The following is a 72,089-nucleotide window of genomic DNA, read 5'->3' as shown; positions in this document are numbered from 1 at the left end:
TGTATTTTTGGTGCTTTAACAAAATCAGGGACTACCCGAGCTCTCATCTCATCAGTCAAGTCGCACGCTCTAACTCACGCAGTCACATGCGGTGGCCTTTTCGGGTCCAGCAATATCCTCATATCATTCCATCTGCTCTTCTTATCAGCATCTCATAACGCCGTCATCTTTTATTCTGCAATTATATTACGCGAAAATGAAAAAAAGATTTCCATACTTTTATATTAAAAATGGATCAAACAGCTAAGCTACGTTTGAGATAAAAAAAAAACCTCATACCTCTTCTCGTGTGCAAGGTGCTGGATCACAAAGTAGCTTGAAGACTAGATAGACCTGGGCCTTCTGAGGGTGTCCTGTGGTGTCTGGCAACAGAATGTTGTTAGTGGGGGGCCTTTGGGTGCTATGGGTTGAGGGGACGGACCTCTGTGGATCAGACTTGTTTCCACTGCATCCCACAGATCCCCATCAAGGGGTTGTCTCCATGCCTTTTGAGAATCCGATCCCAACAGCTGCCATGAACAAAGTGGGAATAAAACAAAGAGAAAGGCTGAGTGTATGAATGTCTCATTGTGTGCCTGTGTGCGAGAGAGACTCGCTGAACGAGAGGGGCAATAAAAGATTAAGAGAAGAGGTGAAAAGAGTGAGCAAAAGCATTTCTGCCTTTATACGCATTGTAAATCTTTTTCGGTCAGACATATGGCTTTTGTATTCGGTTAGGGTAACGCTCTGCGGCCTAATGGTGATTTGCTTGGAAAACAGCCCAAACAGCGCTTGGATTCAGTTCTGACGTTACGTAAACACCAAAGGAAGCCTAATGCCTAGAAGGTTAGGAGGTGAAATCCCCAACATCTGGCGATCCTTCCCACATCGTGATATCCGAGGCTGACGAGGCAGCAGCAGATAAAGGGATTAATCCTTCTTTCTTCCAGACTGAGAGAAAGAGAGAGAGAGAGGCAATGTAAGGTGAAGCAGGATTCTTTGAGATTTATTCAAACACCCGCGCCAATAATTTGAGAAAAAGGTACAGATACAGAGCAAGGAACACACCCTGGGTGAACTTAAAGGCAGCTTTACAGGCTGTCAGAGGAGAGGAAAAAGTAACTCATCGCTGGACGGAAAATCCTCCGTTGCCTCGTCATCCTTCAAACGCTAACATGTGTCAACCTTTACGTCATGGCCTGAACTGATTTTCGAACCCCTTGTCTTCTTCACTAGGGTAGTTGAGACTGCATGTGAGACCCTGATCTGTAGCAGATGATACTAGGGGAGTCTGATGTATGTCTCCCAAACTCAAAGTGTGGTGACTACCGGTCTTTTCTTGAGTGTTTATCATCTTCCTTATCAGTTGATGGGAAACAGATGTTAAAGTTACGTATGGACTAATGGAAAAACCATAACGCGAAAAGGGTTCGTCTACACTGCTAGGCCGACAAAGCATTGTCAGCTGAATCTGCACATCCTTAGCTTAGTTAGCTTAGGCAGAGATGGGTAGAGTATCCTAAAATTGCACTCAAGTAAAAGTAGCATTATTATAAAAGAATATTACTCAAGTAGAAGTAGTCATCTCAAAAATGACTCAAATGAGAGTAAAAAAGTATTTGGTGAAAAGATGCTCAAGCATTGGGTAACTGTTATTTTTAAAAAAAAATGTGTAATCAAACAGACAAAAATATAAAATAAGCTTGCAATTTCTGGTATTTCCAAATAATAAAATAAAAAAAAAAATATATATATATATATATATATAAAATAAAGAATATCTTTACAAAATAACAAATTAAGACACAAATTTCCAAATCTCACTTATGGGCACAATGCCACCACGCAATTTGTGTGTGTCATGTGACTGCACGGCTACGTCTGATTGGTAAAACGGAGTCATGTGATTATTGTTGCTACATCTGATTGGTGAAACACGGTCATGTGGTAGAGCCACTGCTGGTATCAAGTGTAAAGAGTAACGGATTAGAGATGGGATTTACGGCTCTTTGAAAGGAGTCGGATCTTGCGGATCCCTTCATTTTAAAGAGCCGTTCAAAAGACTGGCTCATTTTGATATTCGCAACTGCAACTCGGTTCCCATCGTTCTTTTTAAAGAGCCAGTCTGTAGATTTGGTTTGTTCGTGACACAACTCTATAACAAGCGTAGCCCAGTGTAGCGGGGTAAGAAGGAACGTTTCGTCTTCACAAATCTACTCAAGTTAAAGTCAAAACTACTCTTTACTAATGGTAAAACTATTCTTAGAAGTACACTTTTTTCAAAAAGTTACTTGAGTTTAGGTTCATTTTTATGGCTTACAGCCCACAACAAAGCATCATATTTGGCTTGTGCAGGCAGCTATTTTGAAATGACTTCAAAATCAGGAACATTTTTACATTCTAATTACTTTCTCCAACATTGTCAAGCATGAATTAGCTGACATTTAGAGTGGAGGAATTAAAAATGTCAGCTCATGTTCAAGCTATTTTGGAAATACCTGGTTCCATTTGCATTTTACTACAAAGAACTACACTTGATTTGAATAAGTATTCATTTATTAAAAATCCCATTGGGGAATACTGGTAATGTGTGACCGGATGTCATTAGTTGTCAGTTTTCCCTTTTGCCAACAAGATCTCTTGGAAATTTTTCACGGTTGTTCAGGATCGCCTGATATTCGTTTTCGTGTCCACATAAATTCCCATTTTATGACATCCAGATACAATTTCTTATTTTGATTTTATTGGGACCAGTTTGTGGCGTGATTCTGGGCTGGCACTGGAATTTGAATTTAAGCTGACTCCAGCTGTACCCTTTTTTTTTTTTTTAAGTCTAGCACCAGGCGAAATCCGAAACAGCTGAAAACACCACAAGTAGGAAGCTCTTATTACATTTATTAGGAAATGTGTGTTCATTGTGTATTATGTTGAGTGAACTACAGTATACCATCTGCAGTTCCCATACAACTCAACAGGGATAAAACCATCTCTGCTGAGTGGAGAAAGGAAATTTGTTTTTATATAAATCTTGACTGTGCCTGTTCTTCAGATTGGCACGAATTTTGGCTTGTAGCACATCCCAGTCCCATTTTGGGGTAAAACTAGCCTGGAAGCCAAAACCAACTTCCTGGACCACAAAATTTTTTGTAGCGGAAAATTGGTCTGGAGGCCCTTTTTTGGGATTTGCTGGGCTAATCAAATTTTTTGGGCGGGATTTATGAGCTGATGGACAGAAGAATAGCAGTCATACACGTTAGAGATGGGATTTACAGCTCTTAAGAGGGAGCTGGATCTTTGATCCGTTCCTTTTAAACAGCCTTTCTAGAGACGGGCTCATTTTGATATTTATTTATTTTCAAGATGCCAACCTTTTTATCCCAGAATTAATCACTGGGAGGAATGACAGGGTAAATTTTGGATCAGAATCATTCAAACTAAATTGATGGTGGGCTACCTGACTTTGAATTATTCTGAAATATTGATTCTCGGTAGCTACTTTATTGGCGGTGGAAATTCATAGACCTTTGCATTAACCGGAAATCGACCACCAACGATATAATTTTCTGACAGATATTACATCCAGATGCTGCTATATTTTTGAAACTGGGACTCAGTTACTATCATATGTTTTCAAGAGCCGTTCAATAGATTCGGTTCGTTCGCGGACGTCACAACTCTAATACACATCACCTGAGCACCATGGAGTTGAATTTGTTGGCAACAAAATGCTTCTGATTGGTTGTAGGACTATCCAATCATGTGCAAAGCTATCGTTTTCTATAGTTGAAACACATGCCATAATGAAATACAAATAGCGTGTTGCCAGACTCAAATTCTGATAAGAACCGAGTCTGGTAAAACTGCTCAGACTTCTTACCAATTGCCTATCACCAATTAGCTTAGCGCTGTCCCACTGTAATCTATATTCTTTGTATAAAATAGGCTACAGGAGGTCTACAGGTGTATGCTACAGGTGTCAATATTTAATCCACTGAAGTAAAAAGAGGTCATCTAACACTATAAACTAAGTTATTTTTACAGGGTCAAGCAACACAAGGAATGTTTTCAGGCAGATGAGCGGCAGAACCGCCAACTGGCAAGAAAACATACCATTAGTGCAGGCTTCTTGTCAATAATACCATCCAAATACGAAGGCTCAGCATTTTCTGGGTCTGTTGTTGGTGCAGCCAGCCGCACCGCAGCTTTTGGGCAAAGCATTATTCGTTTAATCTGGTTTGTTTAAAGTGTTTGCTCTTAGGAAAAACAGTTTAAAGTGGGATTTACACTTTTGCTGTCTATGCAGTACACTGGATCACCACATCTCAGAAATGACATGTTGCTGGTCTGACATGTGTTTTTCCGCTCTGGCGTATTGTTTTACGCGCTCGTATCGCATGCAGACACCTGGTTTTTATGTGCATACGTTCATAAAATAATTATATGCCACAGAAATGCATCGAGTGACAGATTTGTACTGTCAGACTCTGTTTGAATGAAGAAACATTGTCATTGGAGACCTCTGCACCTCCCACATAATACATTCTTACCTGAAAAACCTCTTGTATACAGTTTGAGACTTGTCTTCTGCTCCCTTTGTGGATTTGCTCTGCAGTCAATAGCAGATGTTTGTCAGCAGTGTCGAATATGGTTGCTTAATGGATTGACTCTCCAGTTTTTAGCAGGGAAGATTTTTAGCAACACTTTCAAATGTAAGAACAACATTTATATTAATATATTTACTTTAATGAAGGAACCCATGGTCGCTTCATACTTTATTTTGCCATATTTTGTGTTGTAAAATCATGATGGAAAGTCGTGCATCAAATATCAGGTATACGTGATAATTTACTTCTATTGTTGCTATAATACATTTAATGGTGCAATATGCAGTATGCCTGCAGCTTATTTTTTATTTTTTGTCATTTTCTTTCATTTAATTAAACTGATTATTTAAAAATCAATGATGGCCCCTCAAGATATGCATTAATTTATGCCATTTTAGTGAAATTTATAGACATTTATGTGTTTTTTTCTATGTTATCTAATGTTGCAGAGGTTCACTTGGCAGTTGTTGTCTTTTGTTGTCCTCAGTTTTAACTTTTAACACAATTCAGTGACTATCATAACCTATTTACCAATTCAGAGAAGAAATTCAGAGTCGGAAAACATTATTTTTTTTGCCTTATCAAGGACCAACTCAAGAAAAAAAAAAAAAAAACTTGAAGATCCAAATTTCCCAGATCCCAAACTGATCAAGTATCTGTGGGATGATCCATAGAGGCCCCTCCCCTCAACCCATAGGACCCAAAGGCCCCCACTAACAACATTCTGTTGCCAGACACCACAGGACGCCCTCAGAAGGCCCATGTCCATTCTCCGATGAGTCCCAACTGTTTTGGAGGCACAAGGGAGACCTACACAATATTAGGAAGGTAGTCATAATGTTATGCCTGATCGGTGTAGGTGTCCCCATACAAGACATCCAGGAAGTAACTGCGAACAGACTAAGTATTGCAGCATGACACCGCAAATAGACATTGTAACATTGGCTAAAAGAGAAGCAGATCTTTGAAAATACAAATCTACTTCCTAGCTTCAGAGGGAATCAAACCCAGGATTATAAAAGGAAACTTTAAAACTGGGACTGAACTGAACAAAGCTTTAAGCAAGTCTTTTCGAATGGAAGGCTTTGCGTGCTGCTGCACAGGCTGTTCGTTTGGACGCATTGTCGGGTCGTGATTGTGACGTGATCCCTTTGTGTGGAATTCGCCACCTGAGGCAGGTGTTGCCGAGTTGTCGGGGCATGTCTCTACCCGTCTCCGTGTGAGCGTGTCTGGCGTCGGCCCCTGTGATCCCCTCTCCGTATGCTCATCTGCTGCTCACGAGGCGATCCTCTTTCAAAGATGCATCTGCTCGACTTCCGGCACTCGGAGGCCCGCTGTCTCATCTGTCTGCTCGCAGGAATACCATCATTATTATGATGCACTACTTGTATCAGGGTTTTTTTTTTTTGTTCGCGGTTATATAAGCATGTGTCCTCTGTAATCTTTTATGTTCCACCTGGGATGAGGAGGAGGAGAGCCGCGTTGAATCGTCTTTACTTTTGTTCCAACTTGGGTTTTTCATCGCGCCCCGAGCTCGCAGAGTGTGAAATGATCATGAAGTGAAGAGTAGCCTTGTTTTTGCAGCGGCGTACCGCGACACAAACAGAAAGCAGGCGACGCGTGCAAGAAGGGCCTGAGTGGACTCTATTATTTCCTGAGGAAGCTCAGCATCCTGTACTTTGCAGCAGTGCCAGCGAAAGAGACATCAGTAAGAGCGACATGTGCAGCTGACCCGCTGTGACCAAGCAATTTCCCTTGTGGATCAATGAAGTCAAAGTCAGTGGTGTAGTGGTTAGTAGTGACATGAAAGTTCTGGATTGTGGTGCTTTTCTGTGGAGTTGGCATGTCCTCCCTGTGTCTGCATTGGTTTTCTCCTGGTGCTTTTGGCTTCCTCCCACATTCCAAAGACACGCCCTGGGTATAGCCTGGCGATCTATCCAGGCTATACCCAGGGCCCAATGACATCTAAGGGCCTATTCAGACCTTGCATTAAGATCCGATTTGGGCTATCAGATCGCAAGTGAACAGCTTTAGGTCCGTGTGTTCAGACTTGGCATTAACATGCATCTCCAGATCCAATTTCAGCTTCTCTATGTAAATAAATCCCGACATCATCTGGGGCGCAGTAGCGTACTGTAGTTCCCCTTTAGCTTGTAACAGCTGCTGTCTCTAAGGGATCACTACCGCTGCTCCAGAACCGAGAACAGCGCGGACACATGCGACCCAGACCACCTCCAAATGTGGTCAAAGATCAGATCTTTCAAATGCGATCTCAGTGCGTCCCTTTTACGTGATCGGATCACCCAGATCAGGTCTTAAAGGGGAACTACCGTTTTTTACAACCCGGACCTTATTTTTGTTGTCTATTGGCGGACGTGCAGCGGTTTGTTATTCTTTGGCCAGCTGTAAGGATGTCCATCATAAACAAAGTCGTCGTCCACAACCTCAGAATCGGAAAAATATTCAGCCGTGTTGCAAAAAACTAGCAGTAGCAAATTAGAGACAAACAAACCGACCGGGTGTGCGCGGCGCTCAGAGATGACATCATCCAGGTCAGAAGTTAGTAGGTCAATCTACAGATGATGATAACAGACATCTCTGGACTCAACGGGGAATAGCACTAGCATATCATAACAAAATATTGGTGAAATGAACGAGCTTCGTGGCAAATAATGCGTTATTTAGAGGCTGCGTATCGGTGCCCCATTCACTCCCATTATATGGATATACGCGGCGCTCCAGTGGAGCTCAGTATCTTCCAGGACTAACAATGACACCAAAGTTATATGGGTGAGTAAACGATCGTATTTTATGCCTGAAATAAGGTCCAGGTTGTAAAAAACGGTAGTTCCCCTTTAGCGCAAGGTTAAAAGTTAAAGGTTAAATTTACATTAACACATATTATATATTTTAATGCCATGCTGCTTTTCAGAGTAATAGTAGAATTTGATAGTTATTTTGATGGTGTTAAGGTAAACTGATACTGATTGGACTGATTAACTGATGCTAGAGTGGAGAGGCAACAAATTTACCATTTCAAATTGGTATCATTATCATAACGACTGTATTGTACACTTAAGAAATTACACATGTTCACCACTTTGACTTGATTTTGATGAAATGCTCTAAACTGAGAAACCACAACCAGACGCTGAAACAAGCTGCTAATTTTATTGCAAGCAGAACGCGCTACGGTAAAAATGTTCCCAAGGATGCGAACGTGATAAACACATCTGGGATGTATCGCTGTTGCTGATGCCGCGGGGGACCCGTGAACCAAAAGTGTCAGTGGAAAATGAGATCCATTCATGTATTACTTCAGATATTTGTCCACATTCCTGGACTGGAGTGACTATTTGTCATAACCTGACAGTCTAGCCGCTCAATCACTTTGCTGAAAGGACAGGAACTGACTTAATCTCAGCCGTGGATCAATGCTTGAACAGTTAGCTACGACTGAGAGTACGTTCACGAAAATTGCCTCCAGGAGTAAAATTGCAGTGTCCTGAAAGTCCCGTCATCACTTATTTAATTACAACGTCTAACTGGCTCACGGCCAGCTTTTACTGATAGCCTGATATTGGCAAGCTCACTCATCAATGCAGCGGCGCTACTCCCCGGCCACAGCAGACGCCGCCTTTCAGCAACCCTTCACTCCGGCTATAATTTGACTAAACAGTGGCTTTCAGTATGCTTCGAGCTGCTTCAACGCGGCCACCGTGTTTTATTTTGCAAACCCTGAGCGTATGAGCTGTTCTGGATCGCTGAACATTATTCTCCAGAGACAGATCCCTCTCCTGATGGAGACAAATGGGTCTGGCTGAATTCCCCATCATCCAGCTGAGGAAACAGAGTGGCTGGCTCATACCCAGGGGACAGACACTGCCGAGAGGGAAAACGCTCAAGGGAGAGGAGATTTGCAGACGTGCTTTAGGTATATAATTCCCTCCCTGATACTGATCCCTCCGTGGGGACCAACAGGACCAAGGACACCATTGTCCTGTGTGGTGTATCTCTGTGATCTGGCGCTATTTAAGCGATGAATTCCGGTCACATGAGGGAAAAAAAATCCAAGTCGTCAAGAAGAGCAACTGTTCTAAAATCCTTAGCAATGAGACAACGGTAACACAACATGTTCAAAAACAGGTGGTAACGCAAACAACCCTGCTCTCCCATGAAACCCTAGCTCACACATCATTATTCCCCCTGCATATTTTTCCCATGATCCAGCTGCGTAACTCATCTTTGTATACTGGAAATGCCAGACAAGGGAGTCATTTACAGCTGATCTGTTGGTCTCTTGAGTGTGAAAAAAAAAAAAAGACCCCTCCATACGGAGCCGTGCACGTGTTCAGACCTCAGCTGATGCTGGTGTTCGAGTCGGAACTGTTGGATTAGATTCCGTAGCTGACGGTGACCGAGTCGTTTTTCTATTAAGGGGTTTACAAGTATATTAGAGGCCCTGAGAGTTTATACCGCGGATTATTGGGCAAAATTGGATATCGCGTTCAAAGATGACTGGAGCACACCCCAAAAAATGTCCGCCGTGTTTCCACATTTACGGGCCCTCGGAGGATGCTCATTAGCGTCCCTTGTACAGTTGGGCCGGCTGAAAGTATGCGCGTCTGAGGTTTCCACTGACCTGACAACCTGTTGGCTCTAGATACACGTGAAGGTGATTTGAAAGTGCATACATGCAATTCGTTTAAGAGTGCATGCTGGTGTACGGAATCCATCATAGTCCAACACAGTGTTGTTTTTGGCAGCCATTTTAGATTTAGTCTTAGTCTTTTGGACGAAAACGCTTATTAGTTTTAGTCACATTTTTGTCATTTCTATATGTGATGGTTTTAGTCTAGTTTTAGTCGACGAAAACTCAAAAAGGTTTTAGTCTAGTTTTAGTCAATTTTAGTTAAAGGAAAAAAAGAAAGTATTTTCACCAATAATTACAATAATAAAGAAATGGTTTTAGACAAGTTTTCCACCCAACAGCAAATATTTTCTGATCTACTATAAGGATTATGCATTACACACAGATAAAATGGTAACAGTGGAACGGATGTTCATTACTCCAAAAAAGCCAAGAACAAAAACATTCTTAGTTAGCAGCGCAACCAAGCTAGTTTTAGCCTGAAGTTAGCGCATTTTGCGCCAGGAGTTACGTGTTACAAGTGATCTACCCGTATATATGTATATATATATATATAGTCATATTAATTGTCATATTAATTGGTGCTACAGTGTTAAAAGCTCTATCCATCTTTGTTTTTATTTTTATTAAGAAAAACTGGTGCACTGCACCTTTACAAAAATAGCGCTGTCTCTTTAAGAAAGACGGTAGTCTTGAGTTGTTGTTGAAGTTGTGCGTGGCTGTGGATGTGTGCCGCTGAACTGAGGGCATGTTGCAAATATAAAGTAAAAATAAATTAAAGATGAACGTTAGTTTTAGGCTAACACCTAAAAAAAAATTTCAGCGGCACGCAATCTACCCGCACTACCTTCGCGATGTACCGGTCGATCGCTATCGACGTAATGAGCACCCCTGCCATAGATCATCTCGTCGTTTCTGACCACCAAGGCCCTTGCCGCTGCCACTAAGGTCCATCATTTACGTCATCGTCGACGAAAACAACACTGGTCCAACGACAGTTAGCGGCACTGCATTACATTCATCAGTTCAATCATTTGAGATTGAAAGTCCGTTACTAGCCCCAAAACCGTCAGTGCCATGATGATGCCTTTGGGTGACTGCAGGGACCTGCTCTGGAGTTTTTGATATTAGTGAAGGAAATGAAGCATTCCTCCCTAAGTAAATAGCCTAGGGTAGATGGAAAAGGTCGCAATGCATACATTGGCTAATGGAGGTTTTATATATTGTTTTGTTTTCATAGTATTGCATCCAGACCAAGAGAATTATCCACAAAAACACAAAGGTGTCGCTGGCAGCGCAATCAAAGGCACAGGAAACCCTCTAAACGTCTCGCCCATATGCGTGTTAGCATACTCGCCTGATGCCACGGTGCAGTTAATGTATATGAACCCTTTCACATTCCTGTAATTAGTGTTTATGTTTAATACGGGAACAGCTCCCCGACACCTGGCAGCCAGTTGCGGGGCTCCGGCCTGACCCCGCTCTGGAGCCTCAGGTGGCTCTCTGCGTGTCGGCGGCGGCTTTATGACGGCGGTACGAGCCAGTCGACTGGAGGGTCAGCATGTGTCGGGTCTGAGCACAGCTGCGGCACAGCAGGTAAGGGGGGGAGGCCGTGAGCTGGCAGAAATGGAGGGAAGCCGATCTACGGGACTTGTGTATGAGCGCACAGAAACATGAAGAGAGAACATACACTATATTACCAAAAGTATTCGCTCACCCATTCAAATGATCAGAATCAGGTGTTCTAATCACTTGGCCTGGCCCCAGGTGTATAAATTCAAGCACTCAGGCATGCAGACTGTGAAACAAGACATTTGTGAAAGAATGGGCCGCTCTCAGGAGCTCAGTGAATTCCAGCGTGGAACTGTCATAGGATGCCACTTGTGCAACAAATCCAGTCGTGAAATTTCCTCGCTCCTAAATATTCCACAGTCAACTGTCAGCTCTATTATAACAAAATGGAAGCGTTTGGGAAAAACAGCAACTCAGCCACGAAGTGGTAGGCCACGTAAAGTGACGGAGAGGGGTCAGCGGATGCTGAAGCGCATAGTGCAAAGAGGTCGCCGACTTTCTGCACAGTCAATTGCTACAGAGCTACAAACTTCATGTGACCTTCAGATTAGCCCAAGTACAGTACGCAGAGAGCTTCATGGAATGGGTTTCCATGGCCGAGCAGCTGCAGCCAAGCCACACATCACCAAGTGCAATGCAAGGCGTCGGATGCAATGGTGTAAAGCACGCCGCCACTGGCCTCTAGAGCAGTGGAGACGCGTTCTCTGGAGTGATGAATCACGCTTTACCATCTGGCAATCTGATGGACGAGTCTGGGTTTGGAGGTTGCCAGGAGAACGGTACATTTCAGATTGCATTGTGCCAACTGTGAAATTTGGTGGAGGAGGAATTATGGTATTGGGTTGTTTTTCAGGAGCTGGGCTTGGCCCCTTAGTTCCAGTGAAAGGAACATTGAATGCTTCAGGATACCAAAACATTTTGGACAATTCCATGCTCCCAACCTTGTGGGAACAGTTTGGAGCGGGCCCCTTCCTCTTCCAACATGACTGTGCACCAGTGCACAAAGCAAGGTCCATAAAGACGTGGATGACAGAGTCTGGTGTGGATGAACTTGACTGGCCTGCACAGAGTCCTGACCTGAACCCGATAGAACACCTTTGGGATGAATTAGAGCGGAGACTGAGAGCCAGGCCTTCTCGACCAACATCAGTGTGTGACCTCACCAATGCGCTTTTGGAAGAATGGTCAAAAATTCCTATAAACACTCTCCTCAACCTTGTGGACAGTCTTCCCAGAAGAGTTGAAGCTGTAATAGCTGCAAAAGGTGGACCGACATCATATTGAATTCTATGAGTTAGGAATGGGATGGCACTTCAGTTCATAGAATGAGTAAAGGCAGGTGAGCGAATACTTTTGGTAATATAGTGTAGCTGCCTGCAAGCGACGGATCCACACTTGCCAGCCATATTGAAAAACCGTTACAGGACTAGTAATTGTGACAAGCTGGAAATCCACACATATGCCAGATATCCCCAAAAAATGACTGCGGTGCAGAATTTCACAAGCACCCTTAACTTAATTTGTTCAAAGGCTGCAGCTAATGACTTTGCTGAAGGCTCTTGAATCACTCTTTAATGATTTATAGCTAAGTTACGAGTAACTTTGCGCCAATGTTTTTTTTTTTTTTTTTGCTGCATGCTACTGTAAGAGTCAAACAGTGATTGATTTTAAAAGCCTATGTTGTTGCCTTACCTTTTGTTAGCGATTTCTTGAGATCATCATTGAATTGCAGATTGCTTCTTTCAGACCTTGGCAGAAAGGCAGACATAAGAACGTCTGAATCTGTATGACTTTGTTCACAAAATTCTTTCAAATACTCACTTGAAGTGCCTTTAGCCTGAGTCGGGGCTGTGTTGTCTTAATTGCCAGTTGCACTAGCAATGCCAGAAGCATGTGAAATTCATGATCTTCAAACTGGTTATACGGCACCAATAAAGTTGCCAGCATGTGTTGGTCCTCATGCAGGATTCTTGTGCTTTTAATTCCTCAGGCTGTAGAGAATCTGGCCAAACCCGTGATCCTTAATGTGAGCCGAGGTCAAGTTATAGCTCAAAACTTGACTGTTCGTCCCCTGGGCTGGCTTTCTCAGCAGTCCACCATTGAGCCCCACCAATTCAAATATCAATTCGACACTCATGGAGCTACTGACTTTTTGTCAGTATGTACAGTATGGGCTGCTAATCTTTAAAAGTCATGCTATATTGTAAAATTCATGACATTCTAATTATTTTGTCTCATAGTATTGTGCATGCAGTTTTATGACAGCAATTAGGCAGAACTGCAAGCACCGGCAGCACTAGTTTAAAGTCTTTAAACGGTTTTTAGAAGTTAGCAACACTAACATGCATGTAAAGTCGTCATAAGTGAAGCCTATTTTGTCTTCATTCTGTCTCAATAATCACACAAATTTAACAGACTGGCTTTAAGGTAGATCAATACCACAAATCAGTGTTACAGTTACACTTGTGTTTAAGAAAAATACACTGTAAAATAAACATGTATTATGGTTGTAGCATATTAACACAGTGTACATTTGTTTATACTAGGATGAGAGTGTTTGTGTTTGGTCTGGTGTGGTTATGAATGAGAGCACTGTCTCAAGAACAGATGTTACTACTGGACAATTTGAGTTTTCCACCATCGAAGTGGGGACATTCATGCAAAGTGAGGACATTTTGCCCGGTCCGCACTTCGCATGAATGTTTTAGGGTAAAAGTTAGTTAGGTTATGGTTAGGACTAGGGTTAGTGTTAGGCACTTCGGTGAGATGGTTAAGGTTGGTGTAAAGGTCTAGCTAATGCACTATATCAATGAATGTCCTCACAATGATAGCCATATGTGTGAGTGTGTGTGCGTTAGCATACCTTTCCAACAGTTTGCCACCACATTCTTTTACAAATTCACCAACAGGGGACCTTTTTCTGGCAGCCTGTTCAAGATGCTTTATATCTAAAGTGGTTCATATTTTCATTTGGCCCCTCTAAAATTGAAAAAAATATATATATATTTAAAAATAGTAGGTAAACATGTATATTTGCAGCTATATTGTGAAAAAGTACCTTTTTCCTTCTTCATTCAAAATGACAAAAAGCGGTGGTCCACTCTTGGACAGCTGTAGAATGACGCCATGGTCCGCTTGCCAAAAATGTACACACACAGTGTGTGTGTGCAGACATCTGCAGACAGCTGATGAGTGTGCGTCCGTGAGCAAGTGAATAAATCATGACTCGTCTGGCTCACTCTGCAGTCTTTGACATGATGATGATGTGTCAGAGTTGATACAGAGTTTAGATGAAACCTGCGCCATAGAAGTGGCTTTTTCGATTATTTTCTTTATTTTTTTGGTGCATTATCTGATGAGATGATGATATCAGTCAATCCCTTCCACTGACATGCCACTGAGTGTAATGGAGAAGACATAACATCACATCCAGGCCAGCATCCGCTTAAGTCTATAATTTTCTTTGATGGGTCTTTCTGAACAGACGTATACTGATGGTGTTTACTTTCATATTCTGATTTAAATCTGCCTCCCTTCAGCAGTTAATATGAAATTCATGATTTTCAACTCAGCAGCAAGTGATTCAATGTGGCACTTACATAACCAAAACTTTATCTGCTGTCTATGACATTGTCTTCAATAGATATGCCCTTTACATTTATGGGGTGCTGACCCTTGTGACTTTGGGTTTTTGACTACCCTGGTGTGATTTGTTGCAGTGTTGTTGCTTTGGGAGTTGCTTCTGGGCGGAGCGCGGCTACAGACACTGAGTATTGCATTGTGAGGGAAGCCATGAACAGTTCCTGGGGTGCAACATGTGGGCTGTTGCCTGCCTTTTGAGACTCCTGGTCCTTAGTGAGAATTGTCCATTTGTGAGAATGTTTGTCCAAATGTGTAATGAATATGATTCTGTTATGGTGAGAAGGCAAATTGCGGTTATAGGCTTAGGCTGCTGGGACTATTCTACTCTACTCTTTCACCATATGCGCACTCATATGCTACTATGATATGTCACTAACTTTGCATTTGCTGAGAGGCAAAAAATATTCCTGTAAACAAACAACATTAGCGACTTTTTTCCAGTCTTTATGCTAAGCTAAGCTAAGCTAAGCTGTCCTGAGACATGAGAGTGGTTATGGCCCTCCTATCTCACTCACTGTTCCTTTAGGTACATTTTGCAGAGATAACTGTACAATTAATGGATTTTTACATAAAGTATTTTAACATATACCCACAATTTACATATATTTGGCTTTGTCAACCCATCCATCCACCTCAAGCTCTTCCTACACAGACTTGGTTGCTCTATAACTTTGTCATGTCTAAAGGGATAAAGGATACATGTTGGATTGGCAGGAGCGTATATTGACAAGAACATGCATACCCAACCACCTGGTCGTGGACCAGTTTTGTTCATCTTTGTCAATTTAGGATTTAAGATGAAGATTTAAACTAAAAGCCTTACAGTTTAGCCATGTATCCATCAAGAATCAAGATGATTCATTGACTTGTGGTTGGCTTGTGAATAGTAAGCAGTGTCTGGATGTGTTCCTAGCCAGAAGCAGGATGATGAATCTCTGAACCTTTCCCCCCCCTACTCTTGTCTTACAGTCTGTGCTTAATGTTTCCTACCGGCGGTGCCAAGAGCACGTCTCCGATAGCGCTGATCACACTTGACAGCAAAGCTTCCACCAGACGGCAGGGCACTGGTAAAACACACTCGCCGTGTCAGGAGGTCAGGAGGCTAAGTGGACTTAATGTGCAAACAAGCACGGCTGAACAGCTAAGTGCCATCTGGGGGCACGAGGAAGGTAAAGCTAATATGAAAATCCATCAATAAAATGAAACGTTCATGGGACGGAAATGTCAGGTGTACATTGCAAGCACAAAGGAGGTGTTTGAAGGAAGTCTAGATGAATTTGCTTCTACTGGTTGCCTTGAAAATGGGCCCTAGTCTATTTGAATGTGAGAAAGAAAGTTGGGAATAGACAGACGGCGTGACTAAACTGTGTGAAACGCAGTATGTGGACTTCAATCACATCCAGCTGTTGTTGCTGTTGTGCTGACGGATGGAATAGCGCCCATTTACAGAGAGAGGAGTTCTGCTGTGACTTGTACACAAAGAGACAGGCAGCAAATAAACACAGCCAGGCTCTTTCACAATCGTGCAAAATCCAACCAGTCTCATTAGAAATACTCTATGAATTATTATAGACATTATAGTTGTCAATCTTTTGGATAATGGTAAATATAAAGATACTGTTCCATATTGTCTCATTTTTAGGGTATGGCTTGTGCTGATTGCAACTGGAAATGCATCCGTAATATTTATCTACTCCGATTTAGGGCATGGCATTAATGGGAATCTACAGCTTTATAGGTGTGTATGCACGAAAACTGCTTACGCCTTGCAAATGCACTGGAAATAAGCGTCGTTATTGCAGCCATTAGTATCTGCATCAGCATAATTAGGGATGCATGTAAACCGAATCAACATATTTGCGTAATCCGCAGTACTTATACTTGATTTATCACCTGACAGATAGTTCCGAAGAGGAGCCAATCTGCAGAGCTATGCATTTTTTTCTTTTTTTTTTGACACAGCCTTTTGTCTGGATTGCGTTATTGCTCGGGATATTTCTCATAAAAATAGCCTCTCCCTATTAATTGTTCTCTATACAGGAAGGACAGCGATAGCAGGAAGTCAAAGTCAGGGACAATAAGTGCTTCTTCCACATGAGACAAAAAGCGTGTTGGAGAGTGGAAAGGCTTAGTGTGGTCTCCAAGAGGGACAGGACTCAAGATAGAAGATCAAAACTTTCGGGGTTGAGAAAGGGACACAAAAAAAAAAAAAGGTCCCAGAAGGGTACCAGATGGCACTCCGTGGGGCTTTGGTGAGCAGGACCACGCAGCTTCTCAATTAAGTCCCTCTCTAATCAAAGTGAAAAACAACTAGTGCCCTCTAATTTGACTACATTAAGTAGATCCATCCATCCAGATTCTATCTCTGTACAGAAGGAAGCTAAAGACTTAAGTTTCATTCTGAAATATTGATTCTCAATAGACACCTTATTTATCGCTTGGGAAATTCGATAATATTCTGACAGATATTACGCTTTGTTTTACTGTTTTTTGTCGTCACAAACGTGCATCCAGATGCTTCTGTGTTTTCTTTGGCTGAAACAGGAAAATAAAAAATAACTGCGACTCAGTTCCCATTGTTTGCGTTAAAGAGTTCAATAGATTCGGTTCGTTCGCGAACGTCACATTTTTGCCTCTTTATTTTGTGTGATCTCCCTCCACTCCACGTCTGCATGGTTTCTTGATCATGTGGCAGCAGGACAAATACAAGTCCCGGTAGGAGAGTGTTGGCCTGCTTGGGGGTAGTATGGTATGTTCCCAGCAGGGGTGTGGCGCATTCACAACCTCCACTGATGACAGGAATCCCAGGTGACTCCCTAACGCGACCAAAGTGCTGACTTGTTATTAGAGAGATATCACAGGGCATGTTAACAAGCGTGCCCTGTTGTTTTCGCAGGTGTGGCCCAGACAGACCCAAGTTATTTACAGTATATTTCGCTTTAAGTATAAAATATAAAACCTTTTTCTGTGCTAACGCACAGGGCCAGAAGTAGCCGATTCATACAGCAGCCTCGCACTGCTGTAAAAGCTACTTGTCAGTTCATCAGTGGGAGGTGTATTACTCTCTGTCATGGTTGATGATTGCCAAAAATATAAAAGTTTATTTTTTTTTTGTATCAAAAGACCAAAAGTTTTTTCTTTTGCTTGCTGCTAAGTTGAGCAAAACCATTTATCACACACTTGAAGGGTTGGAAAAAGCCATCATGAAGCAGGTTTTCTCAACCTTTAGTGGCTGATGTGGAGATCCCATTCTTTTCACCTTTTTTTTTTTTTTAACCAAAAAATTAAGTTTGAAGCCTAACCTTAAAACTAAGAGAGAGTTACATTTCGGGAGAGGTGCACGTAAGTTACGGTGGTAGGGTGACGTAGCTTCAGCGTCAACTCACCGCAGAGGTCTAAAACCGCTCTTAAGCGCACGACCCTGAGGAGTCCCTTGGTTCCTGATGTCTGATGGCCGGTTTACCACTCTGGCTCACTGAGGGCTGTCTGTCAAGAAGTTCAGCACCCATTTGCAGAGGGAGGGCATCAGTGCGAGGGTCAGGAGCTTTTCATATAGCCCGTATGGTATGACTTTGTTGAATTCCTAGCTGTAACAAACGAAAAGCATTCTGACATACACAAATCATGCATAACATTATGACCACCTTCCTAATATTGTGTAGGTCTCTCTTGTGCCTCCAGAACAGTTCTGATTCATCAGAGAATGGATATGGACCTTCTGAGGTTTCAGAAGGTCCATCAGAAAGTCTCAGAAGGTCCATATCCATCAGAGAATGGATATGGACCTTCTGAGGGTGTCCTGTGGTGTCTGGCAACTGAATGTTGTTAGTGGGGGCCTTTGGGTCCTATGGGTTTAGGAGATGGGCCTCATTGTTCCAGTGCATCCCACAGATACTTGATCAGTTTGGGGATTTTGAGGCCAGGTTCTTCATGTTTTTTGAATTGTTCCTAAACCATCTTTGTGTGTGTGTGCCTGTGTCAGGCTGCATCCTGCTGGGGATGGCTGCTGCCATCAAGGAGTGTCATTGCTATGGGGAGGGGGTTACTACTCCTGTCAGTGATTTTAATCTTGTGGCTAATCAGTGTAGGTGTTTTTATTATTACACATTACACACTGTATTTTCTTATCTCCTAATTGTGAGCACTTCCCAGAAGGCAGCTGTCAAATAAGCCTTCTGGGAAGCATCAGCCACAGGCTGTGCTGCAATTTAGCCAAACCCACCTTAAAAGCACTTCACAGGGCAATCATTAACTGACTATTGGAGATGTGCAGCTCCACAGTCTTGACTGTCACCCCCCCCAGCATCACTAGCAAGGCATCCAGACAAGACATGAATCATTTTCCCCAACTATAAACACAAAACCGTGTCCTGCACACGAACACCACTCCTGCCTATGTATTTCACAGACACAGAGAAGGAGTTAAAACCCACAGTGTAATCTACAGTACAAGCTTGAACTTCACCATGATTAGGCTTAAAGAGGTACAGAGTTACAGAGTCATATCGCTGCTGGAAAACACATGGCTGTAAGTGGAAATGCAGCGTCAGCGGTCTCCTCGTGAAGCGGTTAACCAGAGACGAACCACAGACACCTTACTTCCGTCGCAACGCCCAGCTATCACCAAGGAGTCTTAATGTCGACCATCTGGATGTCAGAATAAGGCCGAAGAGCAAAGCTGCAAAAGGGCAGTGTCTCGGAAATTCAGTGTCTCAGGAATCAACAAACATATGAGCAATTCATGACCACTCATGGTTTCCTCCTCTACCTCATGCAGACTAATTCTGTGGTCAAAACCATTCCTAAGGAACTTGTTCAGCAATGAAGTGTTTCCTTAGTAATGCAGAAGAAGATAAGTGGTAACCTCCTGGAGCTGGGGGAGTAAAGAGACTCCCTACCAAGTGTTAGGAAATTCACTGGAGGATTTTTTACTTCTTCAACGTTCAGCAACGTTCTTTCCGAGGATTTAGACAGATGCTTTTGAATACGGGACAAATTAAACAGTGAATTATTTCTTTAAAGCTATTACAGAGAATGGGGGAGACTTATTTTCTGAGGTCAAAGGGATCTTGAGCTTTGACCAAAATCTGATCAGTTCATCCTTAAGTTTAAGTGAATGGTTGATCCAAACTTGAGGACATTGCTTTCATGATTGCCCTCATGATAACGGGGCAGATAGCAACCCCAAAACACACTTGTGTTTTGGGGTTGCTATCTTGTGTCATAGATTTTCTCCATAGTGATTTCGGACAACATGTCAACTTACTTTAACAACTTAAGGTTGTAATCGTCTGTATTTTATATTAACTGGGTCATTCCGCTGAAAAACTAGTTCATGCATTTGTGTCTTCCAGGCTGGATTGCTGTAATTCATTACTGTCTGGCTGTCCAAATAGCTCTTTAAAACGCCTCCAGTTGATTCAAAATGCCACAGCAAGATCACTGACAGGAATTAGCAAGAGAGATCATACTACTTCAGTTTTAGCTTTTCTTCATTGGCTCCCTTTAAAATCTAGAATATAATTTAAAGTCTCCTCACATACAAAAGCCGTCAAAGGTCCAGGTCCATCATATTGTATCTTAAAGACCTCATTGTACCATAACATCCCAACAGATCACTTCAATCTCCAAGTGCAGGCCTACTTGTGGTTTCTAGAATTTCAAAAAGTAGATTGGGAGGTAGAGCCTTCAGCTATCAGGCTCCTCTCCTGTGGAACCAGGTCCCAGTTTGGGTTAGGGAGGCAGACACCCTCTCTACCTTTAACGTTAGGCTTAAGACTTTCCTGTTTGATCAAGCTTATAGTTAGGGCTGGGCTGAACCATCCCTTAGTTATGCTGCTATAGGCCTAGGCTGCTGGGGGATGATGCACTGAGCACACGTCCTCTACTCTCTTCTCTCTAGCAACAAGCTCCTATCCTCTAATTTCTTCTCTATTACTAATCATGCATTTCTATGCCACTACCATACAGCATGTTAACTGCTGTGTGTCCTTGCCTCTGGGGGTTTCAGGCCAGGTTTCAGACCAGATTTTTGTATTGTTATTGACGCTACATAAAAAAAATTGAATTGAATTGAATTGTTGGTGATGAATCCATAGAGTGATCGCCATCTCTGCAGTGTCTCTCAACTACTGCATGTTGCCATTTAGCTTTTTAAGCTTTAGTGGTTTCACCTTACACCAGCAGTGTCGCAGGAGCCGTTTTCTGTGAAAAGGCTCTGATAATTCCACTGTACACCACCTGCTAAACAGCAAACACACAGTTAGTGACTAGTTGGTTAATCGTGAGTCATTTAAGAGTTAAAGACACATATTTTTGGTGGATACATATTCATCAGGTGTCATACTACATCATACTACTGCTCACTTTATATTTCATATCAGCGATTGGTATTGTGTCCTCAGTGGGGAGTTTTGTGTGTAAGTTACATTTACATTAAGTGTGTGTTTTAGCCATAGACTGTATAAAGATGGGCGGTGGATCAGCTCTTCAAAATTTAAGCCAAAGCAATAAGAGCTCCCCCTGGTGGCTGGCTGCAGTATAGGTCATAAGCTCCACCCCCTCCATGTCAGTGGATGGGACTGGGGCCCAACTACAACACTAAAATACATGTCAATTTATTTTTTCCAAGGATGATTTCTGTCATTTTAGGTAGTTAGTATAATAGTGACTCGGAATGCACAATGTTGCTAGTCTAGCTAACATGTTAGGTTTAATTTGAGTTACGTACAGGACAAAAGCTACACAATAACACCAACTAACCATTAAGATTAAAATGAATTTAACGTTTATCACCATATGTCATATTTAAACAGATATGAACTGCACGCCATCCACCTCGCCGTATATTGACTCTGCTCAACTGTGGCATTTTGTCATAAAAAAAAAAAAAAAGCTTCAAATATCATATTTCTCAAATGGAGGCTTTCTCTTTTTGTTAATATAAAAGCTTTGCTCAGCTACACGTGGGCGGTGAAACCTTGAGAAGCATTTCAGAGTGAATGGAGGGATGTGGAACGAGCGAGCGAGCGAGTAAGGAGGAGGAGGACAGGAAAGGAAATAACCAGGCAGGACAAAAGAAGAAAAGAGAACGTTTCTTTTCCAGTTTTTCAAACATTTCCAAAGACAGTGTCGTCTTCATACAAACATATTATACCGTTGCTTGAAGTTCCATAGCTAAAGGTATCAAGGGCATTAGTGTATATGAAAAGGCGTTGCTACGTCGTGGGAAGAAAATAGAAGATGATTGCACCGACAAAACAAAACAGTTTCAAGGCAAAGGTCGAGGGTTTACCAGCATGACTGCTGGATAGGATGTAAAGGAAAACAATTGTCCATCGTACAAAAAAACTCCTCTAAATGGATTAGCACCAACAAACCATGTTCCTCTACTTAGCAGAAAAAAGCTTTAAAAACAGTGTGGAGTGCAATATTCTAAGCATCGTGATGTGTGCCAGTCCGTTTACATATATAACAGATGTGCTACTGTATATAATGGGAATAATGTCTGTGCATGCCTGTATGTAGTATACCGTGGCTATTAACTGTAGATGAATTAAGCAACATAGTGGATTAAGTGTCTCTGAAAACAAGAAATATACATTATGTATTGATATTTTGTGCCAACACAGATATTGTTCATACACTACAATAAGTACCAGAAATCCCTAAGACACGTTTTAGGTTCATAGCACAGGGTTGCCCACATTCCACGCTACTTTATCTAACATTCCTAATACTGTAGTTCAGCATATTGTTTCTGAGGCTGTATTCACAAAGTATCTCTATCTAGAAAGTCGCTGGCTACATAAGCAGCATAAGACATCCCGATATCCCAGACTGAACTGCAGGTGGAGGAGTTGCATCGTGGTTAATGTACAGTAGGTGCCTGCTTTTGGCAAGGAAGAAGCGTGAAGAAGAAGAAGAAAAAAAGACAAAAAAATTCTGTTATAAAATTTTTAAAAAAATTCAGCAGAGAACAGTCTTTTAAAGATGTTTTCAGGCAGCTGTTACTAAGGAACTGAGGTGGTGGTCCTTGACAAGTGTGTTTCTATGAATGGGCTAACAGGAGATGTGGCGTAACACGTACGTCAATACAAGCGTGGGAGTCGGAAACGGATATATTGACGGCGACGCCTCGAAAATGAGTTATTTACAACTGTAAAGGTCGGAGTTTCGGCTTTAATGATGATCATTTCATCTAAAAATCATCAATACGCTCTTTTAGATAACTTGGCATTGTTAGGTCTTTCTATCACTGCAGCGTAAGGCTCATTATGTGATTATGTGCTACCGACTGTGAGCAGGTCTCCGCGAGTCACGGATAGTCCAAATTGTCTCTGGAGGCCAGTTCACGGTTGTCAGGTCCATGCAGACTCAAACTAAACACAATGGACTGAAATGTACACCTACAGACAAAAAACCTCATTGGTTTTCATTTTTAAAAAGCTGTGTGAATTATGCAGACAATTTCTCTTCTCTGGTTAACTCATTTTTTGCCTGCGTTTTCTAATGTGGTTTGAAATTAATTAATTTTAGTTTCATGTTTGTTTTTCTCACGATAAAATGTCACAATTTATCTTTTTCTTACAACCACAGACTGTAAAGATGGACAAGGAACAGCTCCTGTGAAGTGAAGCCAAAGCAAGTAGAGCTCCCCCTGGTGGCTGGCTCTAGTATAGGCTCCACCTCCTCCACGTTAGTGGATGGGCAAAACAAAAACACAAAAATACACGTCAAATATTCAAGGACAGTTTCTCTCATTTTAGGTACTTAATATAATGCTGATGCACATTCAAGTTTACATTTTTCTGATAAGTTTCGTTTTAGTTGGTTATTCGACATATTAGAAACAGGATGTGATGTCATTATGACTACCAGTTGCCAAGCCAAACAACTGGCAACTGGGCGTAAAACGGTCCCGTAGGACTGTGAGAATAGGAAAAAATAAATTAATAAGTACAGTGTATAGTCCAACATTTCTTTGTAACTGCTGGACGTAGAGCAGAGCGCGGTCTCAAGTATTAGCATAAGTATTAGCATAAGCATTAACGGGTCTGGAGGAAGTGCGGGTGCGTCATTGATAATGCAGCTCCGCGTCGTTACGCTCTTAGATTGTAGAGCGCAGACTCTGGCTCCAAACTCAAAAGATGGCGCTGCCCACATCAAGGGTAACTAGCGCCAGTTTGGCCAAAGGAAGGGAGCAGGGACGTGTCGTCCATATTTATATACAGTCCATGCTTACAGCCCTACTGTCATATACAAGTAAAGAATATTAATCAGTATGTCCTATTTAACTTCTACAGAAAAATTTCATTAGAGCTACAGTTTTGTATTTTGATTGATGGTCTGCATCTAAATTGACTGAATGGTGGATGAGGACACACGCTGAGCAGTTTCTGGGTTGTTAACAGAAGCTCAAGAACTCTTGTGTTGGAGGTCAACAGATCTCAAAATGTCCAATATATCTTGGATTTTGTCGGGACCAACATTGTTCAGACCAGTTCAATTTGTCATTTCCTTTCATCAGGGCCCTGCATGGTAATACAGGATGCCACTGAAAAATGAGGCGGATAATGTCAGTTGTTTTCTTGCTGCGCTTTTTTCCGTCGGGACGAGTATGACGACCTTTATTCTGCCTTTTTTCATCGTCATCAGTTGTCAGTTTTCATTACCCGCTGTATGGGCTCACGCACGAGGTTGTCTCCGAAATAACGCACCGTGCAAAAACAAAAGTTCAAATTAATCACACCGAGTCTACGGGTCGGCCAGCACTAATTATTACGGTTGAATACCTCCTGCGGAGACGCTGATGAGGACGGAAGTGTAGACTTGCCCTGTAGCAAAATGGGATATTCACTCTGTGAACACCTGGTAATGAGATCATTTTAGATTACAATGAAGGCTGAGTCACAAAATCACATCACATGAAGTTTATTTTTGAAGGCCAATCCCAAATTTAGCCTTAGCAAAACGCATTTAAGAAAAACGCTAACGAATAATATGTTAGTTGACCGTAACACTGCAGTGATATAGCGTTAAAAAACAAAGGTCACTCTTTTTTGACCTCACATGACTCGATCTTAAAAGTGTAACGACAACAGTAATGATGTGTGAAGTGTCATGGGAAAGTGTGGAGTTCACCTGTAGACCAGCTGTGGCTCTACGGTAATAACCAAGTCCTCGGCTGTGTATAAACTTGTTGAAAGATGAAATAACAGAGCTGGAAGAGGATGCCTTTACAGTATGGGACGCGACAGCAGTTCAGCAGCCTGTTCCCTACGATAGCACCTCATATGTACGAAGAGTCTTACGATTTAACCGTTCGCACTGCAAGAAGCACTGATTTCAAGTGAGCTTTAAGTAACCGCGAGACATCATGCCCATCACGCCGTGATGTAAGGCACCTTTTTTTACAAGTGCTACCTGTTGCGCATTTTTCAAATAGTGTCACGGTACCTACGTACGGTCGGCTGACAGTCCCAGCACCAGTCTAGAGCCACGATATGACTACGTGAACATTTTAAAAAGAGAGAAAATATAAAATGCGCCAGTATCAAAAAACCTGATTATGCTCTTTTTTTTCTTTTTTTTGGAGTTAAGCAGGCTCAGAGAAAAAAGAACAATAAAAAATAAAAAGTCTGACTTTAGTCAGATAAATAAAAAATATAAAAAAAAACAAATAATCTCTGTGGTTTGATACATGTCACAGCATTTGTCATTTGGAGTCTGAGAGGTTGTTATTACAGATAAAACGCGCCCCTCTATCCGCTTTGATAAATAAGTGTTGTACCTGTAATAGCAGCTGTACAATATACTGCGTCTGCATCTCGGCATATTTTCTCAATCAATCAATAAATAAGCTAGGCTGAGTCAGGACAGTTCAGAAGTTCTTGAAGGTCTCCAAGTCCTTCGGAGGCACGGGAGGGTCTTTCTTCCAGTCGTCGTCTGGGTAAACGTCGAAGTTGGAGGTGTCGCCCTCGTGGGAGACTTTGGGAACTATAGGAGGCTGTGGAGATGGGGCAACAGACAGTTACATTTCAGGTTAAGTCAAGGTAATACTGTAGAGAATTCATGTACTGTAAATCAGAGGTTGCGCTACAGCTTTTCATTGTCTGTCATTTTGACTGACAGCATCATAAAAATCCCATAAAAATTAAGCTGATGAATATATGTAGCCTAACTTTTTCTCCGCAATGACAAACGCAACTGACTGTGGCCCCAGTAGCTGCATATGAACAATGAAATTAAATGATTGAACTAAAAATTAGGGGTGAGACTCGATTAAAAAAATGAAACTAATTAGAGGCTTTGTAATTAATTAATCTCGATTAATCACATTTTAATCGCATAAAAAATTTTGCCCCAAAAAGCACATTTTTTTTTATTTAACTGGATTTTTGTGGACAGCTGAATCAAATAATAGACATAGACATGGCTACCGTATTCAGACATGAATATTGTAAACTCAAGCTCTTTTAATGCCTGGAAAAATGCATTTAATTGATTTCAATTCAAAAGAGTAGAAAAAGAAACTAACCCTGGCAAAAACTGAACAGACCTCAAGTTAAAGTGCCATTTTAAGTACTTTAAGTACTTTTTCATAACAGTACTGACTCTAAATGGTTATAAAAAAAGAAGTTTGGGCTGCCGACACATTTTGTCCGTACTCGGACCGGGACTAGCAGCTCTTAGATGGCACCGTAGGGTTGGAGTGCGTCCTAGCAACGTGCTTTCATCCGATTCCTCCGTTTTGGTAGCCATTAGCTGGTTAGCTGAGCTCTGACGTGTGTATCAGTGTAATCTGTGTACCAGGAAATCATGCACTGACAAAAGTTCCATGGTGATTGGAACGCAAACTGCGATTAGAAACCAGAGCCAATTAATAACGTCACTCGCCACCAAGTGGTCAGGGGTGTGAATTGCAATCTGTCAAAACGACAAATGACCAAATTCCAGATTTTTATGTCAAAGTTTTAAAAAAAAAGGGTCAATGACGGAAAATATTCGGTTAACGCGACCCCTGCTGTAAATGTACTTGCTCGATTATAAATAACTGACTGCAGAAGTGTTGCTGCGTGGATGCAGAAATACGGTATTGAGAACTGCCAGTTCTTTCCTGACTGGTTTCAATCATGTCTGCAATTTTAGGTTGGCAGCCGAGTGTGGGAGGCACTTGAAAGGACTGTCTGAACCAGAGGGTTACCACATGCCGAAGTGTCCTCAAGGAAGACTTTCAACCCACAGTTACTCACAGTGTGAATGTGTGAAGGGATGGGTAAATGTGTCATTGTGTCTGTAAACTACCATACCAACAGGTTGGACATTGCTATATTAATACAAAACCTTTTATAACACTGTGCTAGAAAGCCCAGAGAATCTGCAAATTCCTCACAGTGAGTAACTGCTTGTGCTCCACAATTGTGGCTCACTTAGCTACACTGATAGATTTCATCTGGGTTGACTTGGCTTTAAACCAGTCGTGTCATAGAGGTCTCCGCAACAGATTCAAACCACCCACTGGTAACCGTAAATTATTCACCATTTAGAGAAACAGAGAGACATTTTGGAAAACGTACCTTCAGTTTCCTCAGAGGAACTCCCTCCCAGTCGACTGTCTTGAACCACCGGTGCTTCTTCACATCGTCTGCTCCGTTCTGAAACACAGACAGCCCGAGATGAAGCTTTAGAGATAACCAACACGACCGCATGTTTACAAATCTATCAGCCCTCTTTCACTAGAATAACAAGACATGATCTGTATGATATGATTTGGAGTTCTGGCAGAGAATGTGACTTCTGTTCTTCGTTTTTCGATGGATCTGGATCCGTTTTTTGTGTTTTTTCTATCACTAGGCTAACACATAAAGACAAATGACCATTCACAGGTACGGCCAACTTAGAATGACCAATTAATGTGGGAGGAAGCCAGGCCACCGAGAGAAAACGAACAAAAGCAAAGGGAAAACGTGGAAAATCAACTCGAAAGGCGGGTGTACGCAAAGTCTGGGGTCTGAGCCAACAGTGGAAGCAAGGCTAAGAATGTTCTGAATGGCATTTTGACCTGATAGACGTCCCCCACCCCTTCTAGCAGTGAGTACAATGAAACAGGCTGCAACAGGTATGCCACTCAGGCATTGCCACAATGTCTAAATGTTTGGTAAACTGGAAAATAGAGAATTACCAAACTCTGATATCCTTAATCAGGATTGTGGAAACTCGTTTGGCAAGAGCCCCCCCAGACCAGCTTTAAGAAATCATCCATCGGCCAAATACTAAGTACCAGGCTCGCAGAGTAAACACACAAATCCCAAGCGGAGTACGCGCATGCCAACGGAAGACCAGGCACAGCTTCGGCCAGGTGAACCAACAGAATGGTTGAGAATTTGAGTATTTCAAGATGGAGAGAGCAAAAATTTAATTACGATAAGATCAATACCAGGACTTCACTCATCACCTGGAGGCTACGTATGATATTCATCTATTCCTGCCAGTGGCTTCACTATGAACTAAATAAACAAGGGAGCATGTCTGTTGTAGATTAAACGGACAGATTTTTAATGCTTTAAAATCTTAATCAAGTCAGACGTTGAAAAACTAATAACATGTTTCATATAATAAATTAATTTAACCTCTGCATCACTACACGGGAAGTTAAATTACCAAATCCTAATTGCTTTGGTTCCTCTAAATGAAATAGGAAATGAATTCTAAATCTGTCCCAATAACAAACCGCAGTACAGCAGTACTGATAGGCCAGATACGACACTCGGCTCCCATTAATATTCAACATCTCATAGCTCCTGCTGCTACTTTGCAATTTCATTTAACTGATGTGCGGTCTACTGCAGAACAAACTTTTGATGAAACCTAAGACGGGGAAAGAGTTTTCAGATCCAAACTAGTTAATCACGGTCAGCTGTCCACTCATTTATCATTTAGTGGACTGGAATTGTCTTAATTTTTTGAGAAATTTTGAGAATATTACGTTTGATTTTTAACTTAATAGGGACAACATGCCAATGACAATGAAAGCACCCAAAACCACTGATAGGAGAAGTAAATAACATTGACCATCTTGTGACCAGTGTTCTTTTGGACATGGTATTCATGCGAACGTTACGTAGATGATCCTAAAAGTGGTCATCAGGATATGTTGATTCCGTGGTTATGAAAGGTAAGGTCACGCAAGTGGACTGAACAGACTCACAGCATAGTTGACAAGAGTAGGGTGGCTGTAAGGAACTGTTACGGAACACAGATTCCGTTAAAACATTCTGATGTGTGAAATTAAATTAGAGTTCTGTAACAGTTGGGCAATGCTAAAAAGAAGTTTAGCTACACGACGGGCCAGAGGAGCTTTGATTAGTAAAGAAAGGGCGAGGTACTCTACTCGGTGAAAGACTGTGTTGCCAAATAGTTTAAGAGTTAGATAGTTTAACAATTTCAGAATGTTTCTCAGTATAAAATTGAAAACATCTATGTACAAAGTGATTAAAAAAAAAATCCTAAGAAATCTTTAAACGCAACAGAGAAGGCCAAAAACCAACACTGAAAGTCTTCAAGCCCTCAGGCTGAAGTGTATTAAAAACAGACAGGATCTTGTAGTGGAAATCTCTGCGTGGTTCAAGATATAGAACGTCGAACGTTCGTCGCATTGTGCTCCCACGAACGCGAGGTGAAAATCTTACAATGAAAAAGCAAAGAGAAAGAGCAGAAAAACAAAAACACTGCTGCCGTCTTTGAACCCACGCTCATTTAAGACGTACTGTTCAAAGGGTAGCGTGAGCGACGGTATGAGGGTGCATTAGTGCACATGTGAAGGCTCCACTAATGCAAAACAGCTTCATGGCTTTTTGAGCGACATATCCTGCCATCCTGACGTTTTATTCAGGGAAGGCCTTGCTTATTTTATCAAGACAAATGTCTAACCACAGTCTGCGTGTATTGCGACAAAGTAGCTCTCAAAACAGCAACTGCATTGACGTGCGTGACGACATTGCTGTTACTCTTCTGTCCGTCATTGCATAAAGCCCACCCAAACGATTTCACTGACCCGGCACATATTTGCCAGAGCATGATCAGTTCCCAACAGAGGTGTCTGGAAAAAAAAAAAAAAAAAATCTGAAATTTAGTCTGGCACCCACACTAACAGGAACCACATGGACCATTTCCTGATTGCCTGAAACCCAATTTGTCTTGCAAAATAGTGACCAATCGCAAAAATTTTTGCATTTTTTAATTTTTTTTGACAAACCACAACACTTCAACATTGTAACAATAGCATATCAATTACAGAAAAAGTTTAAAAATTAAAAGTTTTTTTTTTTTTTTTTAACTAATTCAACAGTCGATTCTAGTCATTATTGTGCTGCTGGCACTATTCACCCTCCGTACATCAATATCTGTGTTGTGCTAATGAGCGACGTGACTTCTCTGTAGGGGGAATACTAGCACCCGCAAGTCGATATCATCTTGTCTGGGATTACGTGGAGTTAATCACTGAGCTCAGAGACCTATTTGTTTTATTGAGAGCAGCAGCCCTCAGTCTCCCGCTCCTTTCGCTATTGTCGACTGCAACGCCGCAGTCGTCCCGTTTTAATCTCCACAGCTGCCACTGATGAGTGATGAAACGTCACGCTCCCGACAAATTGTAAAAGAGTCGATTTTCTGTTCTGTCATTCCTCCAAGAGATCATCAGGAAAAAAAAAAAATCCACACTTTCTTGTGTTTATAATCTCCAGAATGGCTGCAAATGGTGCACATTTCATTTGTTTGTTAATTCCCTTGTCCTAAACAGGCGGCGAACTTCATAGGAGGGTGTCAGAGAGACTTATTCACTCTTGATGAATTGTTTATAACTTTGCGGGAAGAGCCTCGCACATAATGCAGAGGCTGGAGTTGTTGGAGTCAATGTGAGGTCAAAATGGCTAAGGAGAGAAATGACTGTTACTAAACTGTTTGCTCAACTCTTCTTCTTCTGTAACTGCTTGTCCTGTGAAAGGTTGCGGGGGGCTGAAGCCTTTCCCAGCTGTCAGATTTGAACTTTAAACAGCTCGCGTTGTGTGGCCAGGCGTTACTCAATTCTATTAAGCGATCACGTAATCCTAACTTTATAGACGTTTGCAGACAAATACTTGGTCGGAGGGAGTATAAAGCCAATATGAATGGTTACTGATATTCAAGTGAAGACGTTGAGTGTACGCAAGGATAGATTTATTAGTAGGGAACAAGGTTTGAGAGGGAGCCGCGGGACACTGTTCTGAGAACCAAGAGAAAATGTGTCTCTGGATTTGTGCTAGTATCTGAGTTTTGTCTTCCTCTGCTGAGTATCTTTTAAGTTACCCACTGAGCCGTGGTGGTTTATATCCCTCAGGAGCGAAGCCCAAGGCTAAAAGCTGTATGTAGAGTTATCCTTATTCCTTACTGAAGAGGCAGGAGCGCCGGCAGATGGATTTTGCACATTAAATCCAAGTGACCCTAAACGTTTTTCCTTGTATTACTGTATCCATAACATGAATTAGCGTGGCATTTGTTTAAGATGTCAGTGTAATGGCACTCTGGATTGAACCACTAAGGAAGTTGGTGTTTTAAAACCTGCACATGTGTAATAAAAGTAAACCTTAAACCTTTAATCTCAAAGCGTCTGATGGTTTCCAAGAATGCACCTTGAGGATACATTCAAAAGCCTTGAAATTGCACAGATTACTGGTCCTTTGTGTCTTAAAGTTATGGCGGACTGTCGTTTCTCTTTACTTGGATGAGTGGTTCTTGCCATGATGGTGTCAAAGCATAGACTGTATATAAATATGGACAATGCGTCCCCACTTCCTTGCATTAGCCAAAATGTTTAAGCAAACTGCTTACGAGTTTGAAGCCGGCGCAGTATTGTCCGAGAGTGGATGGCTTGTTGACTATTGTTTCATTAATTCCACGTGTCCCTTCATAGTTTTGCCGACTTCGGTATTATTACACAATACACTTAGTGAAAACCCTTAAAAGTCCAAAAAAGCTTTCTGTATAATTGTCTTCCTTTATGTCTGGACCCGTTTGGTATTCCAGTCACACTGCAGGACCTTTCCTATCCTGGTCCTCAGAACCGCTGATGTCAAACTACCTACTGAAGGCATGAAATATGGTGTGCGGCCATGTGGTCCGGGGGAGACAGGAAGTCTAACTAACTCACCTTCATGTTGCCTAGCCGTCTGGCTCGGTCAATGACCAAAAATTTCTTGATGAGGTCTCTGGGGGGAGGAAAAAAAAGAAACGAGTGAGTCTACAGGTGTAAAATACATTACTGAAAAGTGTTCTTTCGCTCTTGCACACAGGGGAAAACCGACACCAAGACATCCCAGCAGTCAAAATGACAAATATCCATATCAAAAGGAGCCTGTAAGAGGTGACGAGGGTTGGCTAAGGAAGCTGTGTTCCTCTGATAATCTGATAATTCATTGATAATTCATGCTTATCTTTGGAAAGGGACAAATTCCTTGATCATCGTTTTTAAAAATGTGTCATTTTCTTTCTGATAGCTGTTGACCACTGTTTGACACGTTCTTCTTGGGGCACCACAGAGAACCAAAACCAGACTCCCCTCGGCATACCGTCAACAGAAGAAGACTGAGCGAGAGCAGAGCGCCTGTGTTCGAGGTCCACGTGTTCATAACAGTTCCTTAACGGCCGAATGATTTTATGACTGATTTTAAGAGTTTTACTGCTAGGGGTCATTCTGGGACACAGTCTGTTGGACCGCGAGCACAAGCTGCTGCATCTGAGGCTGAGAAACTAAGCAGATGCAGAGCCGAACCAAAACTGCAGTTCCCCCGAATGGCTACTTCTTGCTAGCTCCAAAAGCGAGTAAATCTCGACTGCAATAAACAGGTTTACTGCCTGGTACAGCTAATTTCCTCTCAAAAAACTACCTATAGATGCTGCCTGAACCCCTCTGCAAGGCCTTTCGCCGCTTGATGGATGTTATGTAACTGTGTAAGGATGATATAAACGGTGGAACTATTACAAATCCCTCCGCCTGCTGGCTGTAAGATTGATGGTTTAACAGTGGGACGCTGTGAGTTTGCTGAATTATCAAGGGAGGCAGTGTGTGCCTGGTCTCTCCGGGGTCACTCAGTCAGGACTGAGTGAATGAGTGTGAAAACTCACACACACACATGCACACACACTTAAGAGTGCGCCGAGCCTGTAATCTTGCACATTCCTCCACCCTCAAGGTAGCGTAATGGGTGGTGCGAGCGGTGGGGGATCCAGTACAAATCAGTCAGCTGTGTCATTAGTGACTGCGGGCCCACCTTAAACCCCCTCTTTAGCTCCAGGGAGCTCACTGACCCTGTGTTAAAGGTGTGCCGCTGCACTTGCAGACGCCACCCTTGTTCAGAATGCCCCCAATTGTTTGAAGTGTTACACTTATACGGTCATTTGAATGGTTGGGTGTGGTGACGATGGTGCTGGTGGGGGGCTGTGTTGAGGTTTCAGATGCATATGTGGACACTTAGGACACAGGGCCTGTTCAGACTTTGCATTAAAGAGAACTACTGTTTTTTATAACCTGGACCTTATATCTGGCATAAAATATGGTTGTTTACTCACCCATATAACTTTTGTGTAATTTGCAGTTGTTCGGGTGATAATTAGATCTGCATATATCCATATAATGGGAGTGACTGGGGCACCGAAACGCAACCTCTGCCGCGAAACTTTTTAATTTCACCAATATTTTGTTATCGTACACTAGTGCGTACTGCTAGTTTTTTGCAACATGGCTGAATATTTTTCCGATTCCAGGTAAACAAGCCGACCGTCGCAGGTGTGCGCGACGCTCAGAGATGACAGCATCCAGGTCGGGGTCTGTAGGTCAATCTACAGACCACGGCTGATGATAACAGGTAACTCCAGACTCAATGGGCAATAGCACTAGCGTACGATAACAAAACATTGGTGAAATGAACGAGTTTCGCGGTAGATAATGTGTTATTTAGAGGCTGCGTTTCGGTGCCCCAATCACTTCCACTATATGGATATACGCGGATCTAATTATCTCCTGACTGACTACAAATTACACAAAAGTTACAGTGGGGAAAATAAGTATTTGATACAACGCGGATTTCTCAAGTTTCCCCCCTTACAAAGAATGGAGAGGTCTGTAATTTTCATCAAAGGTACACTTCAACTGTGAGAGACAGAATCTCCAGAAAATCACACTGTATAATTTTTAAATAATAAATTTGCAATATATTGCATGAAATAAGTATTTGATACACTAGAAAAACAGAACTTAATATTTAGTACAGATCCAATTACAGAGATCAAACGTTTCCTATAGTTCTTGACCAGGTTTGCACACACTGCAGCAGGGATTTTGGCCCACTCCTCCATACAGATCTCCTCCAGATCTTTCAGGTTTCGAGGCTGTAGCTGGGCAACTCGGACTTTCAGCTCCCTAAAAAGATTTTCTATTGGGTTCAAGTCTAGAGACTGGCTAGGCCACTCCAGGACCTTGAAATGCTTCTTACAGAGCCACTCCTTAGTTGCCATGGCTGTGTGTTTTTTTTGTCATTATCATGCTGGAAGATTGAGCCATGACCCATCTTCAATGCTCTTACTGGGGGAAGGAGGTTGTTGCCCAAAATCTTGCAATACATGGCCCCCATCCATCCTCTCCTTAATGCGGTGCACTCGTCCAGTCCCCTTTGCAAAGTACCCCCAAAGCACTATGTTTCTACCCCCATGCTTCACAGTTGGGACGGTGTTCATGGGATTGTACTCATCCTTCTCCTTCTTCCTCCAAACACGGCGAGTGGAGTTTATACCAAAAAGTAAAATTTTGGTCTCGTCTGACCACATGACCTTCTCCCATGCCTCCTCTGGATCATCCAGATGGTCACTGGCAAACTCCAGACGGGCCTGGACATGTGCTGGCTTGAGCAGGGGGACCTTGTGTGTGTTGCAGGATTTTAAACCATGGTGTGTTACCATGGTAACATTGAGACTGTGGTCCCAGATCTCTTCAGGTCATAGACCAGGTCCTCCTTTGTGGTTCTGGGCTGATCCCTCACCTTTCTCATGATCACTGACACTCCATGAGGCGAGAGCCCCAGTCTGAGGGAGACTGACAGTCATCTTGAGTCTCTTCCATTTTCTAATAATTGCGCCAACACTTCTCACCAAGCTGCTTGCCTATTGTCCTGTAGCCTATCACAGCCTTGTCAGGTCTAGAATTTTGTCTCTGGTGTCCTCAGACAGCTCTTTGGTCTTGTCCATGGCGGAGGGGTTGGAGTGTGATTGATTGTGAGTGTGGACAGGTGTCTTTTATACAGATAACGAGTTCAAACAGGTGCAATTAATACAGGTAACGAGTGGAGGATAGGAGGGCTTCTCAAAGACAAACTAACAGGTCTGTGAGAGCTTACTTAAAAATCATACAATGTGATTTTTTGGACTTTTCTTTTAGATTCTGTCTCTCACATTTGAAGTGTACCTATGATGAAACTCACAGACCTCTCCATTCTTTATAAGTGGGAAAACTTGCAAAATCGGCGGTGTATCAAATACCTATTTTCCCCACTGTATATGGGTGAGTAAACTATCATATTTTATGCCAGAAATAAGGTCCAGGTTGTAAAAAAACAGCAGCTCCCCTTTAAGATCCGATCTGGGCCGTCCAATCGTAAGTGACCAGCTTTAGGTACGTGTGTTCAGACCTGGCATTAAACATCCAAAGATCCAATTAAAGATCCAATCTCAGTTTTGCCCTCTGTATGCAAATAAAAATCATCTGGGGCGCAGCAGAATATTTTAACAGTTTTGTCTTGAATGGATCTCTTCCGCGGCTCCAGAATTGAGAACAGCGCTGCTTTATTTGAGTACATCATGGCACAGACGTTAACTTATTATTTATTGATCTCCGACCAGACGTTGGTTAGACCTGCACAAAGCTCAGATTATAACTTAATGCAAGCCCTTAGACTTTACTTAGTCATTTCTATTGTGACTACAAAGAATTCCTGATACATTCAAGGACCAAGCAAATGTCTAAGTATTCTGAAGATGCACACAGACAGATTATGTATGTGCTTACTTGACATAGAAATCCAGATGACGTGGAAATTCCAGTTTTCCTGCCAGGATCTTCTGGTATATTCCGAATGGATTGTCATCAAAGAACGGCGGATACCTGCAGAAAAAAGAAAAAAAAAACGAACCGTCACCTCCAGCCTGCTCCTTCTGAGGCTGAACACACTATAACAATTTGTGCACTGAGAAAAAAACAGCATGATGCAAGGAACAGGTAACACAGGTAAGAGCTCACACACACTTATCTGAAACACAAAAGAGCGAACGTGTGGAAAGGTCACCATTTAGAACGGGAGGAGGGCGATGGTTACGATAACGTTTTGTTCTGCACAGATTATGATGATTCTGTGTGCGTTCCCACCACCCACAGGCCTTCTGCTGCTGCTACACGCCACCGAATACTTTCCCAGCTCTCCTGTTCTCCTCTCGGGCTCCGGCCTGGACAAGTCATTACCCACAAATTACATAATGGGACCAGCTTCTAAACGCATTACGCATGGAGCAGACAGGCACGTAATTGCACCGGTTTGTCACACGCCGCTTGCGTTTCCCAGTGAAAAGCTCCGGTCTGGAGACGGCGGGATGGGCGCATCTGGGAGCTGGCTGTGCACCGCAGACTCCGGCTTGTGTGTGCGAGCGTGTTTTTCCCAAAACCGATGCTGTCATAGCTGAAGAATCTGGGTCAGTACAGCAAGATGTGGGGAGGATGACAAGACATTAACATTTTGCGACTTTAACTGATGGCTTAGCAGCAGACATGGTAACAGAAAATAGGATCTACACGCACAGCAAAGAGGCGGAATGGAGATATATTACCTCCGACTTTGCCGTTATCTAGATATCTGAAGGCATTTGAGAATGTGATATGAAAACGCTCATCTGACACCCTGAGGGCAAACCTTATCTACGAACCAAAATACCACACGGCGATCTCCAATACGCAACAAACCCATTTGACCTTTTGCCATCATAAATGTCATGGCAAAGACATATACAATAACATCTTTTTAAGTGCAATTCACAGTCAATTCATTGACTGGAGTCAGTTCAATGCCTACTAATTGAGGACAGGTAGTACAAAAGACACTGATTGTGACGAATTACCTTCTGTAGTAGTACTAAATTGTTTGGATAGTGTAGGGAGGATAGGGAAATGCAAATGTACCGTCTACTAGTTCGCTGTTCCTCTAATTTTTCAAGTATTTTAGTCTCCAGTTACTTACAAACCTGATTATTTTCAATAAGGCATTCAAATAATATATTTCAGGTTTGGCTATGCTAGCTAGATTATTTTATTTTTTTTTAAATCTACTGTTGTTCGCCCCGTTGATGTGGACTGAGCGGACTTACTAAAAATTAAAAGATGATAATGGCCATGAGAGACTCTACCGTTGGTTGCTGTCACTTTAGATACCGACAGACCAAATCGTCATCAAAGAGCTGCAAGTAGAGCTGTGACGTTTGCGAACGAACTGAACTTACTGAATGGCTCTTTGAAACAAACGCTGCAGCAGAGGATAAAGTCAAGCCTTGTGAAATGTAAGCTAACTAAATGCTGCTGGCTTGTACGGCCCACTCAGCAGCTAACCAAACAAAGAAATATCGCTACCAACCAACATGAAGACATCAGATACCTCCCTTCACCGAAGTTTCATTAAGTTAAGCCCATGACACCTCAAGAAGGCTTAACGGTGAATTCCAGCGTCCTGGAGTCACCCCCTCAACAACTAATCTTTACATAATTTAGCCTAGTCCTTTTATGAATCATGACCCGAACAAACAAATCTACCATGGTTCGCCCCGTTGATGCAGACTGAACCACGTACCAAACAAACAAATCTACCGTGGTTCGCCCCGTTGACGCGGACTGAGCCACAAGCCAAACAAGATAATATTACTGAATTTCCTCAAATAAAAACCAGTTACTAAAAATTAAAAGATGATAACGGCCATGAGTGACTCTACCGTTGGTTGCTGTCACTTTAGGTACCGACAGACCAAATCGCCATCAAAGAACTGCAAGTAGAGCTGTGACGTTTGCGAACGAACTGAATCTATTTAATGGCTCTTTGAAACAATCGTTGTTGCGAGCCATTCTTTGTTTTGTTTTTTTTATAGCTATTGAGAGTCCATATTTCTGAATAATTCAATATCACATAGCCAACAGGTAACCCACCATTGCAGCCTGTAGGAGCTGGTAAAAGATTTTATTCTTCTTCGTCTCTTTAGTGCAATTTAGGGCTGTACAATATGGACCAAAAATTATATCTCGATATATATATGTTGATATTTTATAAAAGGTGAGGTACCAGGCAACTTGGCAGCTATCTAAGAATAGTTTCAGTGCAACATAAACTATATCGATATTAACTATACTGTCATCATATGCCTAGAATGAAAATATATCAATATATCTTAAAACTCGATATATCATCCAGCCCTAACTAAAGCCTGTCTAAGATTCCTTGTTAGCCAAGAAGGCCCCTGTAACTGAGAGGAAACAAGGTATTTAGCAGTCAGCTACAACCCAAAGTCTGCCTACCAACACACACACAGTAGTTAGTAGTACCTTCAGTAATATTCTATATTTGATGCTGTATAAGAATTAAACTCACTGATATGGTCATTTTTTTGTAATTGAAGCTACAAATGAAAATTTTGGTGCATTTTATGAGACTCATTAAAATTTTTGATGTTTTAAATGTATCGAAATTTATCGAAATGCTGAACACACACACTTCACAGCATGTGAAGGGGCTGAAGATTGATCCACCCACCCTAAGATTAGTGAAAAAACCCCCACCTGAGCCACAGGAGCCATTTGGTGGATAAATGACTATGGGGGCTGCATTACAACGCTGATGCCTTGGAGGGTTCAGGATTGTGCCATTTGGTGAAAAATGTAGAGCTGCCCTTTCCAGAGGAAATCCTCTTCCATGTAGCCGTTATACTGAGGGTTTGTGTCAGACTGGATGGTGACGTCTTCTTTGTTTTCCTCCGATGTATCACCCGGTAAGGAAGTTGAAATTTGGACTCTCGGCTCAGTGTTTCCTGGTTCTGTGATCTGCAAGCAGAAAGGCTGCAGACTAACCTGACCATCCTAATAGTTCACGTCAGTGTAGGTGTTTTCAGAGGAGCTCTGAGGGAGGCTGGACGCAATGACAGGGGACAGCAGAACCTCCTATGGTTTGATGCCTTGGTTGGTTTCAGGATTGCGCCATTTGGTGAAAAATCTAGAGCCTCCCTTCCAGGGAAAATCCTCCTCCATGAAGTCATTATTCCGAGGGTTTATGCCAGACTGGATGGTGATGTCTTCTGTGTTCTCCTCCCACGTATAACCTGGAAAGAAGGTTGAACTTTGGACAACCTTGGTTTGTTTCTGGATTGCGCCACAGAACAGGAGAGGGACCGGTGTGTGAATGGTGACAATTGGCTTGGGAACCGAGGACGGGGTCGGTTTCATTTTTAAGCAGTCAGTCCAGAGATTCAGTCACTATGATTAAATGTCAACATACCTTTTAAAGGCAACTTATTTTGATAATTATCATGAACGTAAAGCTCAATCCAACTCTTAGGCATGCAGAACTGACTTTTCTACAAACTGAAGCAGGTCTTTGCCTGGGGAGGGCAGGATAAAGAGTCAGATTTCATATACACAGCCACACGTACAACTGCATATACACACACAGGATGATTGGTTTCCATTAAGACCAGAAATCTGGCCTTGAAGGTGGGATTATGGAGGGAAGACCCATGCTTTTTATTCTCTTGGCTTCCTCCTTGGGGGCCCTGACCCTCCAACGGTATGTTGTTTCAACTTGTGCTCCACCCAAGAGAAAGACAATCTAACACTGCTAACTTTTTCAGCTAAACGTTCAGAAGTATCCGCTACATTCTTGCATCGAGACCTGTGACGGCCACGCAATGCGGCTAGATGAAGAGAGCTCTTTGTCTGGGGTTGGGGAGGAGGGGAGGTTATGGCAGTGCCCCTCCCTGGACATGTCTGCTGATGTGCTGAGGGCAGCACAGCATCCAGTCCCTGCCAGGCTTGGACACTTCAAAGCCTGCCCTGATGAATACTGGGAAAAAGGTCACATTCCGTCTACAAATTCAAAGCCACGTAACTTTTCCTAGTGAGGTATGAAGAAAATGACTGAAAATGACAGAGCCGGTAGGGGTAGTGGGTAGGCCAGACTTACTAACAGGTGACCTTTCAACAGGATTGGAGTTCCATATTCATGAGTTATAGCGATAAGGTTAAACCAAAGGATGTACGTCTATCTTAAACACAGAAAGTGTCACTTTATTGGTCAATAAGCTCCTAAGGAATAAGGAATTTGCAGCATAGTATAACAGCAAATAGAGAGTGTGTGCCAACACTAGAGACAGTGAGACTGTAATGATTCAAACTAATGTTATGATATGTTGTTTCGTTATTTGGGTTGTTAGCGGTTGTGTTAACCCTTTAGCTCATTTTAGGTACAGCAGGGCGAGACGTAATCTACGCACGTAGCCTACACTGGTGCGAGCCATTTATACTTGTGCGCTAATCAGTCTGGCTAATATTTGCTTCCACTTCCTGCTTCACTTTCAACAACGGCGACCGAAACTTTCGCCGAAGACGAGTCATACAAACGTATGGTGTTAAATTGAAATTAAAGCCTAAACCACCTATTATCTACTGTTTGGGTCAAATTTGACTTGTCTTGAAAATTGACAGCAGTGAAAACACCCGAAATTTGCGCGAAATTTGATGACAGGTGCTACAAATTTTTGAGACATTTTCGGGTCAAATTTGAGCTGCCATTTCAGCGACTGACATCATAGCAGCAAGATTTAGTGTGCAACAGGCTCTTGATCTGTTTTTCCAAGATGGTTAAACATGGTTATATTATATATTCCACCTACATTTGCCATTTCCATATTCAATCAAATCTATTTAAATAATTTTTATGTAAAACAGGACATGATAATGTGTAATAGCAGATGTTTTTTTCTCTAAAAACCAATGGTGTAAGACGCTGTTCCTGTTCTAAATAGATCTTTAGTTTAAAATTTGGTTTAGACACTTACTATGAAGGAATTCTAGGTCTGGGTCGTGTGTCATATGACAAAGTGCTTTGAGTATCAATTGGTAGATAGGTGCTCTATAAATACAAGACTATATACTGTTCATTCTGGGTTGAAATAAAGAAACAGTAAACCCAGAGACAGTCTAAATCTGCAGAATAACTGTGGCAAGCTCTCCGAGAGACTTGCCAAACGTCTTGAAAAACTGTGCAAGAGTGCTAAATATTGGTTTTAGTTTTTCTTCCCTTCACTGCACTTTGTATAAACTTCACTGATGCATTAAAAAAAACACAAAAAATAAAAATGTGGCACTATTTTGAAAGGGTCATTCTTAATAGTTGGCGCTTAAAATGTTTGATCGTTACTGGAAACACAGCCTCGGGGGTAAAATTAATTGAAAGCTTTGCTTTTAGCTTGAATACTAAAAAAATAAAGCTATTAAATGGTGACAGAATATCAGACAATATATAGGCAGGGCAATGCTATTACATGGGTGCAATTAATTAACTCCTGGATTAATGAATGTCACCTGGTGTGTCCCAGAAACTAAATCTCAATCAATTTTAAAGTCAATAATCTCAACCGTCAGGCCTGTTCTTCCAGAATGCCAACGACATTATTATTCATTGTGGTTGGCCGAGAGCATTAGAATGAACCGAAGTGGCATCCAAAGGGGATCAACGTCATTGTTCTTTGGTCTGCTGCGATGATTCCCATTCGCAGATTAATTTGTCGCAGCTTTGCGGCGCCCGACGAACGCACAATGAATAGATTTTTCCCCCACACTGAAACAATAACAGAAGATTAATTGGATAATTCCTCCTGCTCTGAGAATGGAGGCTCTTCCAATTCTCTCGCTTTGTATTGCAGGAATGTTGTGTTGGATTGCATCACAATTGTGCAGGTGTTTTTGTGTCCACCCCCGATTGTTTTGGGAGATTATCGTCAAGTTCATTCCAGTCACGTGGACGAAGGTTCCATGAGTAATCGCAAGGCTTCACAAAGAGATTTTTTTTTTTTTGTAACATTAAAAAATTCTTTCCTAATTATTTCTCTGATCTACCAGACAGTGGGTTCAAGGCTTTCCCCACATAAAAACTTTATCTTAGATGAACTCTTTTAACAAAGGGACAGTGTTTGCTCAGTGATGCTTTACCCTCTGGTGGAGGAGAGTACCTCCAGGGGGTTATAGAGGACGGAAAAAGGTGTTGTGTTGTACACTGCGCCACTTACCCAGCCAGCATTTCAAAGACGAGGATGCCCAGAGCCCACCAGTCCACCGCTCGGCCGTGACCTTTGCTTTGGATGACTTCAGGAGCAAGGTACTCGGGAGTGCCGCACAACGTCCAGGTCCTAATTGGACAGAGGAGGCAGAAGATGTCAAGAGGGGTCTAACCTTTAATTAATTGTTTCTATTACTGCCATTTATTTGGTGGGAGCCATCTGAGCAGTTTACAACAGGATTCGCATAGTACTTATTGAAAATGGGTTGATGATTTGTGAATAAATACATTAGTCCAGGGGTTCCCAAACTTTTTGCTTGATGTACCGTACCTTTTGTTCTGTATTGATCAATAGGAATCTGCAAATATATTCAGATTTGTCATTGATCCAGTAGTTATTCAAGAATGCCTAGTCTTATTTAATTCAATGATTTATCCATTAGATTTACATTTGAAAGGTTGCTTGTTTGTGCGCTACTTCAAGCTAAATCTTATCAATTCAAGTACTGAATTTGGTCGCTTGAAGACAAATAAATGTGGGCAAATCGTAGAAGAAATAAAAGAAATAACGTGTTTTAGGATGGAGTCCACGAAAGATTAATAGCTAGTTTGCCTGATCTCCGAGGGCACCGGTCACTAAAAGGCGTACCAAACAGAAGGTCACGATTTAAAACCCGACAGGTTTTGCGCATTGTAAGCCGTAAACGTTGCGACTCTACAGACAGATGAGAGAGTTAGAGGCAAGTTGCACATAAAATGACAGTCGAAATCAAAAGAAAGACAACGATACATGTAGAGAAAACAAAGGGAGAGATGCAGACAATTGAGTCAGAGAAAGTTGAGAAAAAGAACAGTGTTTAATTGTTAAGATGTGTTGAGACGTGATGTCTGTAAAATCGGGTACAACTGTTGAGTCAAAAAGTGGTAAATTCAAGCACTTTATTTGAACATTATTTAGTTCAGTTTAGTTTAGTTAAATGGAGAACATTATACACATCTGCAGTCACATATATATATATATATATATATATATATATGTTCAGTTCCATGGTAGATGACAATAAATATTCTCAAAAAGTTTCCTAACTGGACCTAAAAATTTTGCTGAATACCTCTTTCCTAGGGCACGTTGTTTGACAATTAAGTAGCCTTGGAATAACAATAATAATGCAGAAGACCTCAGTCTAGTGTGCATGGGGTTAAAAAGTCAGACGTATAGCCAGAAGGCAGGCTGATATGTGATCAATAAGGGCTAAATACATGGATTATACAAAGAACCGATACTGACATGCAAAATTTTCAAAAAAAAATTTAAAACAAAATTCCCAATTAAATGACCAGTTTAAGTTAATTTATTTTCTGGCAATCCCTAAACCCTGCACCACTGTGGCCCACTTTAATTCATAATACTTAGGACTCTAGTTCTGCCTATATAAAATATGAGCCTCCAGCACATTGGGAGTTATTGATGGGTATTGTTTGACTGTTTGATTGATTGTTTTTCGATACTGCGTACAAAGGGAGGAGAATCCAGTTGCATGGCGAAAGCAACACCCATAGGTAAAGTGATCTGTCCGTGCCATCTGACCCGGCTGCGTCATGTTCTGTAGTACTACGAGGACACGGGACCCTCAGAGTGGAAACGGGAGTAACAGATACGCGGCCGTCAAGGAAGACGGCGCAACGGGGGCGAGGGTCCACATACATGTCCTGATACATGTCGTGAGGGATGAACGACAACGGGAAGTCTGAGGCAGATTATTTGCTCGGAGCCCCGTGTTCTTGTGCCTCACGGAGCGGTTGATTGACACTCTGAGCATGTGTAACAAACACACAGCATTCTCTGTGAAAGCCACTTGTCCTCTGATGAAGAGCACTTGGCCGAGCGCCAGCCTTTCATCGTCTGTCACTGATATCACCTGGGTAATGACCTCTTTCGGCCAGTTGCCATGGAGACGGTAATTTGTATGGAAATGATGTCGGCCCCGGCGGAGGATGAGGAAGGGGGGGCGGCTGCTGATGGGAATAAAACGTGGGGTGCGGGACGGGTGGAGGCGGGCCCGCCGCGGTGGGAATGAGACACGTGTCGTTGCTCTTCACAGGGCTGTGTGTCATCATACGGGACCTTGTGTTTGAATGGGTGCTGATGAGCGCTGCCTGCCAGCAGGGGACACTGTGGGCGCACCGGGAGAATCTGAGGCTGCCACGGCGCTCCATCACGTCCTGAGCGTGGACAGAAAGAAAGCTCGTGGCAATGAGGCAGTTGTCTTCCTATCCCAGGCAATTCTGCCGCCCTCCATTTATATAAGTGGGTCACTCCTCGCACATCAGAGAGGTATCTACTCCCCGTCTGTTTTGCTCTCCTGTCTGAGAGAAAATGTAATCTTACTCCATTATGTTTACATGTCAGCCGGGGTCGGTGCAGCTGTGGGTGAGACGCGGCGGCGTTGAGACGGCACAACGCCATTTTCTGCATCTTTTCAATTCTGCCGAGGTCACCTGGAAGCTTCCATGGCACCGCCACAAGCCTTCTGGAGTAATTCCCCCCAGAAAGTCCCAGAGGAAAATATGAGCTTTTCAAGGACACCGTACTCAAAGCACTCACAGAAATTGTCCTTGCTAATTAAATACTTTCAGCAGCTATTGAAAAAGAGAATCATGTCATGAGGTAATTGGCCAAACCAAGTAAACACTTCACAGAGCTTTCATCCGAATTTAAATCATTACAACTGCGTCTCTCCATGCAGGAACGGTGGTTGAGACATAAGAGAATCCAAGTAGGTCTTAATTTGAAGCAAAGTAAGGACCTGAAGCGTGGAGACATACATTGGATTTAAAATATTACCTACACAATATTAGGCAGGTGCATAATCTGATTCATCCGTCTCTCTGTGAATAATGGATTTAGATTTGACGGCTTATGTTAATATATATTTATATAGTGACAAATCGGAACTTACGTAAACTCAGGACACCTTCTCCTGTTTCCTGTAACCTGAACCATGTAAGTACTTGAAGGACAAAGGTGATAACAGTTTCGCTTCGCTCTCCCGTTGTGTTTTACAGACTCGAAAGGATCGGACGAACGGTGCATCAAAAGGCAACGCTGACATTTTCACTGTCCAAACTGCTCTGAAGTGAAAGGAGGGTGGTTACGGCGATGTTTTTTCTTTTGACAGTTCACTGGCTTTGTATAGAAACTGTGACCCCTAGTGCTCAGGGCACAGAAACCCATTGATAGAAAAGTGTGGATGAAAGGTTAGCAGGTAGCTTACCTGAAAACGACTGCTCAGAACAAATAAAGACAAGAAACAAAGATCAGTATGTGTCAAGTTATGTGTCTGTCTGGTTAGCTAAACTAAATTAAGCATGGCGAGCTGTGCCACTTTATGCGATATGATGTGATAATTGCCCATAGCCTGTATATAAAGACGGAACAGCTTCTCAAAAGTGAAGCCAAAGCAAGTAGCGCTCCCCCTGGTGGCTGGTTGCAGTATAGATCATAAGCTCCACCCCCTTCATATTAGTGGATGGAACTTAGACCAAACCAAAACACTAAAGTTCACATCAAATACATTTTAGGTAGTTAATATAATACTGATGCATACTTAAGTGTCCATTTAAGATAGATTAAGTTTAATTTCAGTTATTTGACACTATAAAAACAGGATGTGACGTCACGATGACTACAAGTTGCCATGCCAACTGCTCCACGAGGCGGTCCCACAGGGCCTTGAGAGTTGGAAAACATAAATATATCAATAACCACAGTGTATAATCCACCATTACTTACAAGATGTAACCGCCTGTATCCCTTGGAAACTAGCTTCAGTTTGACCAGTGCGAGGAAGTGGGGATGCATTGTCCATATTTATATACAGTCTATGTAATTGCCACTTTGCATGTTGGCATAATGTGTTTATAGTGAAGACATATAACATAATTTTATCAATCTTGCTGCTTCTTAAGTCTTTAAAGAAGGGAGAAATGCACAGTCTCCCAATGAACAGTTAAAAAATATATATATAAAGTGTAGCAGTGGCCTGGGAATAAATTCTGTGACAAGATGACCTCCTGCCCACGGCAAGTCTTAGGTGAGTTTCTTCCTAATTTAATCAGAATTTTTTTTCACAATCTAGACACAGGTTAAATATAGCCTTCAAACCACAGCCTCCTGAAAAGCAGGGAATGTACTCAGATATAGAAAACAGAATGACAGCTATGTTGTCATTCACTATATACTGACAATCAAACAAGCATCAAACACCACGAGCTCTCCACAACTGTCAATCATACGGAGTCACTGCTGTTCAGAATAGGGTTGGGAACACCTAATTTCCTGTATGGGTTTCAGCATGTCCACCCCAGATTTGGAAGTTACTGAACTTGAAGTCTTCCAAAAGCCTGGGGCTCTGCATTCAGGACTGGCAATGTAAGAAGGAAAACTGACTGTAGGCACCAAAAAAGCCAAATGCTCTAAAAATACACCGGCGCTTCTCCACCAATGACCCCTGGAGCAAGTGAGCAAGCATCAAGAGCATAACAGAATACAACAGGAGACACATAATTAAAAATAATTAATTCCCTGATAATAAAAAACCCCACAAATAACAGTAAAAGTCACACAGCATGTTGACTGCACCATATATTTCATGATTACTGCCACAGAGGTGAAGCCCGCCTGCGCTTTGGCAAGTTAGGAGCTCGCCAGACTCGTTACAGCCACAGATAATTACGCGGCTCTTGCAGAAATGTATTAAACCGGTATCGCAGGAGCTTGTGTGAAGTGGAATGGATTGGTCGTGCCGCGCGAGACCCTTCCCAGTTACACTGCGAATTCTGTAAACGCATTATTTCTAAGTATCCGCTGAAAGAAACAATCAGGCCTCGCCTTCTCGATCAATCCAAATCTCTTTTTTTTGCCATTTCGATAGCTCAAAGGTTGCCGTTTCCTGTAGCTTTTACAATTTTGACAAATGCAACAAACATGCGGCGGAAGAGGAGGAAAATGCCGCGGTAAAATAAAGACTTCATCCAATCTGCTGAGTCAGACTGGGAGGAAATGGATTTGTGTGTCAGCGGCACTCTGACAACCTAAATATGTTTCAGATCAACATCATTATCTGTTTCTCCACATATAGCTTTTGTATTTTATGTTCAATGTTTGTAACTGCTACTGGATGCTTGAATTTCCCTCGGGATTAATAAAGTATCTATCTATCTATCTATCTATATCTTGTCCAAAACTCGACATGACTAGTGTTATATCAAAGCTATGTCAAGATCTTAAGCTAGCGTCAGCTACGTATTTTCATAATGCTATATGTGGCCGTTACGGTTACCCCAAACCCTATCACTGTGGACATATTCAATGTTAGAAAGGAAAATATATCTTTTCCCCCATCCACACAACAGTCATAACAATTGCAACAGTGCTGAGATCCACAATGACAAAAAAAAGTCCGGACAATAAGACTTAATTCAAAAAAACCCTAATGGATTGTCAAATGTACGGACCAGAGGTTGCGCTAGACTTTTTCGTTGTCGGTCATTTTGACTGACAAGGTCATAAAAATCCCGTCATTATCTACTTTTACCCGTCACTTTAATTTTTTAAAATGATAATAAATACATATTCAACAGCATTTAATTTTCATTAAAGTTTCATTAATTTTAAGTACTTTTTTCAGAACAGTATTGACTTTAAATGGTAGCAACAAAAAAAAGTTTCGGCTGCCGACACGTCTTGTCCGTACTCGGAACGGGACTGCTAGCGTAAACAGCTCTTAGACTCTTACACTCGCCACCAAGTGGTCAGGAGTGTGAATTGCAATCTGTCAAAATGACGGATGGCCTTCAGATTTTTCCGTCATATTTAAAAAAAACGGTCAATGACGGAAAATATTCGGTTAACGCGACCCCTGGTATGGACACTTTTTAAAAAATTAAATGGTCTACCACAGCTGCACAACTGTTATGCACAAAGCATCTCAAGAAAAACCCAGGGCTTTCTAGTCTCAGGACGACAAGACGGCAGCATAGATATCTGGACCATCGTAGCGAATTTTTGAGAGAAGAGACCATGTTAACACACCTCTACATGAATGAAAAATGACATTAGCAGGAATGTCCCTATCAGTATCGGAGCCAAGCCGTCAAAAAAAAAAACAAAGAAGAAGATGAGGAGCCAAAATCACGTGACTAAATATGACTGCTGTGTGGAAGAACTTTACTTTATTAAGCCGAGGTGGTAGTACGTGATCGTTATTCAATACTACCAACAGAATCCTAATAACCAAGACTCAATGCTGTGTTTGAAAGAACAGAAAAGCTTCCTCGAGGCAGCTTGAAGGTGAAAAATATTACAGAGGTTATGGAGTTTACGGTGTTAGATGACCAACCCCAATTTCTGAAGCAAGACTTGATTTTGGTTCCGGTAGTCTTCGCTACAACATGACCTACCGCATAAGATGATCTCTTTAGATAAGTTTCTCCTTGGTACAAATACGTCCTGATACAATAACATAAAATGTAGAAGTATTTGAGAGGCTGGAACCGGAAAATGTCTATTTTCACGCCTATCCATTACCAAAATAGTTAGTGATTACTTTTTTGTCCAACAAAAAAACAGATTATCTCAAAGAGGTACTTACCCAACTGTGGCAAACCTGGTAACTATAAGTCCCGTTTAAAGAATAAGTTAAGCAAATTCTTTACTACTTAAATTTAGCTTTACTTAAACAAACATTTAATTAAATCAGACATGCACTCTTAATCCTTTCTGTTACCTGTCAGAGAGTTTCTTAGCAAAGCCGAAGTCTGTCAGTCGGATGTGCCCTTCGCTGTCCAGCAGGATGTTCTCAGGCTTCAGGTCTCGGTACACAATTTCTTTGGAGTGGAGGTATTCGATGGCGCATACAATCTCAGAGGTATAGAAGAGGCCCGTGGAGTTGCTGAAGCGCCCCCGGCTGCGTAGGTAGCTGAACAGCTCGCCGCCCGGCACGTAGTCCATGAGCATGTAGAGGAAACGTTCATCGTGGTGAGTCCAGAACCTGTAGGATAACAAAAGGGACACATAGGGCCAACTTAATACCTTTTTTTTAGTCCACGTTCTCAAGCGTCCACCGGAAGACAAAACAGCTTCAAAGTGCTGTCTGGCAAGTTGAGGAAATCACGTAAAATGAGAAGCTGGATCAGTCTCAGACTCTTTAATACTCCAGTGTCATTTGGAGGAGCATGCGACAACTATTTCAGCTAGAAGGGCACTTCAGGTGAATAAAAACAAGAGAGCGCTGTCACTGATGATGATGAAAGAGGCTCCAGTGCCTTCCATAAGTACTGGCTGTTGACTACAAAGATGATTGCTGAATCTCGCCTACACTGCCGCTTTGGCTCCACCCAAAGCCTGGAACAAGCCTGATCCACGGAGGCCCCTACCCTCAACCCATAGGACCCAAAGGCCCCCCACTAATGACATTCTGTTGCGACAGGACACCCCCCTTAGAAGGCTTATGTCCACCCTCTGATTCAGAACTGTTTTGGAGGCACAAAGAAGACCTGCATTATATTAGGAAGGTGTTCATAATGTTATGCCTGATTGGCGTGTGTTCACATTTCATCATTTTTCATTTCTTCTGCCACAGCCTTTGCACTGCTCCACACTCCACAAGCAAGGGAATGGCATCAATCAATCATACATCACAAGAGATCCTTATATTCAATATTTGGAAAACAGGGAGAACCAGAAAATAACCCGAACATCTGACAAAATAACACTGAAGACTTGGGAGGCAACGTGCTCGATGCGATATATATATATATATATATATAAAAAAAAAAAAAAAAAAACTCGACTCGAATTCTGAATTTGAGGCTTTGAAGCTGCCATCGCCTGTCAGATCAAAGAAGGAATGGTGACACAGCGATAAAAAAAACAACTCCAAATAAAAGATTTTTGTATTTCGCAAAAGCCCCGACACAACTAAAGCTGCACACAGTTCCTTCAAGGTTGTTTCACTTAATATCTCTACTGAACCCTAACCCAGAACACTCATTACACCGCGTATGACTTCCTTACCGTGCCGAGGTCTCACGTGTGCCGTTCTATACACATAAACAGGACAAGTCTTTAGAAACTGTTCTTTCCATAACAGACAATAAGAGGAAATCCTCTCAGGAATACTGCTTTCCACTTAGGTAAATAACATTTTAATGCAACTATAGTTCAATGTATCTCCGTTGTATAAGCTGATTTTGATGCTTTTTTTTTTTTTTTTGAATCAGTGTGTTCTATAACACAATGCTCGCATGGTAACATTAAAAGAAAAAACACATCTAAAAGTTGTCGGAGTAATACCATGCTTTGTGGTTTTAGAGGTAGTTGTGTAAGCGTCAGAACCAAAGTCGGCGCTTACTGACTGTATCTTGGAGCCCATTTTAGCCTGAGAGACATAGATGTAGTGTCATATAATGGCCCTAAAACCACCATTAGTCGTTTTTATGTTTTGGTTGAAGAAAAAAAAAAAAATCAACTAATCAGAAATCACTCAGAACAATCATTTAAAAATAACTGATAGATTAATCAACTAATTGAAAAAATAACTGATAGATTAATCAACTAATCAAAAAATAATCGATAGATTAATCATTAATCGACTAATTGAAAAAATAATTGATAGATTAATCAACTAATCGAAAGAAATAGCGATAGATTAATCAACAAATCGAAAAAATAATCGATAGATTAATCAACTAATCGAAAAAATAATCGATAGATTAATCAACTAATCGAAAAAATAATCGAGGAGATTAATCAACTAATCAAAAAATAATCGATAGATTAATCGACTAATCGACAGAATTATCGACAAATTAATCGATTAAAAAAATAATCGTTTGCTGCAGCCCTAGCTAGTTTATCCATCAATTTTATTCAAGAGATTTATCATTCATCCTTTCATTTTCTGTCAGACATCAGTACTCCTTTCGTGTACCAGGTTTTAAAACAATAAATACCTTGAAACCCTGAGTAATTGGTGCCACTCTCTGTGTGGTATTGATGATGCTTCTGGATATTATGTTGATTTAATCAATAGCTTATGAAACCTGGAGATAAAATCATCAGAATTATTCAAATATATGCAGTAGAAGTGTCAGGAATCAATGCAGACACTGACCCTCTTCATTAAAAATGTCCAGGCAGTGGACTATTACCCATGTGTGTCCGAGGGTGAGGCTGGGGACTTACAGTCTTATGAGGAAGGGGTGGTTGACCTCCGTCAGCACCTCTTTCTCGTTGTGGACGTGCTGCTCCTGCTTGAGCCGGATCACATCAGGGATCTTCATCTGCTTCAGGGCGAAGAAGGCCCTGCTCTTCTTGTCCTTGACCAGGAACACTCGGCCAAAGGTCCCCGTACCTGAGGGCGGGAGATATTGGAGAGGATTAACCCTTGTCAGAAATTCACGGCACACCGGGAGCCAGACCGTGACAAGTAACCGCTACTCAACATCGTTTATGCATTGATTGTGTTGGCGAGCTGGGACGTACTCAACTGTCATTAGCGTTAATGCGAAAGCATATATTCAAGACTGTCAAGCACGGTTAGGAGGCTCAGATTTATTAGGCCCATTGGGTTTAGCCAATATTCAACGCTAATCACTTAGTCGAACGTCACAAAGTCCATTCGTCAAACAAACTGTAAGCAACGTCAATGCAGAATAACAAATACAAACAGCATTTGACAACTGAAACCGATAAAATCAAAAGCTGGAGCTCGTCCACTATTTATTAAGGGATTTTGGTATTTCTTTTTGGTGTTACCCGTTAAAAAAAAAAAAAAAAAGAAATCTTTATTTGGATTATAGTGTGTTGCCATAATGTCATTTCCCCCAAAATTTTATGAGACCATGTCATTTATTTTTTTTGCATTTTGTATCAGTGCGTCTTTAAATTAGCGTAATAACGCAGATATTGGATTTAGCGACAAATAGCAGCAGCCTCTGCAATTCATCAGTTCATATAGGAGGAATACTAAACATAATGTTGTTGAGACGTAGCATTCCATGGACAAATGTGTGTAAGATTAAATAAAGTATCAGCGAATAAAACGACTCTATAATAAACGGTTGACTTCAAATCTAACTTTGCTAGCTAGCGCTTGTAAAGTTAAGCTAGTTCATGTTACGTCTGGAGTTGCTTCCAACAGGTTTTGACCATCTCTCTTTAAAATAATTGTAAATTTCTATAGTCTAAATGAGCATAAACACTGTATTTTAAAAAATGGCGGCAGCGAAAATTTTTATTACTGAACAACATAAATAGCTTCGCATGCCGCGCAAGTCTCGTATGTTGTTTGTGTCGTTTTCTCTGTCACATGTGTGGAGGATTAGTGGGGAGGCGCTTTCGGGAGCAGTAGGACAAACAACGCAAGCACAACGTTGCTTGAAACGTGTAAAAATATTTTCGATTCGTTAAGAGACCATGGCGGAGCGAATAAGACGCTAGCGGGACGCTGTAGCATTAACCTTGTATGGATAACACTGCTATGCATACCTTCAACAAAAAGTATTACAGGAGATAATCTAGCACGATCAGTTTGATACGTATGTATACAAATCCCGATATATAAAAACATATGATGAATAATGAGCTCAGCTTCTGAGTGGCTGTTTTTTCAGAGGTTGTTCTGCAGGATTTTGGTGATTCTTTGACGAATAAATTGAACCAGTCTTCGTTAATTGCAAACTGACATCTGAACAGCACTTGCAACAGCCTTTCTTCAGTTCTGTGGTGAATAAAATGCTTAATTTCAGCAAAGTTTTGAACACCAGAAGAGTAAATCTGCCTTTTTTCATTTTATTTTATATGGATCTGATGTGTTATTTTGCATTCTGATGTGTTATGTTCTTATTTATTAAGTATGCAACACATAAAGCACTATGAATCATGTAAGAAATGCGCTGTACAAATACGTCTGAGTTTGCATGTTTGCACAATCATATCCCCCAAATCCTTATTCCAGTGTGACAAACTATGAAGTCTGGCTTCCAGCTCCCACCCACAGCGTCGTCTGATTGGTTATAAAACTCCAGTAAATGGCCGATTAACACCGCTCTCTGTATTTATGCGAGAGGCGATGAAGAAGTAGAGAGAGAGAGAGATACATCAGCGATAGAAAATGCGGATGTCGGTCACATCAACGCATGACTCATTGGGATCTTTTCAACAGTGGCCAAACCCTATTGGGTTTTTTTTTTTCCCACTCCACAAGCTTAGACTTGACATGTTTAGGTGAAGCACAACAGCAGAATTAAGAGATGCTGGTGAGCATTTTTTTTTTTTGTCTGGGATGTGCAAATGTAAACTAGCTGTATTTAATGGAAAAACTTTGTTCCCAGAGGAATGTAATTAGTAAGTATCACGTCACACCAAGTGCATCTTCGGTCTTACTTAACCAAGCAGGGCTTAAGTGAGCTCACTAAGACATAGTGAGGCTGTTAGCAACAGATAGCTGAATGGCTTTACTAGCCAGAGCTTCCACTGTGCAGACCATGGGTTGCAGAAAGAGCAGAGCTGAGCTCGTAGACAAGTTTAAAAAGAAATGGCGAGACAATTTCAGGCTGCAGATGAAGTTGTTGACAGGAACGGTGAAGGTCAAGCTGAGGTCTAGAAGAACAAAAGAAAACTGAGAGAACGACTTGTTGTATTGCTCAAGTCGTCAGAAAGAAAAAATCTTTCCTGGGCCCTCATCGGTCCACGCCCTCAACCGATGAGAAAAGTCGGCCCGTTGTTTCTGTAAGGGAAGAATTCCCTTGCGAGAAGCTGAACATTGTTTAGATAGCTGAACGTTTAGATAGCCGTCCAGCCAAGAAGAACAAAAGAAGCTCTTGTGGCAGCTGAAGAAGTTCAGCCTGCTAAAGACAACGACGGTGATCGCTTCCACTTTCATGTACGACACTGCCAAGGGTGTGATAGGGTGTGTAAAGATGATTGGCCGCAATCAGGCATCCCTCCGGGGCATGTACGCCACTTGTATCCTGAATCGAGCAGGAAAGATTGACCCCTCCCTGCTCCGGACGCAAATGTTTGAGGCAACTCAATGTAGCTTGAGGGTCTGATCTATCTGGACCAAGGTTTTACCAAATCTCAATCAACCATATCGTGAAGAATCCTCAAAAGGACCCAAGAATCTCAGATATCTTCTAAACATTTATTTACAGGACTTTAGCTGGCGGCAAAAAGCGTTTTATCAGAGATACTCGCAAAATGGGCGTAGGCAAGTACTTTGGATACAGGCATCGTCTTGCCACTCTGTATTTGAGGTCATCAGACACAGTTAAATACTTGGCGCGTTAGACACTAATCTAGCAACAATGTGACGGTGTGCATCAGCTAATCACCGTATCGTTTCGTGCGTCAGCTGTAGGACTGCGCAGTCATCCCAGGCTCCACAGATGTGATGGATTTCTATTAGAAGCAAGTAGATGCACAGTTTTCCGGTAAACTGCCTGCCTGCAGGGCACCATGCGTCAATCTGATTTTAAACTAGTTGTGTAATTGGTCACGTGCCTTTTGCGTGCAGTGTCAGTAATGTTGTACAAAAATGCCGTCTACAGTTGGAATTGATCAGTAAACAATGGCACTATCGCTGCTGCTTTCATGACATACCTGGTTTGTATTTAAGGGTTGTATTTGTTTTGACTATATGTGGCATGTTAGGTAACCGTGGTAAAAGCCCATTTCTCTATGGGACGAGGCAGACAACAGAAGCCCTTGTTATGTGCAGGAGCGAAAGGACTGCGAGCGGAGTCGGGTCATTACGGTGATGCGACGAGAGTGGGCAGTAATGGCTGGAAATCCTGCAGAAGTGTCCTCCTGAGGCGGAGCGACTGCATTCGCTGCGGCCTCGCATCAGCCCCCGTTCCGCGTCGTCGTCTTTTTTTTTTTTGGCTAAAGATGAGGAAAAGCTTTTGGCGTTTCGGCCGAGCTGACGAGCAGCGAGGGAGACAATGAATGCCTGATGACAACATGTGATTCAACGGCCGCTCTGAATCACTAATGGAACCGCTGCGACGGTCGTCCTAATGAAATGCGGGCTGTCTCGTTCTTCTGCTTTACCTACAATGAACCTGAGTCTCCGGCCTGTCGCTGTTGCCACGGCAGTGCTCGGAGCTCCAGACTGTGACCAGACAGTCGCACTTTGTGATCATTTTTTGAGAGGGAGTGACCATTTTTATTACAATTGTACGCCCTGCAAATGTGGATCTCTATTATTTTTTTTATCTCCAAAAGCAATTAGTGAGAAAATCCAACAGTGAACGGTCTGGTGCAATATTTTGTGTCCAACAAATAGGCTCAATAGTAGCCTATTCTTGACATCTCAATACATACATACAGTATGTTGGCTAATGAGTACTAGAGATGGGATGTACGCGAACGAACCGAATCTACTGAACAGCTCTTTAAAGCGAAGGATGGGAACCGAGTGAGACGTTCTTTTTTTTTTTGTATTGATGCGTTGGTGGTATAATGATGAACATAGCTACCTCCGGGTTCAATTCCCAGTTGCCGCAAACTTTAGGAATCAATATTTAGAACTATCATTCCTCCCAGTGATAGATAAATATCAAAATGAGCCATGAGTCTGGTGCAATATTTTGTGTCCAACAAATAGGCTCAATAGTAGCTTATTGTTGACATCTCAATACATACAGTATGTTGGCTAATGAGTACTAGAGATGTGATGTACGCGAACGAACCGAATCTACTGAACGGCTCTTTAAAACGAAGGATGGGAACCGAATGAGACGTTCTTTTTTTTTTTTGTATTGGTGCGTGGGTGGTATAATGATGAACACAGCTTCCTCCGGGTTCAATTCCCAGTTAACGCAAACTTTAGGCATCAATATTTAGAACTATCATTCCTCCCAGTGATAGATAAATATCAAAATGAGCCATGAGTCGTTTGAACGGCTCTTTAAAAGGAATGGACCCACAAGATCTGGCTCCCTCTCAAGAGCCGCAATTCCCATCTCTAACGAGCACCTGTCAATCTGAGTCGCAAGCTTCCGAGCAATGCATGGAAATTACCTGAAAAACAAGCTCCGCGACTAAAAACCCAAGCAGAGGCAGCTTTACCGCAATCTGGGAGGTGTCTGACTGAAAACAGTAAACTGACTGAGACTGAACCACATAATTCTCAGCTGACATCAAAGTATAATGTAATGCAACGCCTGATATTTAAACCTCTGGAAACTGGGCCATTCCTGACCATCCTTCCCATCTGCTCAGTTTCCGGAGCTTAGGAAAACAACTGCACTGCACGCAGCATCGAATTCACACAAGCCAGATAAAAATATATATCTATCAATATAATATTTGGGTCAGGCATGCCGCTGATAAATACGTTTTCCCTGGCAGGGTTTCAGATTGCGTTGTCTGTGTTGTCGCATAGGCTACCGCAGCATGCGACGGCGGCAAATAAATCTAACGGCACGAGAAAGTTGCCTCATGATTTCGGTGACAATTAAACAACAGGTGGGCAGGCTTAGAGCTGCGGCGCGTTTTAGGCGGCAAATCCCTCTCATCAGGCAAAATGGCTCGGGAAATTGGATTTTCACGTGGAGCTCGGAGAGCTTGGAGCGTTCCCCCCTACGGCACGGGATGGCGTTCCCTGCTGCACACCCTCCACGATGGAAATTAAGCTCAGCCTTTGTTGACCTCACGTAGCTTAACGCATATTAAGTGCTATGTCCTCCATGACAGATAATGTATGCTAAATCGGCTTGTCAAATAAAACTGAGGGATGTAGTGTCTTCGTTTGATCCCATCGCCATCTTGGCTTTTAAACTCAGTTTGTGCCAAATTAAAAGTAAGCACTCTTCTTTTGACTTTTGAGACCAAGCAAGTTCAGTTATTTTAATATTTGAACTACACAGCTGCCTCAGGAAATTATCTCATGTTCTAAATAATATTTGAAAAGTTAATATTGAATTAGCTTAGCATTAAGGAAATGAAGCCAACAGTCACAAGTCGTCCCATACCTCTAAAAAGAAAAAAAACAGTAATGTTGTAGAACTGGAATTAGGTATACTGAGTAGCTACTGTGAGACTCCATTCACATTTTTTATTATTTTTATTTTTGGCAAACAGTTCCAGGCTTGACTCGACATTTAAGCCAATTAAAGTAATTCTAATCCTGGAGGTTGACAAGTTTGCATCCGTGGCAAAAAGCCTGGGTACATGCACCTGGTAAGTCCAGAAGCAATGAAGACAGTGTGCCCTGAAGTGTAACTGAACAGAGCCTGCAGCTCTGACAGCAACCAATGACGTACCATATAGGTATCAAGGATAACTGTCAGGGGTACAACAACTCAGTTCAGTCTTGTGCCGGACTGTTAATCAAGAATGCCAAAAATACTTAATGTCTATGACACGAACTAGGGTTGGACAATCATCTGGATTTTCATAATGTTGGTTTGTCGTCACTGGAGACTGGAGTCATTTCATCTCCACTGCTCCAGCTTGGTAATGTATTGCATGTACCGGTTAAATGGGGAGAGCATTTTATTAGCGGCCCCCAAATAGATAATCAAACTTACCAGATAATACCGAAATCATACAGATATTGTGAGATACTGGACATCTAAATAGGCCTCATCACTTCAGGGCTGACCATTCTGTATCAAGGTTTCCCATACACTGTTAATATTTTTGCACGTTTCAAACAACTTTGTACTTGCGTTGCGTTTCCTGTTGCTCCCGAATGCATCGCTCCCTCCCCCCCAGGCCCTCCACACACACCCTGGTTCCTAATCTGTTCTGTACTCAACTTAACCTGACGGAGAAAACGGCACGGACAACTCGCACACCAACGGAAGCTATTTGTGTTGTACACTAATAAAAATTTTAGTCGCTGCCACTTTCTGAAACACATTGTTTGTGCTCTTGATTTTTACAGTTATTTTAAGAGTAAGTCAAAACCCAAGGGACTCCAGATGTAACGTGAACTAAATTTATGAGCACTGGCTAGCACAGTTAGATTAAAAGTGAACTGTTAACTCTAAATTACAATTATTCGCTGATATTTCATCTTACATAGATTTATCCATAGAATGCCATGTCTAAACGGCATTATGTTTAGTATTCCTGTAGATGAACTGGACAGGCTTGCCACTATTTATAGCCCCTAGACTCTGGAAGACTATGGGTTGAACAGTCTATTTGAAATAAGTTATGTGTATTTGCTTACTTGGTAAGCTTTTGTTAATGCATGTCCGCAAAGTCTGGTGACTCACATAAGATCAACAAAATAACAATACTGTCTTTGATATTGCAGACAATACGAATGTATTAAAGAAGCTAATATGTGTTTTCTTGGACCGGATGATTCTTCCTTTTACATTGGAGAATCCAAAAAGGTCTTGACTCGACTACGTTCTTGTGAGGGTGAAGTCAAATAATTAATGACTAAGTTCCTGAAGACGGGGCAAACACTGCCAGAACATTTGCTTCCTCAAACACAGGAAATATGACCTTGAGTTGTTTCACAATAGTAAGTGTGGCCAACACATGACCCATAAAACCACACGTCTACCACCTCTGCGCTTTTAAAATCTTGATTTCACAACCATGACTGATGCCAATACAAATACAATTCCAGATACAGCCACACCCTATACAACTTCACGGCAACGTGCCATGCCTATACTCACGGAACACAGAGTTACAATAAATAACCAACCTTAGGTGTGCAAGGAAGTTGGCATTCGACACGGTTTGCTGGCTGATGGGGGGCTTAAACTCATTTTACGCAAGTTCCAATACATAACCAAGCGTCAAATGGTTGACATATGACAGGTTCAGAAGGATTTCATCAGACATCAGATGGCGCGTTGACCCATTTTAAACTCAAGGCTGACACCAGCATTGATGCGTTTCACACCAGCAGACCCATATCATTTAGGTTAGAGCACAGAAACACATTTGTGTGTGCAGTTTCTCTTTAATAATTCATCTACAAAGCAGCGTTTTGGTCCATATCCCCCCAGCTCCATTTGACAACTATCTATTTTTAAAGAGAACATGAGACACAACAGCGTGTATCGTCTTTCGACTTGAAGATACTGTACTGAGATGTGATTTTTTTGGGGGGTCCATATCATCCACACAAAGTTGATAATGTTAACCAGTTGAACTCCCGATATAATGCAATGTCAAATCACCTTTCTAATACCATCAGAAATATTCATTTGTTTTCCTAAGCATCACTCCCTACTTTCATTTGATCAGATTGTTTTGAGCTGTTCCATCCATCTAAGCTGTCTCCATCACAGATACGAAATGTTGCACCCTACTTGTGACTTCTAATTTTGGATCAAGCACAAGTACAGTACTATACAGGGCGCTCCATAAATCTGGACTCATTATGGGACAACCTATGAAAGAACTTTTCTTCAATTAAATAACAAATACGCAGTGGTTAAATTTTGTAAAAGGGTAATCTAATCGAACAAAAGCAAGAATCTGACCCAGATTCATTGCCACCTTTCAGCGCTTGATCGTAGACATGCACAAATTAGTCAACTTACCAAGAGGTCTCTAACTTTTTTCAAGAACTCACATTATAAGGAGTTGTCCACGCAAAATGCCAACTGAAGAAGTTGGGTTTTGGTTGCTGCTCAAATGACTAAAAAGCGACAATGTTTAATGAAAAAACAAATACAAAGACTACATAATCTGCGTTTTATGACATAAAACCGAATGTATTTATCTTCTAAATATGTATATTTCAGCCATTCTAGACTGAGATAGACTGTATTGATCCACAAGGGAAATTGCTTGGTCACAGTAGCTCAGCTGCACATAATTTATTTATATATATATATATTTTTTTTAAAAAAGTCTTGAAAACCACTAGTTAAAAGCGCTCAGATTTGACATCACCCAGGTCAGAGGTTAGTAAGTCTATCTACAGACCCCGGATGATGATAACAAGTAACTCCGGACTCAACGGGGAATAGCACTAGTATATCATAACAAAATATTTGTGAAATGAATGAGTTTCGCGGCAGATAATGCGTTATTTAGAGGCTGCGTTTCGGTGCCCCATTCACTCCCACTATATGGATATACGCATTTCTAAATATCTCCCAAACGACTACAAATAACACCAAAGTTATATGGGTGAGTAAACGATTGTATTTTATGCCAGAAATAAGGTCCAGGTTGTAAAAAAACAGTAGCTCCCGTTTAACCTTTAGCTTTTAACTGATTGAAGTTGTTAAAATAATCCTTCATATACCCAACAGTGGATATATTTCTTTTGGCTATATGTCATATCCATTTCACTTTGTCAACATACATGTCTTAGTTTTAGTTAGGAATTTCAACTGTTTATTAAGTTTAACAATCTGTTTCAAGTATTTTTCTATTTTTTTTTAACAAGATTTATTTATGTTTTTTTATAATTTCTGCTTTTAGATAAGCAATTCAGCAATTTATTCCACTTTTTTACCAAATTATTTGAAATATTAGCTGAACTACAAATCGGTCTTTCGAAGCACCCCCCAAAAAACTACAAAAATGTCCCCTCTTCTGCGTCCCCCCCACCCCACCACAGGCTTACTGTACGTGGACTGGAGCCGGTCGTAGCACCGGACAAGTCAAGTGTGTGTGACATGCTGGACACTCACCAACTGTGGCAATGGTCTCCAGGTCATCGAGGCTGTAGATCCGGATATTTGGTGATGCTTCTCCAGCCGAACCGCTGGCAATGCCCTTAGTTTCTTTCGCGGAGTTGGACCCACCGTTAACTCCGACCTTTGCTTTGGAGGACGCCATGTCTTTGTTTCGGAACTAGCTTGACTAATTCGACAAATAAATATTCTCAGGTATCACATGAAACATTTCTGGAAGGGGGGAAGAGTTATCACTTCGCCTTCTTTTGTCGTCTAGTTTCAGCAGCGCACTTCGGATACTAATAACGGAAGCTTTCCAAGTGGGAATAAAAGCTGGTGTTTAACTTAAAAAAGTTCAGTTAACTAACAGACATTGAGAAATAAAGAGATGAGTGAGACAAAGAAGCCAGAGTCAGGTGCACCGGCATGCAGCGTTAGCGACTTTGGTTAGCGGCTAACACTCCATGGTGAGCTAACGTGAAGATGCACCGCGCCACTAAGCAACAAGGAACAAATGTCCATTACATCGGAAGAAAACGACTTCTCCAAGCCCCCACTCACTTCATGCGTCCCGTGGCTTTTTTGACTCCAGTTTACTAATTTGCTCCATTATTTGCTTCACAACAACAGACCTCACCCAGCAGTTCTTCCCAGCGTCCACATCAACCAGGAAGCGACACCGAATCGGCGTTCAACTCATTTCCGGACAAAACTTTCAAAATAAAAGGCAATGAAAATGTTTACTAAGTAAAGCAAAAGCGCTCAGACAATTTGATTGTTTTCTTTGAAAATAAGTGTTTTCAATCGCAACTTAATCAACACAGCTGTTTTAAAAAGCAACGTCTGGCTTGGCAAGTTAAGAAATACGAATACGTTTTCAGCTAAAGTAGTCAACTTCCTGTTTTTGCTATCTGATTACAAGTAGCTTGACAGAGACAGGAAGAAAAGGGCTGTATGTTGACAACACGCAGCCAATATGAACTGAGCTGTCCTGGGACGTTAACCAATAAGTGAGGAAGGGCGTGGTGACAACAGCGGCTGATGAACTCAACTACCCTGGATGAGAAAATATAAGAAGGGGGAAAAACCAAGCAAATCGATGCAAGTTAGCGATTATCGATTATCAACTCAGCAACTGGTATTTTTTATTTTATGGTTTAAAAGTATTACCGAAGACTCCCCGAGTGATAAATGTACACTATATAATGTACATCTAATATACACTACCCCAACATAATTATTTGTTAATATAAACTAAACTGAATGTATTTATCTTCGAAACATGTATATTTCAGCCATTCTATACTGAGATAGACTTTATTGATCCACAAGGGAAATTGCTTGGTCACAGTAGCTCAGCTGCACATAATTTCTTTTTAAAATTTTTTTCTTAAAAAGTCTTGAAAACCACTAGTTATAAGCACTCAGATTTGGCATCACCCAGGTCAGAGGTTAAGTCTATCTACAGACCCCGGATGATGATAACAGGCAACTCTGGACTCAAGGGGGAATAGCACTAGTATATCATAACAAAATATTTGTGAAATGAACAAGTTTCGTGGCAGATAATGCATTATTTAGAGGCTGCTTTTCGGTGCCCCATTCACTCCCACTATATGGATATACGCAGATCTAAATACTGTATCTCCCAAACGACTACAAATAACACAAACGTTATATGGGTGAGTAACTGATCGAGCCAGTAACTGCCAGTTTAGCCTGCACACCTATCCATCCAAAACATCAGTATAGTCAATTTGTGAACATATCATAGTAAAAAATAATAATAATAATCAAATCAAATAAATTCAGCCCAGTAGAAGTACAGAGAAAAAAACAATGAACAATAAATAATGATGAAAAATTATAAAATAATATTGGATATATTATAATAAATTAGTGCTGGGCAATGATTTAAGTTTTTAATTGCGATTAATCGCATGCTTTTCAGTGATTAATCGCAATTAATAACATTGTTATGCACAAAATTCAACAATGTATTCAAATGTAGTGCATTGCACACTTTTATTTTAAAAATAGTGCTACATAAACAGATTTATTTGGCCACCCAGGTAGCAGCCAAAAAGGTTAGAGATAGTTGGTAAACCATCTGACAAATGATCAACTTGCAAAGCTGATGCCGAGCGACACTGATTACCAAGTTGCGTTCAGCTTGGTTTAGTCTCCACCCTAAACTCAGAAGTTCACCAGCTATAGTCTCTACCTCTGTTTGTTTGAGCAACGGCGACCTGCTGTTGCTCAAATTCAGGGAACAGATCATAAACCTGTAAATAAAAACGGATGATGGAACAGCTCCTTAAAGTGAAGCCAAAGCAAATAGAGCTCCTCCTGGTGGCTGGCTGCAGTATAGGTCATAAGTTCCACCAACATTCATGTTAGTGGATGGGACTTGGACCAGACTAAAACACTAAAGCACAGATCAAATAAAGAACATTCAAGGATGGTTTCTGTCATTTTAGGTAGTAATGCTGATGCTCGAGTGCCAATTTTTCTGATGTTCCATTTTATTGTGTGTTTATAACTAATGTTAGTTATTTGACGCTATGGAAACAGAATGCGACATCATGGTGACTACCAGTTACCATTCTAACCGCTCCATGAAGTGGTCCAACAGGGCCATGAAAATAACCGTACTGGCTTCAAACTTTCAAGATGGTGCCACTCGTATCCCTGGGAAAACAACATTAGTTTGACCAGTGAAAGGGAGTGGGGACGTATTGTCCATATTTATATACAGTCTATAGGATTTATTAACGTTTGTGTGGACTGTCAGATTGATAAAGCTGCAAGTATGCAGACCCATTTTCTAACTCTCGATCAATGTGGGACTGGGCACGATGTCTAACTTCCACAGATGAATATAGGAATGGCAAATAAAGATCTGTTTGCAATCAAAACTTGTGTTTGCTTCATCACTTATTAGACTGTGTCAGTGAGTTTAGCAAGCAAAGCACAAGTCTCAGCTGTCCTTACATGACCGTTACCACCGCTCAAACAGTATATCGCATCTATCACTCATTATCTCTCGAATTACAAATGATGCAGTTCAAAAAATGGTATAATAATAATAGTCTTTGATCAACATTTTACAGATTGCTGGGCTACACCTTTCACATTCTGCGTACTAATCTGCAGATTACAATCCAGTATTGCTCTTCAAAACCCCAAGTGACTGTGTGTGTCTCCTTTAAATAGACTATAACCGCGTGGGCTATACTTACACGGGTAGGTTAAAGTTGTCGGGGGGGTGAAAGAGAAATCTCAAGACACATGTGCCACCAAAATACTCATGCTGAGTCAGCTGCCCTCGAGGTTCAGTTCCCTTCCTACTACAGTTAGAGTTGGAACAGGACTAAAATGCGGGCTGGACATTGTCACTGCATGAGAGTTAGTGATTTAAATATGGCTTGAGGTGTAACAGATGTGCTCGCTCTAAACCCCTGTGTGTTGAGCAAATGTGTATTTTACACTTCAGTATGGTATCAGTCCACCCTGCAAATCAGTGTTATTTGTATTGTATAGAATGTGATTTATTTGAATCAAATTTGTTTTGCATTTCCTGATGTGTGCACTTAGGTATTTCATGGTTTCAAAGGTGTCTGACCGCAGCTACTGGTATTTGTAACGCAGCCTTTTTTTTTTTCAGACTGTCTGCGGCATGAATAGAATAATAATGTGTTTGACTGAGACCAGATAGCAGGTCTAACGTTTGCACGCGTGTCCACAAGCCTTAAAGCCTTAAAGCTATCTGGATGCAGTAAGTATACACTATATACATACACATATTGTGACTTTCCTGATATGACAACTTAACACATCTGCTGAGGGAAAAAAAAAAAAATCCACATACAAAGTCCACATACTCAACTGTGGTTCACTTAGTTGTGCTCATACATTTGACTAACTGGATTCTATGTCATGTTTGCGTGGGTGTACGGGCTGTCTGAAATGAAAGCCCAAACTGACAGCCTGGCTCCAACAGCATTTCCTGCCGCAGATGCTGTTGGAGGTATAGTGTGGCAGATGAGAAGCTGCGAGTGTGTGTGTATATGTGTGTGTGTATATTTCAAGACAGGATGACAGGATTACATTGGTGTTTATAGAGCAGCAACATTCAAGGAACTTTTAGTCGAAGGTCAAAGCATCTTTGAACACAATCACAACCGCTATTTTGGGGAAACCCAAATGGCAAAACTTATTCTGATCCGCTTGACTGCCAAATGTCGGCCACAGACAAACGCCACAGACAAACGCCACAGACAAACGCCACGCGCCGCTTCTTGTTGAGGCTCAGAACACGTTGGACAGAGTTGTGACGTTCACGAACGAGCCGTATCTATCGAACGTCTCTTTAAAACGAATGACGGGAACCGAGTCGCAGTTGCTAACCGTTCTTTTTTTTTCTCTTTCTGTCTTTATTTATTAATTTATTTATTCATTTTGTTGTGTTTCAGCCAAAGAAAACGCCTCAGCATCTGAATCAATATTTCAGAATAATTCAAAGTCAGGTCTCCCACCAATAGAATATAGTTTGAATGATTCCGATCCAAATCTTACCCTATCATTCCCCCAAGTGATTAATTCCTGAATAAAAAGAGTTAGCCCCAGGCTGGCATCTTGAAAATAAATAAATATCAAAAAGAGCCAGTCTTTTGACCGACTCTTTAAAAGGAACGGATCCACAAGCTCCGACTCCCTCTTACGAGCCGTAAATCCCATCTCTAATGTTGGAGGGTCATAGGGTCACATTAATAATCCAGAATCACCCTCTGGTGGCCGCGGAAATCATGCTAAATTCCCCAGCACTTCGCCAGACACAGCTGCCTGGTGCCTGTCATTGCCAACTGGCCCAGATGTGACTATACCGATGCGCCTGAAGCATGAGTTTAACTATTAACCATCATTAAAGTCGCTTTGTGTTCTTGAACAAAAAGTAGATCTCTAATGTAAGCCATGCAATGCACGAGCGTGATCCCTCTCTGTGGGTGTTTTAATATGCCGCCATCACCATTATCTGTCTCATGAACGCTTCTCCCATCTGCTGAAGTCATACCGTAACATTGCCATCCAACTGTGTAATTTGCCTTTGCAAATTGTGCCCCCTCCCCCACCCCCCACCACGGCCCGACCCTCACGCGCACATCCCCCACCACATTTAACGCCTCTAAAAGTTTTCCTCCCGCTCTTAATGTTGCCTCCTGGCCGGCGTTTTTCGGCGGCTGCAGTGTTTATCAGCATGGTGAGGGGGGGTTATTGAGAAGCGAAGGCAGCGCTGATGGAGACGTGGGCTCAAGCTGCGTGATACGATAATGCGCTGCCTTCTCACAAATCTGCCCGGTGGTCACATATGAGGTCTTCCTTGCAAAATGTATTCTCTTTGTCCGTGTCCTAAAATGACCGTTGCCATTGAAAGGCAAAATCAGATAGGAAGACGGGTATATGACAGAAGTAAGTAACTGAGAAGATTTAAGGATACTGTGTCTGGAGATCAGATTAATGTAAATATTTTTAACCATTTAATTTGATAAATGTGGAGGCGGAACAGTGGCGTGGTGGTTAGCACTGATCATGCCACGCAACAAGAAGGTTCCGGGTTCGAATCCAGGCCACTGTCCAAAGACAGATGTCCATTCACGGTTGACTGGCAGCAACCTGTTCAGGGTGCACCCCACCCCCGATTGGCAGCTGGAATAGGCTCCACCCCCACAGGACAAGCAGTTACAGAAGATGAATGAATGTTTGTACGCTGGATAATATCAACGCATTTACATCAAAAAACATGTGGGCCTAACTGTATTAAATTTAGTGGTGATTCATCATTTAGGAGTGATTCTGAGTTTTCCAAAGTTCTGTGGGCTGTTTATTTTCTCTCTTCGTCGAGAGGCTTCAAATTGGTTCCGTTCATCCGCCGCTAATCTTCCTCTGCGTCTGAGTCCTGCTCTGAGTCTCAGTCTGACATTCGAGCGGGTCGACTATCACTCAGGGTTAGGATGAAGAAATCACTCATCGCTCAGCAGCTGCGGCGGCACCACTGAGTCTTTTTTAGCAGCCTAATATTTGAAGTTTGGGAGATGTCTGTTCAAGGTGCGACACACCAAACCGACGGACGGACGGACTAAAATGTAGACCGATCGAATTGATTCTGGAGATGGCCCAGCCTCCCGATTTCCACTTTCGAATGACACATGCTCACTGCTGCCACCTGCTGGCCTGAAGAGTTAGTTTGAAAATGTATTTGGCATTGAATGATATCAATTCAGTTTCACTGTAATACCGGTAGATGAATAGCAGAGGCTAAAGAGCAGCAATAAGCAAATTGTTGCTGCCAATTACTCATGAATGTCTGCAGAAAAACAAGCCAGACAGACACAGTACCAAACATTATAAATTACTTATCTCTTTATATGTGCAGTTATACATGCTGTGTATACAAGTGGGATTTAAAATACCACGAGACATAGGCGGCGTAACCTACGTACGTAGCCTGCGTAACCTACGTACGTAGCCTGCTTGACCTACGTACGTAGCCTGCATAACCTATGTACGTAGCCTGCTTGATCTACATACGTAGCCTGCGTGACCTACGTACGTAGCCTGCGTGACCTACATACGTAGCCTGCGTGACCTACGTATGTAGCCTGCGTAACCTATGTATGTAGCCTGCGTAACCTACGTACGTAGCCTGCGTGACCTACGTATGTAACCTGCGTAACCTACGTAGGTAGCCTATGCCGGTGCCACCAATTAATACTTGTGTGCTCGTCAGCCTGGCTTGCTCTGTAACAACACTAGCCGGCGGTGTGTTTTTCTCGCCAGTCGGGTTTATTTTTCCTTGCTTCCTCTACTTCACTTTCAACAACGCCAACAATACTCGCCGAAGACGAGTCGTACAAATGTTCGTATCTCCGAGCCTTCTCAGTCAACCTTTCCTCGATGTGTTCCATCTTTATTGACCCAAAACAATACAATTTAGAAATTGTGGATATGGAGAAGCAGCCGGAATACTAAAGCGGAAATGCATTAGTACCAAGGGGACCAATCACAGCTCTTGCTGTCTGCGTCCCGTGACAGGCAGTTACATTTCTGGTCCAGGCAATGCCCGAGCAACGGCGTCAACGTGCAGGTGTAGTATAAATCACGCATTACACTTCTAGTAGATATTTAACATTGTTAAATATTTGTGTCTTTACCGCCGAGAGTTGTCGTATCCATAATTGTGTTTGTGGAGAAGAATCCCAAGAAGAACAGCTTTTAATGTTCCCATTGAATGTAACATTTTAAGAAATTGGACAACGTTTTGGCAACTGCAGATCTGGAAAACGAATGGCCTTCCTCTAAGTCATGTTTCTCACTATTAATTGTCATTAATTCCACATACAGCTCTGTGTTTTTTTACTGTATTACTCAGTGATACACCTGCCTGCCACCTGTCATGATCCATGGCAGTAAACGACTGACAACTTAGCTAATTTTGTGTTATTTTGCATACAGCCAACTTTAGATTTTCATAAATTTACATTCATCATAAATTACATGCTGTTTCTTGCCGTGCGGTTAATGAGCCGAGCCGGCACGCTCCGCTGTTTTGAGACTGAGTTGACTTCTGATTCCCTTTTCTCCACATGTGGCTACAGCAGCTGAAGGCCAATGTTTGCCCGGGGAAATGCACACTTGTGTGAGATCTTCCGCCTTCCCAAGTTGGCAGTTTGTCCTGGAAAACTACCTGTATTTATTCCACCAGGGTTGAGTCAGCTTAAGTAACCGTGAGATTTTCTCATCAGCTTGTGGGATGCTGATTGAGTGTTTACCCTAACCCTAACCCAATCTGTGTATAGCTGCAGTTGTGAGACGGTGAAATGTTATTTCATTCCTAAGTGCACTGCTAGTGTCTAAGTCTAAGTCTCATCTGGAAATAGACTTCTTGTGTCTGACTACCCACACTGATTACAAATTAAACCTAACATGCGGAAATAAGAACATACAGTTCATTATTTCATTCGATTTCTTGGCTTTTCAGTATTTCTAGAGGGTGCTCAAGTCAATGAACATCCCACTGACTTCAGCAATCTGAACCACGAGGTTAGAATGAATTAGATTAATGACTGCTTTTTTGCAATTTGCAATTTTCTTTTAAATTTAATAACTACCATGTTGGTACCGTCATTATAAAGCGACGGTGAATTCTTTTCATGCTTACTCGATTGTATGCTTTCATTAACCAATCACCGACTCATTTTGCATCCTTGTGTGACTTTACTGAGGGGGCGCACAACTAGTAATTCACCATCAAGTACCCCAGTGCTTAATTATTATTCACTGATGCCTACTCATTTGTGCAGGCTGAGAGAGAGAATCACATTGACTATGAAACACCCAGAATGTAGCTTGAGAGCTTGACTTTAAGGTTCACATTGGTTGATTGGTCCACCTTGATTGCCAGATTGTCAAAGCCATGGCTGCTCATCTACTGGGTGTCTGGTGGGAGTATACTGAGTCATTCACACTGCCTGGCCAAAAAAAAAAAGTCACAACCTGGATTTAACTAAGCAAATAGGTACAAGCCTCCTATTGGATAATTACTGCATGGGTGATTATCTTTCAGCTGTCAAAAGACACATTGACCAGACCCATTGAGAATCTTTGGGATGTGCTCAGTGGTCAGACTCTCCCATCATCAATACAAGATCTTGGTGAAAAATGAATGCAACACTGGATGGAAATAAATCTTGTCACATTTCTTATCGAAACAATGCCACAGCGAATACGTGCTGTAATCAAAGCTAAAGGCGGTCCAACAAAATATCAGAGTGTGTGACCTTTTTGTTTTGTTAGCGACCTGGCCTGGCAGTGTATTTTGTCTGTATCTTTATGAGTTAAGTAAGATTCAGAGCAAGAGATTCAGAGGGAGTCTTTCTGAGTCGGTTAGCTTCAGTGGCAGAAAACCTGTCAAGGAATTCTCGTGAGAGAATTGGGGGAATTCTCTCACGAGAATTCCTTGACATGCTGAGAGCTCTCATTCGTCTTCTAATAGTGTAAAAAACAAACATGGTAATAGCTTAGGGCTCAGGATGTAAAGCAGTAAAGCAAATATTCACAATGGACTTTGAAGGTCTTTCAGTGAGGTTAATTAAACTAGGCTGGGCTTCATGTTTGCATGGTGACCAGATGTTGACTTTATAATTTCTGATAAAATGTCAAGAAATGAGGCTTGGGTTATGGTCCTGTATTAAAGGATGAATCTTTGGCAGCTGTCCACTGGACCTATCGGAAAAGTCACTTACATGTGTCCACAAGGGCAAAAGCACTTAGTAATTTGAGGTTGTGATCTTTTGGATATAAACCCCATTATGTTTGTTGAGGAGCTATGGTCTCTGCAATGTCAGAGACAGTGCACCTGGATAAATAATGATAAAAGTTTTGAATGGATAAAAAAGGATGAACTGGATCAGAAGATATATGTAATGAGCGATTATGATGAACTCAAACAGTGCACAAAGAAAGGGTTATCTGGGCTGCTTTGTGCAATTTTCATACTGTATGTACTAATCTCTGCAGGAATGTGAAGAAAAGCTTGAACCACTGGAAACCACTCTGCTCCCTGTGCACAGTAGCATTGCCTGGTATACATCCATGATCTGTACCCGTCATGTACTGCGCGACACGTTCTGTCCCGTCCTCCCCCAGCCAATGCTTCACCTTAAGCTCTGCTATGTTATGTTAAATTAAAATACCACTTTTGAGGATCAGAAATATGCAGGGCTCTGCTCTAAATATTCAAAATAAAATTTCAAAGACTCCACTCTTTTGGCTCGGCTCCTTTAGAAGAGTCTTACGACTCCCAAATGGCTCTTCATTTAGTATCACTTGGAGAGCAATTATGAATGGTTCGTGTTTCGGGAAGCAGTTTTTCATTTACTGTTCTCATAGAAGACTTATTTTTATGCATTTTTTTTTTTCATTTTTGCATTACAAAAATAAAAGAATCCCTACAAAGAAGTGGCTCTTTGAGCCGACTCGTTCGTGAACGACACATCACTTATTCAAATCAGTGGCAGCCAACAGCCCATGCAGAGGACTGATACAAAACCTGTGGCATCGTGTTCACAGCTGTTATGAAATACAGTACAGTATGTGGCTTTCAAGCACAAAGGAATTATACAGTGAGAGCAAGTGTTTACATTACTGGATAGTTGCAATGTCTGTTTGCTAACAATCTGCTTGGAATGCCTGTGAAGATTCCAGGTCGTTCATGTCATGCTACATCCTAAAAAGGCTTAAACAAAGCGAACAGGATGAGTTTGAATTTTCTTGAAGACATTTCACCACTCATCCAAGTGGCTTCTTCCTCACAATGAATCTCATTGACATGAAGAAACTAAAGCCTTGGGAGGTCGTCGTCATTAATAATTTCCTGTCAGGAGTGTTTTTACTGCAAAGGAGACCTAATGAAGAATGACGGCATTGATTTTTTTTAACAAAGTGACTTCATATTTCCTTGCTGTCACATCTGTACCAGCAGATACTGGATAGAGTCTTCAGTGCTGCGGAAAAAGTCTGATTCATGCAGTCCTGGCAGCTGAGTGGATCCAGACTGGCACAGCCTGAGACAAGGCTGTTTCCATCTGTCTTGGTTTTGCCCAGAACAGCTGCAATTTTGGAACAATTTTCCCATGATAAAGGCAGAACATGGCCGAATCTAACCGTTTAGAATTTTAGTTTTTTTTTCCCAAAACTTGTTCTAGAGGTAATATGGGATGTATTGCATCGCAAGACAGTTAAAAACTGCTGCATGGAGCGTGTTTTATTTCTGTACGTGTGTCTAGCAGCGCGATGGTTATGGCTAACAAGCTAACATTGATCCGAGGAAAACGTAACAAATTTCAAGTTGCTGAAAACTTACGCAACAGCATACGCTTTAGCTGCATGTTGCAGTTGCACAATGTGCAGCGATCAATTACAAGTCCACCAGTTCAGAACAAGTAACATTACATTGGAATACATGATACATTTGGTTTTAGTCTTCAGTTTTTTTTTTGCGAGTTTTTCTGGATTAACATTAAGATCTAATAAATCTTGTTACAAAGAAAGAAGCAGAGTTGCAACAGTTCCTGGTAGTGAATATTTTTCTTATTTTTATGCAACAAATGTGCAAATGCAAGGACAGTTTGTACTCACCGTACAGCAAAAGAAATTGAACCTGTGTAGATAACGAGGTGGAGATATAAATAAAAAGAATCACACGAGCTGCAGGACGGGTTGACACTGCAGGGAAGATTACCCAAAAGTGGATGCAACTCAATATCGGGAAGATATCCCTAATACAGTGTTCCTCTCTTTGAAGTTCACTCTGGAGCTGACTCATCTAGAATACAGTCACAGAAGAGAGCACAACTCAACTTAATAAACTCTACCACTGGTGAAACAGATTTAAAAAAAGATAATACCAAATCCAATAAATGCAGTAACTATTTTTTCCAGCCATAGAATTCTTTCCAACATCTCTGTACCGTCTGAAGCTGCTTGTGGGACATTACATATTTTGGTAGAAAAGTTTTTTAAGAT

The 72,089-nt window shown here is 41.7% G+C and overlaps 1 protein-coding gene across 1 annotated transcript; it reads right to left on the bottom strand.

Moving 5' to 3' along the window:
* Positions 1–20,574: 20,574 nt before the first annotated feature.
* On the bottom strand, positions 20,575–61,652 carry prkx (protein kinase X-linked). Its single transcript, XM_084574661.1, has 8 exons — positions 60,522–61,652; positions 51,076–51,244; positions 48,617–48,880; positions 41,839–41,958; positions 35,540–35,635; positions 31,634–31,691; positions 27,027–27,104; positions 20,575–25,456 (listed from the first exon to the last, which is right to left on the bottom strand). The coding sequence occupies exons 1-8, from the start codon at positions 60,667–60,669 to the stop codon at positions 25,331–25,333; spliced, it is 1,059 nt and encodes a 352-aa protein (XP_084430787.1). The 5' UTR covers positions 60,670–61,652; the 3' UTR covers positions 20,575–25,330.
* Positions 61,653–72,089: the final 10,437 nt, after the last annotated feature.

Source organism: Chelon labrosus (genome assembly GCF_963514085.1).
Source record: "Chelon labrosus genome assembly, chromosome: 24".
Taxonomy (NCBI): domain Eukaryota; kingdom Metazoa; phylum Chordata; class Actinopteri; order Mugiliformes; family Mugilidae; genus Chelon; species Chelon labrosus.
Note: the sequence above shows the minus strand (reverse complement) of the source record. Positions and strands in the feature narration are given on the sequence as shown.

Coding starts and splice junctions, on each gene's coding strand:
- prkx (XM_084574661.1), bottom strand. CDS start 60,669: ATGGCGTCCTCCAAAGCAAAGGTCGGAGTTAACGGTGGGTCCAACTCC. Junction 35,636..41,838: donor GTCTTTGAAATGCTGGCTGG/GTAAGTGGCGCA, acceptor TTTTTTCTGCAG/GTATCCGCCGTTCTTTGATG. Junction 25,457..27,026: donor TTCCTCTGAGGAAACTGAAG/GTACGTTTTCCA, acceptor CCATCTCCACAG/CCTCCTATAGTTCCCAAAGT.